Source organism: Rhinolophus hipposideros (genome assembly GCF_964194185.1).
Source record: "Rhinolophus hipposideros genome assembly, chromosome: 6".
NCBI lineage: Eukaryota > Metazoa > Chordata > Mammalia > Chiroptera > Rhinolophidae > Rhinolophus > Rhinolophus hipposideros.
Genome location: NC_138052.1, coordinates 56,393,035 through 56,465,123, shown reverse-complemented (window position 1 = coordinate 56,465,123; position 72,089 = coordinate 56,393,035). Strand labels below are relative to the sequence as shown.

Below are 72,089 nucleotides of genomic sequence, written 5' to 3'. Positions count from 1 at the left end.
TGGTCAGAAAAAAGTCCAAAGTATAAACCTTGCCTGGGAGGGGAGCAGAGTGGGGCATGAGAGGCACAGTTCTCAAGCTGCAAGCAGTAATATCAGCTTTCGATCACAGACTTAGGTCATAGGAAGGAAAGAATGAAGACTCAAAACAGAAACAATTTTGAATAGAAGACAATCTAACTTCATTAATTTTATCTAGGACTATCTCTCAATTGCTTAATGTTTACTAATCCTATGTATAAAGAATGAAATAAATGCGTGTTGTGATTCAGTCAGCCAGAGGGAGTTATAATATTTTTAAGTGGTTAAGAATAGAGAAATTACTAGATGGAACCCAGATGACACCCAGATGGCTTTATGAATTGAGATTTCAAGTGCTTGCTTGATAAGAAAACAGTTATCCACTGGGAAAATACATCAATACTACTTATTCCAAGTCAAACAGCCGATCAAATGTTTTTTGCCCAATATCCATTTTAAGGTTTAACAATATGAACAGCTGGTGGTATGAGCTTTAGAAATGATTACAGAATGAGTCAATAAACATAAAATTATGTAATATTTCAGATAGAAATTTCAAAAATAATGTTTTAAATCTATGCCTCATAACTTCAATTTACTTGTATCTAGAATAATCTTAAATTGGCTTTTGTAAACAGCTTGTTCAAAAAGCAAGGTGTTTCTTTTGCAGCTTGTGCAAGAAGAAATATTACATGATTGACTTAATTGGAGTGAATGGTAAATTACCCAAAGAAACTGTGGCACAAAATGAGATGAATAAAAACATGTATATCATAACATTTTCATAGTGCTTATGTCTGTGTGCTAGGATTGAGGATCATTTTATTTTACTCCTCAGGAAAAGTGTTGTTTATGAAAATGATCCTGTGTAAGATCCTCCAACACTTCAAACTTCCCTCAAATAAAGTATTAGTGGGTGAATGTTACCTGAGCATGGACATATTGTGAACATACAGTACTATAAAGGCTGTGCGATTAGGCAGAGAGATTTACTTTGATCTCTTTGAATTACTATATACGTACTGCCTAGAAAACATTCTCAAATAAGGGAGTGTTGAAGACCAAAACAGAACTGTTATTATTGGCAGTGGCGAGATTAAACAATCAGACATTTTCTTAACATCTATTTATTTGATGGACACATACTGAAAGAGGAGAGACATACATATCTAAATACACCCACATGACCTTTACCTGGTTGGAAAAAAATTATATTTGTGCAGGTCTCCCTTAAGTAATTGCTCAACGACTTCAACCAATTTGAAGGTATGGTAAAGGGGAAAGAAAAATGAAACAAATTTCAGAGAAAATCCACAGCTGATGATAACAGGATTTTTATAAAGGGGAGTTTCAAAACTCAAGTTTCCATCACATTGAAAGGGATTAGCTGTAAGTCTGCCAAACGATTTCTCTCATATTTGGCATTCCCTGTGAGTCACACCTTTCATCCGAGTATCTTAGAATATTTTATAAACAAAAAACCCTCAATAACATCTGTATTATTTTCTTTGTTTTATAAATGGATGAATAAGTCTTCAAAGAGCTTGTAAATTTGACAGAGGTCACCCAGGATGAGATTGATTCCATATCAACACTTCTCCCCATGGCCCTCAATTAAAATTTTGAGAATTCCACAGCTTCCACTCTAGCACATTCTGTATCATGAAGCACATGTCTCTAACTTTTAAAAATAATTTTTAAGATGTCTCTAGGGAAAAAAATCTAAATATGCATGTACAGATAAATATCCTCTATCTATAGGTATATATAGGAAGATATACATAGAAAGGTTTCATAACCAGTAAAGTGGCAGTAAATTGATCACCGGCAAAGAAGTTGGAGCCTGGTTGCTGACCATGGATATCTGCCTTTGTTTACATAGCTGAGAACAGAACGGGGAATTCTGCAAGCAATAAATAGAAAGGTGGAATGTTCTCAATTTTGTTGTTAACTTCTTGTGAATTGTGATCTTTTTGATGTCTCTTAATACTTGTTCAGATGTTCTTAAACTTTCTTGGTTGATGGTTCCCTGAGGTCTCAGTAAATTTTTCACAGTACCCCTAAGCTAAAAAAAAAATAACCTAATAGTTCCTTTTATTAAGTTACTAGGTCCAAACAATGTAATACAGTAATTGGAGTGATTTCTGACAGACGGTGCTGTACTTTCCCTTGACAGTTTTAAACTCTCCCTTGGCACTGCTGCGAGTTTACTCTGAGGGGTGCCTGGGCACGTGGGCTCAGTTTGCAAACCACAGCTCTAGGTCATCTGTAAATAAGGTGATTGAACATCAGGACTGGCCTTGGTAGATGGGATGTGAAAACACGTGAAAGAGACTCCATGGAGTTGTCTTTCTCTCGTTATAGGAACTCTGGAGGGTTATCTGGTTCTAATAAAAATGCCTAATTGCTACCCTTTAAGCCTAATTACTATTGTGCTCACTCCAGTAAAGTGGGGCACGGCTGGTCTCTCCCACATACACAGGAAGCCTATTGCTATAGCGGGTTTAGCTATCTCCTCTCCAGGCAAAAACCTTCAGAATTACAAACCCTCTAAGTTGGTTCGTTTTATTCAACCTTTTATTTTTTTATTGTCTATGCATCATTCTCCAGTCCACATAGCCTTAAAGATGACTATACGAATAAAATCAGTCTCTGTTTGTATCTGAATCACATCAGAAGATATAAATACTAAATTCCTTTGTAAATACTAATTTTTTTTATAAATACTGTTTGGGAAAGATTTAAAACATAAGCATAAATGAAATTTGTTTTCTGGAATCCTGAAGGGACACTCCAAAGAAATCGGCAATCCTGTGACTGCCTCTGACAATGATTTTGGTAGCAAATCTGTGTGCTTGCCAGTTGGATGAGAGGTTCTGGGTGTAGTTAAGATGCCCTGGACAGAGGAAATGGTGGTTTTAAATAAATCTACAGATGAGAAGTTACAAGAGTAGAATGTTTTAAATGGCAGGTGTTGATCAGCTATGGAAGCTTTTCTGATACAGGCAACTCCATGAATCAGAAGAAGGGCAGCAGAAGAAGGGAGAAGGGCAGCAGGCTTTTTTCTTCTTCTTTAACCAGCGCGTAGTGATTCACCTAAGCCACACCAAGAATGCCAGACAGTTTCTAATCAAGCTCTGGTGAGAACAAAATATTCTCTTCTGAGTTAAATACAATTCTTTTATTTTCAAGAACTCTAGATAGAGTGCCTACTAACTGCCAGGCATTGTCTAGGTTCCGTGGGCTATGGAGGACGATGGTAGGGGGTGAGCAGGGAAAGGATGATGCCTGCCCTTACGGAATTGGGATGGGTGGTTAAGAACAACAGGAGATTCCATTTTACAGCTTGGAGGAAACGAAGGAGGTGTCCGGGCATTCACTTTCCTCTCTGACCTCAATGTACTCTTTTCAAATGAGGGGGCTGGACCACACTACCTCTAAGCTCTGATGTTCTGATTCTAGCACCCTATGAAGTTCACTTCAAAGTCAGTGAAAGAGTTGCAGCCACATAAATAGCCTTCGGGATATAAACACTATGTTATCCAAAGGGAAAATAAAGATGACAGACTACATGTTTTAAAATAAACTCACTGTGGTTTTTAATTCTCAATTCCAACCTTGAGTTTTATGAGTATTGATTTCCCAAGAAAGGAAAGTTTACAGCTGCTACCTTTTTAAAGTACCTTTCTATTCATTTAAAACAAGGCCATTAAAAATTTTCAGGCCCAATATATTAATATATAGCTTTCAGTTTAAATGTCCTTCTTACCCTCACCAAAAGGACCTTTCTTATATAACTCAAACAAAGGTTTAATTTTGGACACAAAAAAAGTTAGGCTTAATACTGAACATCTATATGAAAACAATACCTTGCTATGCCCTAAAAAACATCTTGACTGTGATGTACTTCAAATGTTGACATGAAGTGTCATTGACAAAACAATGGGATGGGCAAACTGAGGGACAAGACTTAAAACATCTGTGATTTACTTAATTAAGGTCATATAGTTGTTTTATGTATCTGCCTCATTTTCAGCTTATTTTATTTATCCCTCACAATAGTGCTATGCAGTCATGTCCCTGTTGTACAGAAAAGGAAACAGAGTTTCAGAAATAATATGTTCTTACAGTAGTAATAGCTTTGAAACTAGGTCTCCCTATCTCAAAATCTCTTTCAATTTTCCCCTCTACCTTGTGGAATTCTACCACATAATCCAAATTGTACATTCTCACATAGATCAAGGATATCTTATTTTTCTTCAGAGAATGAGAAGGAGGCAGTTATAGAAGAAGGATGAAAGTTGTGTTAAAGAACTTCCACTTTATTACTCCAAAATGTTTCCAGACTTATCTTACCCTGACCCGGCCCGGATCTTATATTGTACCTAAGTTCCTGGAATATACTCTATCCAGCCTCAGCTTCTTTATTCTTTTCTCTCTTAGAATTCCTTTCTCTCCTTTCTCCCTACTGAAAACCTATTCACCCTTTCAAAGGCCATTTCATGAGTCACACCTCTTCCATGAGGCTCTTTGAGCCTCAGTTTTCTCAATTAGAGTAGAGAAAAGAATTCCTATAAGATAATATCTGCAGAGTCACTAAAATGATGACACCTCAGTCAGTAATACAATGTGAAAAGACAATAAATATATTATTTCTCACTGTTAAAGATACAACTTTAGTAGGTCCATAGCCTTTATACTTACTCTTAGAAAATGTTTTGGCATTAAAAGTTCCAATCTAGTCTAATAATTGAAAAACTGTAGTCTGGCCCAGTAAAGAAGTGAAATAGCTAAACTCTTATTTGGTGTCAAGCTTTCCCCATTACCAGAATGGGGGCCCAAAGAGAAGAGGAGAGAGGGCCATGGTTGGCTTCTTAAGCGACTCCTCCTCTGCCTTCTCTCCTCCTGTGTCAGCCACAGTTCTGGCCTCTGGGAAGTCAGCCTAGGAAGCGAGGGAATAGAGGAAAGGGCCTAGGTTGCCTGGCTGGTATAATGTAATCTGGTTTCAGTGCCCTCTGGACTGAAGCATTGCTAACTCTTCCCCTTGGATGCTGTCATTGATTCTTTGGAGATTCTCACTCAAGATCACCAATGAAGTTCCCCTGCCCTTGGCTGTGCCCTCCTCTGGGGAGCTCTTTTCTGTGCATCCAGCAACTCATCATTTCTTCAGGTATTGTAACCCACTGAGGCTGTCTTTTTAGAAGAGATTTCCTTTTAAGATGACCTAGGTCAACTCATGTCTGGAAGGGGTCTTATTTTGTCCTCACGAGCCAATTTGAGTGGAAGTGCATACCCAGTGGATTCTCTTAACACCTTCTCAGACTGAAGTCAAACACCATTATCTGGGCAGGCCCAGTGGCTCAGGCGGTTAGAGCTCCGTGCTCCTAACTCTGAAGGCTGCCGGTTCGATTCCCACATGGGCCAGTGGGCTCTCAACCACAAGGTTGCCAGTTCAATTTCTCGAGTCCCCGTAAGGGATGGTGGGCAGCGCCCCCTGCAACTAAAATTGAACACGGCACCTTGAGCTGAGCTGCCCCTGAGTCCCCGGATGGCTCAGTTGGTTGGAGTGCGTTCTCTCAAACACAAGGTTACTGGTTCGACACCCGCAAGGGATGGTGGGCTGTGCCCCCTGCAACTAGCAATGGCAACTGGAACTGGAGCTGAGCTGCACCCTCCACAACTAAGACCGAAAGAACAACAACTTGAAGCTGAACAGCACCCTCCACATCTAAGATTGAAAGGAGAACAACTTGACTTGGAGAAAAGTCCTGAAAGTACACACTCTTCCTCAATAAAATGTCCTGTTAAAACAACAACAACAACAACAACAACAACAAAAACACCATTGTCTATTACCTTCAATCTCCAGGACACCAATATCAAAATATGCACACAGTATTCACTCATTAGCTTGAGGTGCAGGTAAAACATCCTTCAATTTCCATGAGGAAGGAGCAGAGAATATCACACAAAACAATCTCTCTACTCCAACTTTGTCCTCTTATACCAGCTGGAGTACATGATCAAGCTGGCAGAAACTTCTATTATCCCTTAGCAAATCATGGACAGGTGGTCCAGCATTTTACTATACTATCTGGGAATTTGGGTGGTAGGAGGGAATTTTCCCTGGAATCTATTATATTGTTCTTTGTCTTTGGTTCCATTTTAACAACCTGTTACACAGATAAGGGACCTACGCAGTCGCTGAACCATGAATGTGAAAGTCATCAGGAATCAAGGAAGATTTTCTCTGTCTTTCCCTCTGTAGGGTGAAACAGCTACCTTAAAGCTGCTTCTCCCTGCTCATAATTTACTTTTTTCTCTTTTCTCTTCCAACATTGGCTTTCTTTGGTTTTCAAGGCATATACAACTATAGCTACTGCGCAGCGTCCAGTGTTAGATGTTTGCTTCCAGAGACCAGAAGAGACTAACTAGTTTGAATCCCACTTTGTGTCTACTATGGATCCAATCACCTTTGTCTAACAAACAGGCTATCAGAGCTCATTCCTGAGGACAGGGAAATTCTCTGAGCAGACACTCCCCAACAGTGCCCGGCACAAGGCCCAGCATAAGTCAATATTTAGTATGATTTTCTTCTCTTCCAAGACATTTACTCTCTTCTGAGTATTTAGGTATACCGGACATTGTGATTGTTCTCCACATTATTCTCATGTTCCTTAGTCCTACTCAAATTGTCTTTCAGATACTTTCATCTTCTCTAAGCATCTCACACTAGCAGTGAGACAAGTGGCTGAAGCCCAAATTAACTAACATAATCCCTCTCCCTGGTCACCGTTATTGGTTCCAGGATGACTGATGTTAGGCTGAGATCAAAGGAGTAGTTTTCTTGTGGTTTCTGGAGAAAAAACGTCCTCCCTCTTCTGAGAACACTCTTGGAAATGATCTTCTCTTCCTCCATAGATGTGCATGAAGAAGCACATTGTCATGGGAGTGGACACAACCATCAACGTAGACCACAAGTAGAACCAGTTTTAAGAAAAAGCTAAACCTGCAAGAGACAGAGAAGAGATAAAAGGACACGATCTTTGAAGACCTGATTGAGCAGCTGACTCAAACCAACCCTGAACCCAACTTGTATGTTAATTTCCAGTTACACGAGCCAATAAATCCTCTTTGCTGTGTTAACTAGCTTGGATTGGATTATGGAAAGACATAATTTGTATATTCACCTAAAATGCTAACAAGTCAGGACAAACTGTTAATAATATGTTTGCAAAAGATTGTGATGTTCCCTGAGGGGAAGTTGTAAATGGAGTCTAGGAAAAAAGAAAATCAAGAATTAGAGCTCTCCAAAACAATTAAGATAAAGGCAACCTTAAAACCTCTCAGGGAATACAGAAGATATGTTAAGAACTCAGGGAAAGGTATAAGGAGATGTTTGAACTGAATCATAGGAATCTGGCTAATTTTGTGCTGAAAGGTGACCCCATGTGATATCATATGGATTGTCCTCTGACTCTGATGGAAAATAGTGTTCTAAATCTCTCTAGAAATTGAAAAGAACGTAAAGAAATGCATAACACCTGGACTACCTGAGAAAATAAAAAAGACTATATAGAAACCACAAAAAATAATAGTGTTGAGGATGGGTATAGGTTTTTTGTTACTTTTAATAAGCCTCTCAAGAGAAGTCCCTGGACCCAGGACCCAGAACTAAGAGGAGATGGGGAGATCTCAGTAAATGCTGCAGTCACACTCCAAGGTAACACATGGAAAATGTCAGAGAAGCAGCAATCCTGAGACAAGTGCAGGGGCCAAGCACGTACTGCCCATAAAGCTTTATACCAGAGATGCTGCCAGAAGAGAAGTTTGTCATCTGAGTTCTAGCAGTACCATGGGATAGAGGGAGGGAAGAGAAGAGCTTAAAACGGAATGCTACTTTTTAAAAAACCATTGTTTGTTGTTACCTAGTTCTCAATTATTTTTTATGCATAGATAATCTTGTATTATATTTGTGCAATGAAATAATATTTTGAAACACTTTATAAATGCTTTTCTTTTCATCACTTCCTTGGTAATGTTTTCTCTTTTCCTTTTTTCTTTTTTTAAAATCTTACTAATTCAACTAGAGTTATTCATCACCCCTGGGAGGATTAAGATTGTTATAATTAATAAAGAAGAATAATCCATAGTCAGAGTTTGGCTTTTGGCTTTCAGAATTAGGTTCTTTAAAACCAGTTTCAGTAAGGACAGTCTTAAATTTAGTTTTCAATTTCAAGAGCCAGGCAAAAGATTGTGGTAGGGGTTTTTTTTCATTTTTAATTTCACAATCTTTCTTTGAAATGTCAAGAAACACATCTTAGGAGGCTCAGAATAGAGATTTTGCTAAAAACCCTATAAATATGAAGAATACAGCAGAGGACAGGAGGGCAGTTTTCTAGCCCAAAGAAAGAAAACAAACAAAAAAAATAACAAAAGCTCCCTTAGGTGCGGTATCTTAGACTGCTGGGGCTGAGATAAAATATTGCAGACTGGGTGGCTAAACAACAGCAATTTGTTTGTCACAGTTCTGAGGCTGGGAATTACAAGGTCAAGATTTCGGGCCAATTGAGTTCCTGGTGAGGACACCCCTCCTGGTTTGCATTGTCACCTTCTCTGTGTCCTCACATGGCATAGAGAGAAAGACAGAGAGCAAGCATACAGGTGTCTCCAAATAAAGACACTAATCCTATTGAGTAGGATCAGGGTTCTACTCTTAAAGCTCCTTAAACCTTAATTACGGGCATACCTTATTTTATTGTGCTTCACAGATGTTGCCTTTTTTACAAACTGAAGGCAAGAACCTCCACCAGCAAAAAGATTATGACTTGCTTTATTGAGATACCCACTTTATTGCTATGGTTTGGAACTGAACTCACAGTATTTCTGAGGTATGCCTGTACTTCCTTACTCCAGATACAGCCACATGGGGAGTTGGGGTTTCAACATATGAATTTAGGGGGGATGCAATTCAGTCCAAAGCATGTGGAAAGTATCCTGAAGGTGAGTGAGAGCAAGTAACTGAGTCACAGATTAGTTTCCAGAGAGGCCCCTGCTCTGCCTTCTTCCCAAGTGTAGAGGAAGGTGGGTTAGACAATAAACTAGATGGCAGAAAACTCCCAAACAGTTCATTCCTATAAGCAGAAGGAACTTTCGCTTGTTTTGAGCCTGGACTTCTAATTGGAAGCAGCCTCAAAGAGTGTTCCAAGCCAAACTGGCATGGGTGCCATAAAGTACAAAACAATAGACCAAGAACACCTATTATGTGCAGCCCCTTTTTCTCTAACTGCAGAAATTTCTTCATGCTCAAATTGGTGTTGCTGCAGCCTTTAGCAGAAGGCTGTAAGGAGGAGTCTCCTAAACAAGACATTGCATGGGAAACACAGAAAATCTCACTGGATCCAAAACACTAGCAAGAGCTAATGTGAGCTCTAGTCAACATGGAAGTTGGTCTAGTCCTCCAGCCATAGTGGCTGCTACACCATTTGTTGACATTCTACTATTCCAATACACCATGCTATATTTAAGTAAGAAAACACAATATTTTTGTTGGCATACTATTGTTGCTCTGGATATTTTTTAATTGGTGCATCCCTCTACAAAAGCACAACTGCTTACAGAATTTACCCTCCTATGGAAAACAATTAGAAAACTCGATGAAATCGATGGAACAACTGTTTTATACATTGAATAACTGCTCTCTGAGAGAAGGGAACTAAACAACATAAACCCTATGATTGTCCCAGCAATTTCTGGACTGCAGCATAGGGAGAACACCCAAACAGACCCTGGCAGTTACAATAAATTGAGAAGACAGAGCTTGGAGATGAGGGAGGCTAAGGCAGCTAGAATTTGCAGGGGAGATTACTAGAGAAGAGAAAGCTTCTCTAGAGTTCATGCATAGGATGAACTCTAGACATCTGCATTGAGCTCTTTGGTGGAATACCAATCTTTGGTGGATAAGGTGAAATTTAAATGGTCAGACAAAAACCAAATGCTGGGAGAAGATAGTTATTAGGGAGCTGTAAAAAACTACCCCTAGAACTCATGTAAAACTGAGAAACATTTGAGTTCATATCAGTCAGAGTGGAGAAATGTTGCTAAATACACATGACATTTCATTAGAGAAACCAGAAGATTTGGGGACAATAGTGGGAGTAAAGGCTGCTATAGATTTATGTGAAAAAATGAAAGGCAAGCCTTAAAAGAATCAAGCTAATATACAAGTAGTTTAACCTGGCAGAAAAACACTCTTTAAAAGAATACCACAAATTTCAGCACTCCATGACATAAAATCACAATAAAAAAGAAAAATCCTAATCATGTGATGAAGTGGGGAAATATGCCCCATAACCAAGAGATAAATCGGTTAATAGAAATACCCCAAAAATGACAGACGTGATGGAATTAGCAGACAAGGACTTTAAAACAGCTATTATGGATAATGCAAATAGGTTCAAAGATTCAAAGAAAAACAGAAACACAATAAAATGAGAAATGGAAGATAGACAAAGAACCAAGTGGAAATTCTAGAGATGAAAATATAATATTGAAATCGAAAATTTTATTGAATGGTATTAACAGCAGATTAGATACTATGGGGAAAAAAATCCGTGAACTTGAAGACATAGAAATAGAACTATCCAAAATGAAGCACAGAGCGGGGGTAGGAGGAAGAAGAGAACCACAGTGATGTGAGGAACAAGATAAAAAATTTAACACACACATGCACACACACACGCGCACACACAGGAGTATCTATGTAGTTGGAGTCGCAGAAGGAAGGGGGAGGTGTAGGAGAACAGAAAAGAAAACTATTTGAAGAAATAATGACTAAATATTTTTCAAATTTGGTGAAAGTATAAACCTACAGGTCCAAGAATCTCAACCAAGAAACTTAAACCACACCAAGGCAAATCATAACCAAATTTCTGAAAACCAGTATGAAGGAGAAAGTCTTAAAAGCAGCCAGTGTTGAGAGGCAAGGAATGAAATTGGTATCATTTATATCTTGAGGTATTTCCAGAGAGTCATTACACTCCTTTAAAATTTTGCATTAAACAATAGTGCCCTCATTTAGGAAGCATCCTTTTATATTGCCAGGCAACCCTCAATTCGGACTTAGTACTTCACATTACACTAATTAAAAGCCAAAAAACAAAAACAAAAACAAAACTCTTTTTCAGTATCTGTACCAATTTTCAGCCTTGCACTTACCTATACCAGTATTCAAGGGCTTTATTTTTAAATTGTAATTAAAATTTAAACATTATTTCTAATGATTAATTAAACTTCCAGCATTTTATGAGTCTGATTTAATATATTTATTCTTCTTACACCTTTTATAGTACATGTTAATTTACATGTTAATTTATAGTAGAGTGACAAAATGTGTGATATTTATATTTTTATAAATTTATGATTTGTAATGTGTTCGTAACTTTTGTTTTTAAACTTATTAAGCATTTAGTTTCATTGCCTATTTTGTTTTGACCTCTGAACACACTTTTAAAATTAAAAATATATAATATCAATAGTGATTTTTAGTTTTAAATAAAATAAATAGCAAAATATTTGTGTCATAATTTCACTCCCTTATTGGAATCACAACTCAGGAGGAATCACTCTATACTTCTCATTTTGATAGAAAATATAATTAATTATATCAGCACAGTAAGAAGAAAAATCTCAAATCGGACATTGGCAAAAGATTGATTCCTTAAGGATATATAGTTTTGTTTTGACTTACTATTTCCATTAATTAAGGTATCTTACAACTGTAAAAAAGTACATGTTAACTTATAGAAAACTGATAGCATTTCAAATTATTTTTGTCCAATAGCATTGCTAATGAGTTTTCTTTTGTAGATGTATAAATGGTTTCTGTATGGTCAAAAACATAAAAACACAAGGTTTTAAAATTCAATTTAACAATCTTATTCTGCTATTTTTTATTTTTCTATTATAATATTTCTGCCTGCCACTACATTTTTCAATTAGCTTTATTATCCTTCTGGTTCCCTCAGTAATTAACTAAATTAATCTTTGACACTTGCTAAATTTATATTTGTAGAAGAATCATATTTTTAATTTTTTGAAAACTATAGGTTGATGAGCACCAAATGCAAATGGAAATGGTGAGTAAGCACAGTTTTAGAGAAATAAAACTAAGCATTTTGTACATTTAATTTATGATGAATGAATTAAAAACTCACCTCATTTGTGTCATAAAATTAGTTAACCTGCACGGGAGTTTCTAGTTTCAAGAGATCGATGTCTTTTCCACACTGTCCCTTAGGTTTATCTCCCAATAATGTCTAAACACTGGACACAGTCTCATTAGCTGACCCCCAGACAAGTACACATTTTTTTCAGTTTATGTACATCACTGACGTTCATTTTAGGAAAACAGATGGACATGAAAAACAAACAAACAAACAAACAAACAAAAATGGGAAAAATACAAACTTAAGAAATCCCCAAATTCTTTTGACCATCATCTTTTTCCTAGAGTCCCCAGCATCCTTCTGACCTCGTGATAGGAAGTTCTATTAGACTGTATACTTTTACAGGAACTTTGAATTTCACAAAATTTCTCTCTAGACAAGGAGTATGTGGTCTTCTTTCTACAGGAAGTCCTTCTATAAAAGCTCACGTTCAATAAAAGCCATCAGAGTTGAACAATGGGGGTCTGTTTTGTGGATACTCAGACTGCATCATACGCAATTCTCCAGGGACCTGACACGGAACAGTTGTAGTTGCTGTCTTGTGGTGGTAGTGGATTTTCTCCCCAAACAGTCAAAAGATGAGGGCCAAAGTAGAGCTCTCTCAAGTGTGGGGTTCAGGACAGCAGTCTCTCCTTTAGTGTTGGAGAATCAGCTTTGCATCACTATCCTGAAGCAAGAAAGTGTAAGTGTTGCCTAGTGTCTTCTAATTGGAGGGAGAAAAATACTAAGAAAATAAGTGTAAATTAATATGAAAAAATTATCCTGCCAGAGTAAATCAGGAATGAAGATCTGTCAGACACTGACTTTCTTAAACTGTACAAAACTGAACTAATCAAATGACAGTCAACTAAGAAGTGAGATTCCATCATCACTCAACATTGAATTAATGATTTGATCAAATCAGGTTTGTTACTTTGTAAGTAAATGACTTTGAATCCAGAAAAAGTGATTAGTTGTTCAAACAATAAAAAGCCATTTGTATAGAACTTGAGAGAATTCCGTATATGTCTCTATGAAGCTTGGGAAACACAAACAAGGGAAGCTCATTCACATATTTAGGTTTCTATAAACAAGATGACAGAGAAAAGGATGAGCAGCTGATGTTTTTCCATTTCATCCTGTTAACATTTTACTCTGGAAATTATCACCAGGGCTAAAGTCTTTGGGCTCCCCATAATTGGATTGTTTTACAAGGAATGAAGCTCAACTGTTGCTTACTTAGTTACTGTCAACACTGCAAATACATGCTGCACAGGGAAAGATATGCTTCACACAGGACCTGCGACAATCCCAAATATGTATCTACTGCGACAACAGCTTCCAGTCCCAAGATGCTAAATCCAAAGACAAGTATTTCAGATATATTGAAACTCCAGTTCACCTCCTTAAACTTAACATAATTGAAGTGAATAAAAGGAAGCACTTGGACTAATCCTATAACTATTTAAACAGGATTCTGTCAGTATTTACTGTTTCTACTGGCCACATTTGATATTTGCTTCCTACTTTATTTTTCATAATCCATGAACTGTTTCTAATAGAGGCAGTTAACACTGTAATCTCCTTGTTCTGGGATTTATGGCTAAAAATATTTAAGTAATTTTTCAGTCACACTAGATTCAGTGAGACAGATAGCATCTCCATGATCGTCAAGAAGAGTTGTGTGTTTACAATGAAATATTAAGAGTATGAAAGGGAATCTGCTACTTTTGGGAAAAATAGGTTAAACAGACAAATAACATTATATCTAGGTCTGGTAATAGAAAGAAAGAAGCCAGCATTAAAAAACTAAAAATCTACCATATAACCTTGGAATATAAACAATGAAAATATTTTGTTGCTATTTGGAAACACACAAAGCTCACAAAATAAAAAATAATTCTCTATGCCCTACTACACAGATAGACACATACATCCAGCTCTCTATTTCTAGAATAAATAACCAGTAATTATAAAAGCCTGACAATCTAGAATACCACGTTTTAAAGTAGATTCAATTTATTTCCAAAATGAGGGGTGGAGTAGAGATGAGATGTTGTGTTCTTTACTCCACAACATTCAAACACTTAATTTTTTAAAATTTCTTTTTACTGAGATATAATTGACATTGTATAGTTTAATATTTATGAACTTTATTTTTTATCAGGAAGTACATTATGAGAGAAAAAACTCTATTTTTTTAATTTGAAAATCAGTTCAGCAGTTTATTTGAAGCCTTTAATTAATTAATTGGGGACATCTTGTTTTTCAAATTCCAGTAGTGTTAGAAATCTGAAAACGCCCTTTCAAGACAGAAATATGAAAATTTAAGACACGTAAAGGAAAATACACCACCCGAGCAAGGCAATAAGTAATCTGATATAGCACAAAGGTAGTTTGAATTAAAAAGCCCTGTCTCATGATTCTAAGAGTTTGGGGATCCAAAACCCTCTTCATTTTTTATTGTCTCTCTTGCTTTCAGTCTAAACTGATATAATTCTTTAAAAACCAATGTGGGTTTCTTATGTATCAATTTACAACCAACACCACTATAGTCAAATCCACAAAGCTCTTCAAGATAAACTCTTGTCTACTTAGACTTCTTTGGAGACTGCTGTGGAAGAACACCCTTTAGAAGCCCTGTTATTTAACTGAAATGATGGGGCCATGTAGGCATTCATATTTTTAAAGAATCTTTTCTCTGTTTGAAATGTATTGTGAACAATGATCTTAAATCCTTCTGAAGTATTCACAAAGATCTTAGAGATTCATTCTGGATTTGATTTTTTCCAGAATTAGTAATTTAGTAATTGTTTTTTGAGAATCTGGGTATGAGAAATGATTTTATTTCAAATCCAGCAAGTTCTGGCTCTTTTATAGTTAATGGTTTATTATGTTGTTATTATTATTATTATTATTATTATTATTATTTTAGCTCATCTGTCTTTCCTCACATTTTATTATGAGCAATGAGAAAAAAATCAGGTGGCATTTTGAGTATTCTACCCGGAAATCTCCTTAGCTAGATCATTGAGTTTATTAGGAACATTTCCTCTTTACCACATCACTGCTTATGACTATGTTGGCAAACTCTCGCCATCACCTAACAAGGATCCCCTTTCCTTCAGATTTCAATAATATTTTCCTCTTTTTCCATAAAGGCTTTGCTGACAGCCTCCTCATGTCCATTTAGGCTTCCACTAACACTCTGCTTGAAACTCTTTTGGCTTTCATGAACAGTCTCCTCAACATCATTCCAACTTCTTCCCACAGTCCATTTCCAAAACCAATGCCACATGTGTAGATTTTTGTTATAGCAGCATCCAATTTCTAAGTACCAAAATCCCCAAAACTTAGTGGCTTAAAGCAACAATTATTTATTTTGTTGATGAATCTGTAATTTGGGCAGGGCTTAGTAAGGACAACTTTTCTCAACTCTACATGGCATCATCTGTGTGGCTTGACTGGGAACTGGAGGATCCACATTTGGAATAACTCACTCACATGGTTGACAATTTGGTGCTGTTCATTGCCTGGGAGTTCAGCCAGGACCAAAGGCTAGAAGCTTCTGTTCTTCTCCACATAGACCTGTTCTTCGTTGGTGTTTTGGGCATCCTGACAGCATGATGGCTGGGTTCCAAGACTAAGCATCATGAAAGAACCAGATTGTAGGGCGTGGCATTTTTATGTCCTAGCTTTTTATGTCCTAGTCACAAGTTATCACTTCTCTTACACTCTATTGTTCAGAACAGTTATGAAGTTTCAATCTGTTGCAAAAGGAAGCGATATAGACTTTAGCTCTTGATGGGGAAGTGGCAAGGTTTTAGAAGAGTATGTAGGACAGGAGACGTTGTTGGACCCATCTTTGGAAAACATAATCTGTTACACTAAGTAAAAAAGGATTGCATAAGGAAATTATATTTGGGGCAATGTTCCTTATTACTGATGCAGATACCCAAGGGGTGTATTTGAACTTTAACTGAAAAAAGAAAAATCAATGGGGAGCCATTAGAAAGCTTTGAACAATGGGGGCAAAGGGGTTACAGAATCATATTTGCAGAATTGATGTATCAAAATGGAGGCGTGAGGTGAGCCTCTGTAAATCACCGCTGGAATTTACAACTAATCTAACAACAATAACTCCACAAAGGACTTCCTGCACAGCAGACAAGCAAGATGAAGAGGCCCACTACTGAATTCACCTAAAGGTGGGTGAATAGCGTGAATGGGGGAGGAGGGAAGGAAGAAGTGTGGAGAAGGAACCACGCGGGTGCAGGACGCAGACCTAGCTCAGTGCTCCTAGCTCACTGCATCCAGGAACTACCGCAGCTGCGGGAGAGGGAAGAACTCGGACTGCTAGGGCTCCATGTACGGCCCACAGGGCTGAGGGGACAGCATATAACACAGCTGAACTCAATGCTCACGGCAGAGACTTCGGAGAAAAGACTGAGGGAAGAAGGCTGAAAACGGTGGTTTAAGCACTCACTGCTGAGAATGGAAGACTTAGGCACTGAGACTAGCTGGCCCCTCCGTACCCTCCCAAAGCTCACCCAGCCTTCACCTGCCCGGTGCTAGAAGCAGAACAGTAGCAGTGTCAGATCAAGAGAACAATATTTCTTGTTCTGAGAACTGTGGTCCACAGACACAGATTCACAGCCCAACTAGATCCAGCAAAGGGGAGGGAACTGTGGAAGTAGGACCGGCTGTGGTGGTGGTCGCCACCATTGCTCTGGGCCACCTCTCACAACTCACCCCACCCCTGGCTCCACCTATCTAGGCGGAACCCTGCAGGAGTAAACAGAACTGCTGAAACATACGGGCTCTGAATCTGGTGCAGGCAGAGCTTTAGAACTTCAAAATCTCTCCACATACCCACACAGACACTGCGCCCTGTGACCCAGGCAAACCATTAACAGAGGAGAAGCCCGTCTCCCAGGGAATCCCCCCCATTGTGTGAGAAGCTGGAATAGTGCAGAGAAAACATACCACTACTATGTAAGAGAGAATAAAAAGGCTGCAGTCAGAGAGAAAATAAAACATTTTAACAACAAGTACTGGAAAACAAAAGAAAGACCACTTCCTATCAACCTGTTGCAGAAGCCACTCCTTTAGATGTCTAGGAAGAGAAATAAAAACTCAGTAATTGCTATGAATAACCAAGGCAACAAGACAGCTTAGAAAGAAAGTGAAAAGTCTCCAGAAAAGGAACTTAAAGATATGGAAATATGTGACTTAAATGACAGAGAATTCAAGATTGCAGTTCTGAAAAAAACTCAACGAGATGCAAGAATACAAGAAAGGCAGTTTAATGAACTCAAAACACAATCAAAGAACAATTTGAGCATTTTACGAAAGAGATTGAAATTTTAAAAAAGAACCAAACAGAATTTCTGGAGGTTAAGAACTCAATAGAAGAAATTAAGAATGAAATAACCAGCTTAGGTAGTAGAGTTGACCAGATGGAGGAAAGAATCAGTGACATCGAAGATAGAAACCTGGCAATTACACAAATGGAAGAAGAAAGAGACTTGAGACTTAAACAGAATGAAAAAACTCTACAACAACTTTCTGACTCCATCAGAAAGAGCAATATAAGAATAATGGGTATACTAGAAGGAGAAGAAAGAGAGAAGGGAACAGAGAATATATTCAAACAAATTGTTGATGAGAACTTCCCAAACGTGTGGACTGAACTGGATCCTTGAATCCAAGAAGCAAACAGAACACCTAATTACCTCAATCCTACAAAGGAAAGCCTCTTACATTATCATCAGATTTTTCAGCAGAAACTCTACAAGCCAGGAGGGAGTGGAACCAAATATTCAAACTATTGAAAGAGAGAAATCATGAGCCAAGAATAATATATCCAGCAAACATATCCTTTAGATATGAAGGAGGCATATGGAAGCTGAGGGAATTTTCTAATACACAGCCTGCACTACAAGAAATACTAAAGGAGGCTATTCGACCACCATCAACAGGGACAATTTGTGGCAACCAAAACATAAAAAGGGAGAGAGAAAAGGCTTGAACTGGAATATGGGAATGGAGAAAGTAAGCGTGCTGAAGAAAATGGAATACTCTAAATATCAAACTTTCTTTTACATAAACTTAAGGGTAACCACTCAAAAAAAATCCAGAACTGAAATATATACTGTAATAAAAGAAGAAACAGAGGAAAACATCATAGATTACCACCACACAGAAATCATAGACAACAACAAAAAGGCAAAGAAACAATGGAAACATAGCCTTACCAGAAAACTAAAGATAAAATGACAGGAAATCCTCACATATCAATAATCACCCTAAATGTAAATGGACTGAACTCACCAATAAAAAGGCACAGAGTAGCAGATTGGATCAAAAAACTAAACCCAACCATATGCTGTCTCCAAGAGACACATCTCAGCTACAAGGACAAGCATAGACTCAAAGTGAAAGGGTGGAAATTGACACTCCAAGCAAATGGTACCCAGAGAAAATCAGGTGTAGCCACAATGACATCAGATGAAAAAGACGTCAGGGTGAAAAAGATAACAAGAGACAAAGATGGACATTTCATAGTGGCAAAGGGGACTATACAACAAGAAGACATAACAGTCATCAATATTTATGCCCCCAATCAGGGAGCACCAATATATACCGAGCAACTACTAACAGAACTAAAGGGAGAAATTGACCAAAACAATTATACTAGGGGACTTAAATACATCATTGACAGTTATGGATAGATGATCCAAACAGAAAATAAATAATAAAATAGCAGCCCTAAATGACACATTAGATGAAATGGACATCATTGACATATAGAGAGCACTTCATCCTAAAACATCAGACTATACATTTTTTTCTAGTGTACATGGAACATTCTCAAGGATAGACCATATATTGGGACATAAAATCAGCCTCAGCAAATTTAAGAAGATTGAAATCATACCAAGCATATTCTCTGATCACAAGGCTTTGAAATTGGATATCAACTGCAAAAAGAAAGCAGGAAAAAACACAAATACATGGAGATTAAACAACATACTTTTAAAGAATGACTGGGTCAAAGAAGAAATTACAGGAGAGATCAAAAGATACATAGAAACAAATAACAATGAAAATACATCCTACCAAAATTTTTGAGATGCAGCGAAAGCAGATTTAAGAGTGAAATTTATATCATTACAGGCCTATCTCAAGAAAAAAGAAACATCTCAAATAAAGAACCTCATGTCACAGCTTAAAGAACTAGAAAAAGAAGAACAAGTGAAACCCAAGGTCAGCAGAAGGAAGGAAATAACAAAAATCAGATCAGAACTAAATGAAATAGAGAACAAAAAGATAATAGAAAAAAATAATGTGACAAAGACCCGGTTCTTTGAAAAGATTAACAAAATTGACAAACCCTTGGCTAGATTCACTAAGACAAAAAGAGAGAAGACACTAATTAACAAAATCAGAAATGAAACAGGTGAAGTTATCACGGACACCACAGAAACACAAAGGATCATCCAAGAATACTATGGAAGACTATATGCCACCAAATTCAATAACCTAGAAAAAATGGACAAGTTCTTAAAAACATATAGCCTTCCAAGGCTGAACCATGAAGAACTGGAAAATCTAAACAAACGGATCCCCAGTAACGAAATTGAATCAGTCATTCAAAACCTTCCCAAAACCAAAAGTCAGAGACCAGATGGCTTCACTAGTGAATTCTACCAAACCTTCAAAGAGGATCTAATACCAATCCTGCACAAACTCTTCCAAAAAACTGAAGAAGAGACAGTACTCCCTAACTCATTTTATGAGGCCAACATTACTCTGATACCAAAACCTGGTAAGGACAACACAAAAAAAGAAAACTACAGACCAATATCTCTGATTAATACAGATACAAAAATCCTAAACAAAATTCTAGCAAATCGAATACAACAATGCATTAAAAAGATTATTCATCACGACCAAGTGGGGTTCATCCCCGGGGCACAAGGATGGTTCAACATACGCAATCCATCAATGTGATACATCACATAAACAAAATAAAGGACAAAAATCACATGATTATATCAATTGATGCAGAAAAAGCATTTGACAAGATACAACATCTATTTATGATTAAAACACTTAATGAAATAGGTATAGAAAAAAAAATACCGTAACATAATAAAGGCCATCTATGACAAGCCCTCAGCTAATCTCATAATTAATGGTGAAAACTTTGCTCTACGTTCAGAAACACGACAGGGCTGTCCCCTATCACCTCTGCTTTTCAACATAGTGTTGGAAGTCCTTGACAGAGCCATCAGGCAAGAGAAAGAAATAAAAGGCATCCAAATTGGGAATGAAGAAGTTAAATTAACTCTTTGCAGATGACAGGATGCTATATATAGAAAACCCTAAAGACTCTAGACCAAAAACCTATTAGAAACAGTCAACAAATACAGTAAAGTTGCTGGCTACAAAATCAACGTACAAAAGTCCATTGCATTCCTATATGCTAACAATGAACTCTCAGAAAAAGAAATACAAAAAAAAATTCCTTTTGCAGTTGCAGCAAAAAGAATAAAATACCTAGGAATAAACTTAACCAAGGATGTGAAGGACCTATATGCTGAAAACTGTAAGACATTTTTGGAAATAATCGAAGATGACACAAAGAAATGGAAAGACATTCCGTGCTCATGGATTGGAAGAATCAACATAGTTAAAATGGTCATATTACCCAAAGCAACATACAGATTTAATGCAATCCCCATCAAAATCCCAATGGCATGTTTTAAAGAAATAGAACAAAAAATCATCAGATTTGTTTGGAACCACAAAAGACCAGGAATAGCCAAAGGAATCTTAAGAAAAGAGAACAATACTGGAGGTATCACACTCCCTGACTTTAGCTTGTACTACAGGGCTACAATAATCAAAACAGCATGGTATTGGTAGAAAAACAGACACATAGACAAATGGAATAGAATTTAGAACCTAGAAATAAAACCACATAAATATGGACAGATAATTTTTGACAAAGAAGCTAAAAACATACAATGGAGGAAAGACAGCCTCTTCAATAAATGGTGCTGGGAGAATTGGAGAGCCACGTGCAAAAGAATGAAACTGGACTGCTATCTGTCACCATGTGCCAAAATTAATTCAAAATGGATCAAAGACTTAAGCATAAGACCTGACACAATAAACAGCATAGAAGAAAACATAGGTACTAAACTTATGGACCTTGGGTTCAAAGAGCAATTCATGAATTTGACTCCAAAGGCAATGGAAGTAAAATAAATGAATGGGACTATATGAAACTTAAAAGCTTCTGCACAGCAAAAGAAACCATAGACAAAATAAAGAGGCAACCAACTGACTGGGAGAAGATTTTTGCAAACATTGCCTCCGGTAAGGAGCTAATATCCAAAATATACAAGGAACTCATGAAACTCAACAACACAAAAAAACAAACAACTCAGTTGAAAAATGGGCAGAGGACCTGAAGAGACATTTCTCCTAAGAGGACATACAAATGGCAAATAGACATATGAAAAAATGCTCAACATCACTAATCATCAGAGAAATGCGAATGAAAACCACAATGAGATATCACCTCACCCCAGTCAGAATGGCTATCATCAACAAGATCAATAGTAACAAGTGTTGGAGAGGCTGTGGAGAAAGGGGAACTCTCATACACTGTTGGTGGGAATGCAGACTGGTGCAGCCGCTATGGAAGGCAGTGTGGAGGTTCCTCAAAAAATTACGAATAGAATTACCATATGACCCAGCATTCTCTCTCCGGGTATCTACCCAAAAAACCTGAAAACATTTATCCATAAAGACACATGTGCTCCAATATTCATTGCAGCTTTGTTTACGGTGGCCAAGACATCAAAATAACCAAAATGTCCTTCGATAGATGAATGGATAAGGAAGTTGTGGTATATATACACAATGGAATACTATTCGGCAGTAAGAAAAGATGATATAGGAACATTTGTGACAACATGGATGGATCTTGAGAGTATAATGCTAAGCAAAATAAGTCAGACAGAAAAAACAGAGAACCCTATGATTTCACTGATATGTGGTATATAAACCCAAAACAACAAAAGTACAAGACAAACAAATGAGAAACAAAAACTCATAGACACAAACAATACTTTAGTGGTTACCAGAGGTTAAGGGGGCTGAGGGGTGGGAGATGAGGGTAAGGAGGATCAAATATATGGTGACGGAAGGAGAACTGACTCTGGGTGGTGACCACACAATGGGTTTTATAGATGATGTAATACAGAATTGTACACCTGGAATCTATGTAATTTTAATAACAATTGTCAGCCCAATAAATTTTAAAAAAAGAATCATATTTGCATTTAGAGCAATCACTTTAACAATATGGGGGAATATGGACTTCAGATGAATTACTGTAGGCAGGAAGGCCTAGATAGAAAATAATGCTATAACTCCGGCAAGAAGTAGAAGGGCCTGAACTAATGTATTAGCAATAGAGATGGTTGGATATGAAGGAATTAGACTATCAGGACTTGGTGGAAAGAAGCAAGGTGCCTGGCATACAAAAGACAAATATTTGCTAAGTGGAACTGGAATTAAGGTAGGACTTTTGCTTAGCTATTTCAATAAGGGAAAATGTAAAAAGTAATCTGAAATGGCTAGCGTTTCAAATGATATAATCTTTGCATAAAATAAAACTTTTGAAGAAAAAGAAATGACATGGCACAATGTATAAACATATTTTTATGTGCTTAGAATCTGTAAGTTTTTAATTAAAGGAAACCTCAAGGATATAAAACTATCCACAAATTTCTTCTCAAGGAGAAGTCAAATATATATTAACTACATAACAACCAAACCAGGAAATTATTATGAATATCATGAAGTTCTTTTCATAGTTATTTTTGTAGATCTACATCATCATTAATTAGAAGTCCCTTAATTTTTTTAAAGAATTAACTATGAAGTTTTGTACCAGCCACCATAAAAATAGGTGTGCTGGCAAGAAGCATCTGTTGCATATGGGATATTTTTCTAGCGGTGCACCAGAATATTTTGGAGATGTCTAAATGTTCCTTGTTTAAAGAAGAAACCAGGAAGTTGGCAGAGGGCATCACTTCTCAAAAGTGCCTCTTCTTCTTCTTTTTTTTTTTGCCTGTAATGAGATGTCAAGGTCATAAAATATTGATGTCCACACTTCCTGATTTTCAATCTGTAAGATACGCAAGTCATGTGGTTAAATAAATGTTACTCCTTTAGCAATCCTCGTGACACAGAGATGTAAATTCTTCCATCTCGAGAGCAGATGTTGACTGTTCCATCCATTGTAGTGCCTTAAAGTACTGTTGTCAAAATTATTTGTAATTTCTACCAGTTGAACATTTATTCAACTTTAAATTATATGTCTTTCAGAATTAACTTTAAAATCACTTGGTTGATACATATCAATTAGAACGCTAATATTCTGAATTAGCAGAACTCCTCAAAAGTAAGTAATTCTAATGCACTCTGGATATAGTACATTTTGGATAATTTGTTAGCCAGTTTTCTCTCAACATTTTTTTTTAAACCAATATCCCACTAGTTCAGATTTTACAAGGCTATATTTTCTGCAGTTTGTGTTTCAAAGGACTATTTCTCCAAATATAAAATTATAAAACTGAGTAAAAACCACATGCACAGGCATTCTGTGCACACACACACACACACACACACAACCACAAAACACATATTCTGATAATTGCACTTGCCTAGCTGAGAATCTCTATGTTTAAGAGGGTTTGTAAAGCTCAACTCAGTCATTCATTAGCTCATTTTAAAAAATGAGAAAAAGAAACAGGAGAATAATGCTAACAGAATGTTACTGTCAAGGGCATTCTTATAAAAAAAAAATAATAAAGGGCTACAAATAGCCCAAACCAAAGATTCTGAAGCCTCAAATCCTTTAAATAAATGATACAAGAGTAATGCATCTCATCATTGGTAATTATCCCGATTAACTTTTTATTGTGGTGTCAATTAAGGGTATTCTTAAAAATAATAGAAAAAATAAACTGACAAATGTATCTAACATTGAACTTTTCCTGAATAAAATAAAGCTTAGACAGGATAAATCACAAAATGTTGATAGTTAGTGGTTTATTTAACATAAAAGTGGAATAACATCAACTGTATTTTCATTCATATTTGATTCAGATCATCAATACAGTATATTATCTTGATATTTTAATACACTGCTATATATTTTTGCTGTCTTCTATTATTATCATTACTACTACCTCTTGCTAATAGCTAATATTCATTGAGCTCTTACTATATACCATGGAGTATGCTTGTGTTATTATACCTTATTAATCTCCCCAATAAACCAGAGATAGGTGGTATTGTTATTTTCAGGACAGTAAAGCTGAAACAAGTAAGAAAATGGCAGAGCTAAGCCTGGAACTGAAGCTTTTCTGCTTCTACTGTGTTTCCCCGAAAATAAGACCTAGCCGAACCATCAGCTCTAATGCATCTTTTGGAGCAAAAATTAATATAAAATCCAGTTTGTATTATATTATATAAGACCCCATATTATATTATATTGTATTGTATTGTGTTGTACTGCATTATATTGTACTATATTGTATTATTGTATATTATATTACTATATTATATTATATTATATTATATTATATTATATTATATTATATTATATTATATTAAGACCCGGTCTTATATTAGAATAAGGCTGGGTCTTCTATTAATTTTAGCTCCAAAAGACACGTGAGAACTGATGGTCTTACTAGGTCTTATTTTTGGGGAAACACAGTAGATTGGGTCTCTTAATGTTTACATTCTTCTACTCCTTTTGTTTTACACACACACACACACACACACACACACAATTTCAGCAATATTTTCTTGTAAAAAGAAGTGAATATAGATATCTTTGGTTTTTAGCAAATTCAGTACAGATGCAAACATATAGGCCAGATAACATGAAGAATTAAGGTGTTTTACACAATCTAAAGCCTCAAATTCAGTGTTCAGACTAGAACGGTGTTGAAAGGAACACTTGTTGGCAAAATGTGATATTTTTATTCATCTCTATCAGATACTATAATACACAGATTTTAGGAAGAAAAAAATGTTCTCAGAGCATAAATGTGGGGGTTCAAGGAATCTCTAAATCACGCAATAATCTCTAGGTCTTAAGGTAAGAAGAAAAAGAAGAAAGGAAATCTGAAATTGAGAACACATTATAAAAGAACTCCATTATTACTCTGAAAGTACCTGTGGCTAGGATTTTTCCATCACAAAAACATTTCCTCATCAAAAGATTTAAATGCAGGCTATTACTGATGACTCCTCATCTTTTCCCTTTATTATTTTTTTATTAATTGGAAAGCATTAAGTACTTTAAAGAAAACTTGCTTTGCTGCCAATAATTCAACTAATCCATCAACCAGGACATATTGTAAATGGATGGTTATCAGTTTTGCTGATGCTCCATATTGAGTTCCAGGTTTTTTTGTTTTGTTTTGTTTTTTGTTTTTTATGAAGCCAAGGATTCTGTCACTTGGATTTCAAACAAACAAACAAAAAAAGTAGTTTACCTAGGTTTACCTAGGGGTGAACACAAATCCAAAATTTTGGGGAGGTTAATCCTATTTTGGAAAAAAATGTCCCCCAAATTGTGAATGATATAACTGTGTTTTATAATCCACATAATTTCTGATCATGAATCAAGTTTCCTTCATTGCTGTTGTGCCTCTTTACAAATAATTTCTGTCAAAATGCGTATCTAGATTTTAAAGAAGTCAAACATCTCAGAGAAGAAGAGCTGTTTCCTTCATTTCCCTTTGCCAATATGGACATTACAGGCAGAATGGACCAAACTAAGACTCTCCTAGGAAATTAATATCTACTCTAAAAAATGATTATACCTGACAGAATTGGGATGTTATTTGTGTCCTGCTTTTGGTTTCTTATGGAGTATTTGAAAGAACAAAAACAACAATAATAAACTTTACCAATATGAAAACTCTCTTTTGTGAATCTTGAATAACTTGGCTCACATGCTAGTAAAATTAACAAGTTATCCAATAGTACAATAAGGTCATGAAAACATTGACTGTCAGTGCCTTCTACTCAACAGTGGTTCATTAAATGCATGTTGAATGAATCTAACTGTGGTGAGATTTCTCAATAGAAAAATAATAAATATGTGTATGCTCAACATTGGTCATTAAAATACTTGTCTGTTCCTAAGAGTAGGAGGGAACCAGCTTGTACCTACAGTGTCGTGCTAAAGATTTAGCCACAATCAGTTTATATTAGTTGATTTGCAAAAGGGTGTTTGGGCAGAGGGCAAGAGAGCTTGCAAGCACCAGAAGAGAAAAGTGGATGGGAAGGACAGCAAGCTATCTGTCTCCAGTGCTTTTCACCCATGGCCAAGCCCCATGGATATGACACTGAAAGTATGAATGACTGAAGATGTGTTCACAGAGGATTCATGGAAAAAGGCTGGGTTATAAGCAAATGCCAATGTACCATGTTTTCCCGAAAATAAAACCTAGCCAGACCATCAGATCTGATGTGTGTTTTGGAGCAAAAATTAATATAAGACCCGGTTTATATTATATTATATAGGACCTGGTATATATTATTATATTATATTATATTATATTATATTATATTATATTATATTATATTATATTATATTATATTATATTATATTATATTATATTTATTATATTATATTATACATTATATTAAAGACCCAGTCTTATAGTAAAATAAGACTGGGTCTTATATTGATTTTTGCTCCAAAAGACATATTACGGGTGATGGTCTGGCTAGGTCTTATTTTCAGGGAAGCACGGTAGTAACTAGATACAGCAAGAGAAGCTCTCTCTCTGCTTCCATACAGCATATTATAATTTAGCCAACTGAGGGCCCGAGTAGAAGAGCAGAGAATCACAGTGGGTCTCAACAGAGAAAGTAAGAGAAGAGGAAATCACTTGGAAATGATAGATGGGAACTGTTGTGAAGATATTTCAATAACTCTTGGGGACACCCCCTACCCCCAGTATAAATGCATGAAATTTGTGAGAGGATATGTGGCAGCAAGTGAGAGAAAAATATTTTTTTTAAATGGCTGTCATCATTACTGAAATCCCATTTGTCCTCACAGGCTGAGGAGGCCTGGGTAAATGCATTCCATTTTTATTCAAATTCTTATATGAGTCAGGTTATTTTACGTATCTTAATAGGTTAACAATGGTATAAGTACTTTTAACCAAACACAAATCAGAACATTCACTACTGAGATTTATCTGATGACCTCTTGTGATTCAGTCAAGAACAATCTCTGCCCAGGTACAAAATGGTGGTAAATGTTTGTGAATCAACTCATCTGATAATATCTTCTTTGCAATACCTCAAGGGATTTTTTTTACCTGGAGAAATAATAAAAGGAAGTATTTGAGACGTACTTAAACAAAACATGAATCATCTGTGAATGGATTTACTAAACAATTAACTCAAGAGTACAAATAACATATTACAATGTGTTCCACACAGGTATAACTTTTTAAATCACTAATCCCTTCCCCAAAGGAATGGTAAGCAACTTCAAATGCCAATGACTGAAACAAATTCCGTACTTTAGAGCTCATCTCCCTTCTTTAGCATCGCCAGCACGAGTTCTTTCCTTTTTGGGTCTTGTTCACATTCTTGACTGGTTAATTCTAGAAGCATTCAATGTCCAGTCCACACAGTCTATGAAGTTATTACCTACCCACCATTAACAAAAGAGGTCTTTACTCATGCTGTTATTGCTGCCACACAGGGCTCTCCTGACCATTGTGTATTTCTATGAGGCCATTTCCATGAGGCCATGAGGTATTTCCATTAAGTGGTTCCCCTCATGTTTTTTTTCCTGTGTGCTGTACTTATATTTGTTCTTTATTTTGAGCTTTGGGCTTTAATGAAGCTTCCTCTAAAATGACATCTCCTTTTTCTGCTTAACAAATTTCTCCCTTCAAAGCATCAGCAGACAGGTAGCAAGACTTAGTACTATTTGAAATCTTTGCTACCAAACATACAGTTCATAGACTAGCCCCATCAATTTCACCTGAGAGCTTCTAGAAGTGCAGAAATTTGGACCCCTGAAATTAGGACCAGATGTACTCAGAATCTTCATTTCTACAAAATCTCAGGTGATTTGATTTCTATGCATATTAAAGTTTTAGAAGCATTGCTCTAAGTGGTATTGCATGAGCCAAATTTTTTTGTTCCAAAAAACAAAATCTCTTTGTTGAAATGGAAAGGCCATAATGTTCACCCTTCATATAATAGGAGAGTCAGGGGTCCTTTGCCAGTCCCTAGTTGTATTGCTTGAACGAACACAATGAAGATGAAAACTTTGGTTCTGGATCTATAAATTCATGTTCTCTCTTCCACATAATGCTTAATTTGCCAAGCCTCCTCTACCTGTTACCCTATTTCACCCATCCCCAGCACCTCCACCATCACCACAAACATGTTGAGCTGTACCAAGCATTAAGTGCATTTACATGCATACTAATAACTCTATGAAGGAGACACTAGTATCACCAAACCAGTTCTACGTAGCAGAGATTTGAACTCAGCTTGAGCCTTAATTACTAAACTATATTATTTCTCATGTATCCTTTGCTATTCTCCATTTTTGGATAGAGAAATGTACCGGTAAACATCCTTGTCAAGTCAGTGATTGCTTGAATCTCATCTGTTATTAGTCCTCTTGTTTAAAACATTTTGTTACCCTTTCTAGTGACCTAGTAACTTGTTATCTGAGAAAGTGCCTGTAGAAATATAGTGATGTTTAACCACATTTATTTAACAAAAACACTCCTTATGACTAGCTACAAGCTCAATTACATGGGAAAAAAATAAGTACCAATTAAGATGTGCATTTATTTCTAAACAGAGTATTTACATTTATGTATTCCATGAAGCTAAATATGACACTTAAATTTATTAAAGGCATAAAATTATAAAAAAGCTTACTTTGACAAAGGCTTGAGAGTATCATACTAAGTGAAGTAAATCAGACAGAAAAGAACAAGAACCATATGATTTAACTTATATGTGGGATATAAAACAGAAAAGAACAAGTGAACAAACAAACACAGGCACAGACAACAGTATGCTGGTTACCAGAGGGGAACAGGGTGGGGGAAGGATGAAGAGGGTAAAGGAGGTTAAATACATGGTGATGGAAGTAGACTGGACTTTGGGTGGTGAGCACACAACACCACCTACAGATGCTTAATTATAGAATTCTACACCCGAAACTTATATGTTAACCAGTATTACCCCAATAAATTTAATTTTTAAAAGTTTACTTTTTAAAGTATGTTACTTTGGCAAATTCCTCTTTTAGGAAAATTAAAGAGATTTGTGCACATTAACTTAAAAACAGACAATAATTTAGCATAAAACATTAATCTCTAACTGCCTTAAAACATTCCTTTTGTTGTTGACGTTATACATGTCGTTTGAATGTCCAAATGGAGTACACTTGTCATTTAATACTACTTTTGTTGATTCCATAAGTGTATTTATGACATCAAGGTTGATTCAACGGACATTTTTGTAAATATAAATCAAACAACAGAATGTAGGTTTTCTAAAACCACCAGAACATACAAATATTTACAAAATGTATGCTTTTGAAATACCGTGTTTCCCCGAAAACAAGACCTAGCCGGACAATCAGCTCTAACATGTCTTTTGGAGCAAAGATTAATATAAGACCCGGTCTTATATTAATCTTTGCTCCAAAAGACACATTACAGCTGATTGTCCGGCTAGGTCTTATTTTGGGGGAAATACGGTAGTTGTGTGGTCCTCACTTAAGCTGCATATTTAAAGTAACTCCTGAGGTTAAATTCTTTTAAAGTTCATTCAATTTTTTTCTCCTTAGCCTACTGATAAATCAGTTACTTTATTTTATCATCACTTCAAATATATTTCTAAAATAAAGCAACATTCTTTTCTGTCACACTTCTAAGTCTTTCCAAAGTCTGCTCTTCAAAATGCATCTCTTCTCATCTTCACTCCAACTCATATTATCTTCAATACATTTAAAATGGTTTCCCTTCCATTAAAGTACACTTTGGGTTGTTGTTTTTCTTTTAAAATAGACAAAGAAGAGACAATCTAATTCCTAAATGTATTGATTCTTTCACTTAAAGTTCTAAACAATGTACTTTATTACCTTTTCTTAGAGTATACTGTTATTCATTCATTCTTTATATATTAATTTTCCTCAGAGCAGAGCCTTATAAAGAGTGGCTAACCAGAAAACTTTTAATGGAGTGAGTGGAATGAGCAAGCAAGCTAGTTAATCATTGTTCACAATAGATTTAGTCTCCTTTGGGGTATCCAAAAAGAATCTCATGAAGAAACGGACCCTGATATTTGTCTGGTATGAATGTTTATCCTTGAGTACATTCTGATGTACTGCTGAGAACACTGACATTCTGTATACAAGCTATTCAATGAGTATTCTGAATGTATACTGACATTCTGTATACAAGCTATTAGTTATTCAATGAGTTATTCAATGAGTTATTCAATGAGAGTGTCAGTTGTGAAAGTGAGAAGAAAACAAGGTAAAGTTAATAGTAATAAATAGAAATTTTAAAACTATAGGAAAGAAGCTATTAGAAATGAACTTAACTTTATACATTTAGAATGCAGCCAGAATAAGTGCTAATTAAATGCTTTCAATATTCATAAATGATTCCAACAATCATACACAACTCACTACAAAACTTACATCCTCAGCTTAATTATGATAGAATGTTTCCTCTTCCCACTTCCTAGATCTGTTACAAATTCATCCTTTCCAGGAGAGGGAAAAGAAGAACCTCTGCTTCTTCAGTTTTGCTTTATTCTTCCACTAGCACTACACTGCCATTTGTTCAAGTGAGGAGCCTGCGTAGTAACCATCCCTTCAGGAACCCCCCCAAGCATACTTTTTCATTACATTATTTTACATGCATTCTTATTTTCCTCTAAAAAAGTTGAAGTATGTCATAAACCTAAAATTGCTCAAAAAATGGTCTTTAAAAAAAAAAAGACGGCCAGCTGAGCAAACACTCTTAACTGATGTAATGCATATTCCAAATATTCCTGAAATTCAAATGAATATTCTGAGAAACAGTATGTACTTCAAGTCTGAGAAGCTGCCCATTACTGCCAACTGTATATCATTCATAGTGACTCCCAACTTCCGAATCACCATTGCAAGGTAATTGTACTTCTATCCCTCCTTCGTTCAGGCTCTTAGCACAATACGCATAAACTATAGACAACGTAGGTTCTTAAAAATAATTCCTTTCGATTTCTAAGTGTTTGGGAAACCTAGCAGCAGCAACAATTAAGGTTTATTACATGAACATTATCTATTCAGCAATATGAAAAATTAATAGATGGATTAAACTGAGATCATTCTTCCTAAAAAAAAAAAAAATATTCCTTTCATCATGCACATAGTAGTTCAGACTCAATTTATGCATTCTGGATAAACTTTGCCAATGTTCTCAACTACTTCAACCCCATCCTTTCCACGTCCTAGTCTTTAAGACTTTACTCAAACATCTCCTTGGTGAAGATTTCTCTGACCACCCCAGGATATTAGTCTCTCAAATGCTCTTTATTCTTCTTCATATTTTTCACTTGGTACTCTTAAACTTATCTATAAATAAAAATGTGCCTTGTTCTTCTATCTAGTTTGTTGACCCTCTCTTATTCTTTTCTACATAGGAGCTATCATGGTGGCTTGAATATAGTAGCTTTCAAATGTTCAAGTATACAAAGGTTTAAAATGGGGAGAGAAAAGTAGAAACTCTAATAGTGTTGAGGTGCATTTTATTTGTATACTAGTAAGTGACCTGCCCATTGGCTCATCCTATTATTGCAACTGTTACACCTCTGATTAGCGAATTCTGAGTATCTTGTATTGTCAGAAATGAAGTAAAAGTGGCTACAAAGCTGAATAGTTAAAATCACTGATGGTTGTATTACTATTAATATGGGGTGTTTGGTTTACACATATCATTACTGTTATTAGAATTAACTATTCAGCAGTTAAATTGCTGAATAAATTGACCAAAGAATAAGATAATACTTTAATGGGCTTTTTTTTGGTAGTTTAACAATACATTTTAAAGAAAAGTTTTACTTGGCCTCATGGCAATCACTAGGACGACAGAACTAGATGGAACCGAAAGGCATCAGTATGTGCTCTTTCTCCAGTGTGGCCTAGTCTAAAGTACATTTTGGCCTCTTCAGGAAAAGAGAATATCAACCTATTAGGTTATATGCTGTAATTCTTTTAGATCTTCTTTGTCACACATCAAATCTAATCCAAATTCTTCATGCTGTAGTTGAAGAAAAGAAAGCGCTAAAAACATGTTACGTAAAATAAATACTTTATTCTTTTAATATTTGTTTTGTTTTTAGAAACCAGCCTTTGTGTGATAATTCAAACATTTATAAACCTTTTAGATTGTCTTTCAAAGAATATTGTTAACATCTCAACCACTTTTGATTAAAATTTCACACAAAGGAATATAATGGGAGTTTAAAATTATAAATGCTAAAGGAACAATTCTAATAACATTTGGTTGTTACTTTACATATTTATTTAACACATATATAACCAAATAGGAAACCACCTTCCTTTTTTCCATAAAAACAAATAGTTCTCAATGGTTAAAACTGAATTAAAACCATCTATTATGAGGAGAACAAATCTAAATTATTTCCATTTTGAAAACACACCACCAGCTTATTTCTATCCATTCAAGTCGAGGGCCCCATTATTTTGGCAATATTCTATTTAGTCTAGAAGACAGAAGAAAAAACATCTCCTTATAATAAAGAAGCCTCAACAATGCAAAAAGTACATAGTGTTTAACATAAGGCACATTTCCAACAGAAAAATACTACATAAGCTATAATAAAATTAAATTTGTCTTGGGAAAAGTAATAATGCTTACAGTGTAAGAACATTTAAGTAGTTGTAGGTAACCTCATATAATTCTATCCTACCGCTATTAGTAACTTCCTCAAGAATTAAGAGCTATTTTTCACAACAGAACAATTTTTCTTCTTGGAAGTGACACTAATCAACAGCAGTGGAGGGAAAATCATTGGTTGCTTCAAGCTCACGACAAATGAATCAGTTATTGCACAGTAAATACCTCATAGAGGTCAGTGTTTAAGGAAGCTAATCTGAAGAAATATGCTATTTATAAGTTGGTTAAATCTGAAAGTTTTCAAGTTTTAAAATTAATTCTACATAGGGAGTCGACTGGAAAATATTGACATACAAATAAATATTAGGCTTTTCAAATGACTATAGTTTCGATAGTTTAGAAAAGAAAGTCAGCAAAGTGCCTATTTCTATGTATGTTTTTAAAAAAGATATGCATAGAAGAAACAAACATTGTACACAGTATACAGTAGCCCAGTTTAGCAGCAAGTATCTTCTGAAGCACAAATAACACCTCCACCAGTGTATATCATTGATAATCCCAACATTACACAGCTAATACGATCCATGCCAACCTTAAAAAAGAAAGAGAAATGAACATTAAATATCTTTGAAATATATTATTAAAAGATTCTTTAAAAAGCTAAATGAGAATATTCTCTAAATATAGATCTATAAACAAGATCCTGCTGTGATCTCTACACATCTGAGTTAATTCTTTTATCCCTGGCTTTAAAAAGAAATCCTTGTTATTTACTTTATGAAATAGTTTTTCTGCCCATTTTTTACAGCTTAAATTATATATTATACTTTTCAAATTATATTTTTGTTTCTCATATTTTATGAAATGGATATTTTTAGTTCTATTAACAATATTATTCTACTGAAGTATATTACTCTCTTTTTCATTCACCAAAAATTACTGTCAAAATACATATTTTGTAAAACGTAACTACAGCTATGAGATAAAATTAAAGTAATTCATTTTAATAAATAAAACAATTCTTTATAAATTGACGTGATTAGATATGGACCTATGGGATACATTTCTTTAAAACACAAAAAATTATAAAATACACTAAGAATTTGTGATTAATTCTCAAAATCTTGGTCCACAAATTTGCATCTGAAATCCATTATAACCAATGCTATCAAAATAAGACTCAGGTTTTAAGGTTCTGATTTCCCCAATTCCAGCATTTATTTACTATAATGAAATTTCAGTAAAATGACATAATAATCCCTTAGAAGTTAGTATTATGAGATTTGACTTGCTTACATTTGAAAAGGGGTTGTATGAGGTTTTCACACCACAGGATAACATGTTACATACATTTTAAAAATTAAAATTTCATTAGACTAAACAGACCAGTATATTGAGAAAACAAAGCATTTGTTTTCATTTATCTAAACTAAGAAATTCAAAAAATTTACCTATTAATTCCATTTAATGACTATCTTGCTTAGAATTAGATGCTTTACTTGAAGATACTGCTGCCAAAAGTCCACTTACAATTTCCCGTCTGATTTCCCCAACAATAGACTCTTTAATCTAGAATGGAAAAAAAGAAAAATAAGAATTTAGCAATATGACTGTCATCCATTTTTGTTTTCAAAAAAAACCATAAATAGCATTTAATTCCTGCAATCACAGAAATTGTAAAGAAAACTACAACCTTCATGTGAATCTTCCTGCAATACAGAATAGTGGGAAATCACATCCATTTATCCTCAAACCCTGATTAATTAGACTTCTAAATCTGATCTACCATCAGACAACCACATTATAAAATATCACATTTCTTAGGTTGAGAACATTAGAAAATGTTATTTTATAGAGCTAAAAAGCTTCTATTAAAGAATTTGCTTCATGACACAAAAATAACCTGGAAGAGTGACTAAATGTTAGTTTCACTTTTGTGTTTATTAATGTCCACCTTTGTATTGTAATTAGCAGGATGCTCACGTGTTCTCATTGTTAAGAAAACCCATTAAGGGCAAAATAATGTACAGGTATATTGCCTGTTTATATTAGGCTGGTGCAAAAGCAATTGCGGTTTAAAAGGTTAAAAATTGACAACACTGCAATTACTTTTGCACCAACTGAATATTAACTGAAAGTAGAGTATCGAAAGAATTTATATATTGTTCTAACATAACACACACATTTTCTAAGCGGAAAGAAGAAATGATCATTTAGCACTAATTATTTTAAAGCATGAAAAACATTCTCTAAACAACCAAAAACTCTAAAGAAATAAAGTTTTCCTTAGTTGTATGGTACGTTTGTCACTATCTGAAACTTTTGCTTCAGATAAAGATATACGCTTTATTTTATTGCTGGAAAAAGCAAAGACCCAGGGGCAATAACAATTCCATCAAAATTTTCTTCTCCAGATGCCCTAACACTGCATATACCTATCCATGCCCTTTTCTCTCTAATAATATAGCATCACCTCCAAATAGCCCTTTGTGAAGACTTTAAATGTGTATTTCCTGAAACAAGCTGATAATGCCTTCCCAAATTAGCACTCAAGACACTTTCAACCAGCTTTTAAAAATTCTACATTTCCACAGTTTCCTGTCAACCTGATCTATTTCCTAAAATGTCTCTAAGTACATCCAGAACACATCTCAATTGACATCTTTCCCAAAATGGCTCTGTATTAATCTGTCATGCAAAATTGGTACACAGTACACAGATTTATACATAAGTATCCAGAGAAACAAATGCTCTTTACCTACCAAAAATCTGTATTGGAGTATATGTAAATAAATATAAACTTGTTTTACCTTTTACCAATATTTCTAATTTTTAAGCATCATCAAAAGTTTTGGAAGTTCATAGCACTTCAGATTCATTTTTTTTAAACAAGTATGTGTAAAGACAAATATTATAAAAACCAGAATCTCTTAGCCACAGGTACAAGCACAACATGTCGAATCAGAACCACTGAAAATCTGTATTTACAAAAGACAATGACTAGCATAGTATTTGCACTTCCGTTGTCCAATGCAATATGGCAAATTTATTAAATATCATCATTCTTCATCAGTCAAAAAACAAAACTTGCCAAAAAGCATTATTTAAAAACTAAAAATGTGTGCCAAGGTATTTGGGGAACACTGAAGTAAAGTCTCCACCATCATGAATGTTATCATCTAGGAGGGCACAAAATGAATATGATTTCATAAAATATTAGGAGAAAAAAATTACTTAACAATTCATTAATAATAACTCTGAAAAATGAGAGACCAGTATGAATTAGAAGAGGAAAAAAATACCAAATTCTCAGAGAATGGCGGACTTTAACGTAGTACAGTGTTTCCCTGAAAATAAGGTCTAGCCGGACCATCAGCTCTAATACGTCTTTTGGAGCAAAAATTAATATAAAACCAGGTCTTATTTTACTATTATATAAGACCAGGTCTTATTTTACTATTATATAAGACTAGATATTTATATTATATATTATATTATATCATATCATATTTTTGCTCTAAAAGATGCATTAGAGCTGATTGTCCAGCTAAGTCTTATTTTCGGGGAAACAGGGTAGGTCTTGAAAAAGGAAGGATGATTCAGACAACATTGAGAATAGGAAATTGCAGCCAGAGCCCCCTGGATGAGAGGGCAGCCAGCAGAAAGGAGCTCACTGACAAGACAGTCCCTGCTAATGAGTGGAAGGAAGTTAGAATAGAAAGGGTGAGGTCAAATGGAAAGTGTTTACTGTGAGCTATTTCAGGGAAAGGATTGGGTCTCATTTATCAATGTATCCTGGCATAAAGTAAGTGCTCAATAAATGTCTGAATGAATGAATCAATGACATAGTAAGAGAGCACAAGAGTGAGAAACCATATCAGACATAACAAGGAACAGAAAGTAGAAAAACAAAGGACTACAGACTAGCACTGAAAATGACAAAATGCCTTTAACAATTTATTGAAGGTATAAATGTATGGACAGATAAATCAGTTCTCAAGTCTCCCATGCTATAGAGATGTTGGAAGGATTAGGAGACAGAAAACTCTACTGGAATGGATGGTAACGTTGCTCACAACTTCCAAAAAGTGACACAGGCTGAAGATGGGCTATTTGAGATTAAGAAAGGAATGCTCATTGGTGATATAAACAGACAATGCAAATCTCAATTGTGAGGCAATACATCCATTTAATACGCATCTGTTGACTTCCTGGCAGCCATTACATCAAGTGATCACTAAAACAAGTTATAATAAGAACAGAGTCAAGCTGTGTATTTATCAAAATGTAGGTTTAAAGCACCTCAGATGAACTGTAATGAGCATATTAAAAGACATGAATCAAGCCTAGGAACTTCAATAACAAAGAACAACTGAACATAAAGCAATGTATGTTTACGCTTTGACTTTTAATTCTGTTGAATGTGCTACTGTGGGCACATATTCATTCATTCTATTAAGTAATCTTTTCAATTACTTTATTTTTTTAATATAATAAGTAAACAGTTTCAGGCCACTGATTATATACACCAATAACCACCTGGGCAAACTGCAGGAGAGTGTATTTTTCCCCCACTACAACATATACAATCTGGGCAGAAAAGAGGTAGCTTTACTCTAACAAAAGCTTAGTGATTGAATGAGTGTATTAAACATTTGTATGAAAGGGCTTTCTTTCAATGCTCTCCTTCAAAAAAAGAATTCTACTGTATTGATATATTACTAATAATGAAAGCATTCTTTCTAAAAACTTCACATATCATGAAATGATGGAAACCAAGCCCCGACAGACATTGTTCTCATGCGCCCATGAACGCAGTAAGAAAACTTCCCTGCAAGTGTCTGCCACACATGCTTAATCCTCACCTGCAAACTTGTTCAATCCAAGCTGAAAGCTTGCCTTCCTGAATAGCGGCTTTGTTAATGGGGTCAAGGGCCCAGAATTTACTGGGAAGACAGAATCAAATTTTCTTGGTAGCTGATACAATAAAACTGGAATGCAGTACCAAGTGTATTTAAGTAAAAAGATTATGGATTTGAAATGAATGGCATCAAGACCAATCTGAATTTTAAATATTTTGTAAACAAAGTTTAACAGAATTCCACTGTAATTAAGATGATATGAACACAATTCATTTTTTAAATTATAAATGGCGTTGGACTAATTTATCAATTAATATATACTTTTAAAATGCTTCAAAATAGTTTACTTTCTTAAGTACATCAATATTCCTCTTTTCTTGTTTGATCTGTACATTTTGGATGGCAAGTCGTTTATTTCTTAGACAGTAAAAGGGTAAATGTTAATAAGCCCAACTTCCTCTAAACTGCCAAATTCTGAATTAGAGAGTTTCTAATTAATGGGTTTAGTAACAAATTCTGAAAAATTCTTGAAACATTTGCCTTGTATGTCAGTTTAAATGTCTTCAAATTATAAAATCTTCTATGCCTAATGGGAGGTTTTTATAATGTTAAATAATTCTCTAGGAGAGAACTGAATTTCCATATGCTATGTTCTATCAGTCAAAAATCAATGCTCTCATCTAGGAATGATTTACTCCTGCGAAATTACGCAGAGTACACATCAGACCATCCATTAAAGACTTTAAAAATGAGGACTCAAGTGTACATTAAGGTAATATTTGTGACCAATGAGTAACATAAAGTCAAGTTCTCAAGGAAAACTTCCAAGCCAAAGCAAGCTAAAGGGAACAAAACTGTCACATTTCTGCAGCTGCTGGAGCGGGTTGTTACTTTCTCAGTTAACAAATATAGCATGAAGAAAAACACTTAATTTCACTCAAAACTGAGCTTTGACATGACACATATCAATGAGAATGAATGATAATCCGTCATACCTAACGAGCAAGGTGGATGTACAGAGCTTGCTAAACATTAGCCAGCTACAACAAACTTACAAAAATAATTACACCTGTAGGACAAATACATTTACAGAATTAAGACCTTTAAAACTTTAAGTTGGTATTTCATGTCATGAAAAGAAATTACATACATTCGGTCTGTTCTGCTATAATGCTTGTGTTGAAAAAGTGAATTTGTCTCAACGTGACTAAAATATTAGGAAACAATTGTCTCCCTTTTTAAATTATATATATACATATATATATATATATATATACACATATATATACATACATATATATGTATGTATATATATAAATTCCTTTTAAGTACCTGATCCTAGTACAAAAACAGCTATTTTACTGTTAATTTTCACAATTAGCTTTTGACCTTTGACTACTAATCTTTTTAATTGTTTGCAATTCTTCTGGTAACCTAGAACTATGGTTAAATGCTTCAGGTTTGCACACTGCTATTCTCCAGGGTAAACCTTTACATTCTGTATTTCTATCTTTGAGCAACTCATATAATTTCCATATTACTCCACAAATAGATCTAATTATTTATACTTGTTAAAGTCACAACACCATTTTCTAATGTCAATTGATATTATAAAATGACATTATAAATTCCTGAAAGGATTTTGTCTGAATTGTAATCCCTCATTTTACAAATGTGGAAACAGATTAAAGAGTTTGTCACCTGTTTATCTACACTGTCTTCAGCAGAGTGAATATACACAATGGCAATTATTTTACACTGAAGTATGAAATTTACCAAAATGCCATTACAAACATTATAAAAATATCTTAGTGGAGACAAGCTGGATCAATGGGGAAGTTCATTTGAAAGCTCTCTAAAAATTACTGAATACTGTGAATCAAAGGAATGTCTTATAAATAATTAATGTTCAAATAAAACCCCCTCCAACACTTATCACCAAATAAATTATTAAGCATGGATTTTGCTCACCTCCCGTATGACTTGCTGCAACTCATCTTGCTCCACATTTTTATGCATTTCCTCAGCAGCTGACATTAATGGGGTTTTTCCATACCTTTCTTCCACTTCAGATTTAGGTCCTATAGCCTCTGAAGCTTCTTCAGCTGCTCCAGCTTCCTCAGAACTTTCCACTTCTGGAGGTGTCTGCACAGAGCCTATTCTAGAAGGAGCAGTTGGCGTTAGGGCCACGGATGCTCGGAATACTTTCTTGCTTGATCTCCGATGGGTCTTGGGTTTGCCTGCAGAGTCACTAGAGGGTACTCCACCTCTACCATTAGCGGGAGAAGGACCAGAACATACAGAAGACGACTCTGACGTTGCTTGGGAGAAAACAGATTCTGAGCTCTCTCCAGGAGGAATATCAAATCCAAGTCCCAGGCCCAATTCAGATTTCAGATATGACTGTTCCCTCATCAGTTCAGTGACCTGTAGATCAGAAAAATTATAATTCTTTTCTCTTGAAATGAAGATTGGTAGTTCAAATAAATTAAAATCCTAGCTCTGATTACTGCCAGAAATCACTTGTAAAGACATGATTCTAATTCATTCATTTAGTAACTACTCAATTTCATTTGCAAAAATGGCAAAGAAAATTTCCATTCATAGTGCGATCAAGCCACAAGATGTGTCAACCAGAATAGTTGGATGAAATTTTACTGGTTTCCACATGGGTGTCCAAATTACTTGTAAGGAATAGTAACTCGTGAAAAAGCAAATAGCTACTTATAATGCTTTTGCCCCCAAATGAACCAATTTGTTTCAAGTATAATAAAAATCAGACTTTTGTTCAAAAAGTAGTTAATCTTACAGATCCAATTACCTAAAGGACCTGGAATCAAACTTTAAAAGAACATTGCCCCTGGCGTATAAATATTTTTTATGAAGCTTTATCTTCTTTAGGCCATAAAGATAAATCACTATTGCAATTAACTGGCTTTGTAGTGGCCTAAGATGACAATGGCCTTTCAGAAGTGTCAAACTCATTTCCAATCAATTTAACTAAATAATTACATTTATAACAGGTAAATTATGTATTTATGAAATTCTATATCATTCCCTTGCCCAGTGATTTAAAAGGAGAGAGGCTTACTGGTTCCATTACATTCAATGGAGAAGGGCATGACAAGTTATCAGCGCTTCTACTGCCACACATTCCCTGAAAAAGAAAGAACAATTTACATAGATGTGTGTGTGTATATTTTTTCAAACTGCAACTTATTTACAATAAAATGAATTAGCTAATTATTTCCCTGAAGTATTCCTTTATGTCATAAAGATCACCCTCTACTATCATAGGACCCTATAAAATGTATTATTGTGATTGAAGGTGATTGGAGATGGTCTGATTCTCTGCTATTACCAACACACAATTCTCAGAATAATGGATAAAAACCTTTATGGAAAAGTATGTTCATCAACGATGTAGGATATTCTTATTCTATGCTATGCATACATATGTGCACACATGCACTCTTATTCTACTGATTCTACTCCGTGTGTGCATATTTATGTGCGTGTGTATTCATCCATTTATTCTTAACAAAAATCAAATATATTGTTCAGGTAACAAAGAGAAGTTCACTATTTCAACATTTCAAAACAATATATTCTACAACTGCAAAGATATCAGCAAAAATTAGAATAACTGCTAAAGTTCAAATTTCATAGAAAGGAACATCATGAGAAATACAAAAATTTCTACAAATAAAGAGCAACAGTGTTTCTTTTTAGTCTCTTGGTTGTATACATGTTTTCTGCCTTTATGAAATTTCATTTGATTCCTTAAAAAACATAAAGAATAGAAAACAAATACAAAATAAAAGTTTAAAGAGAGTTATTTATTCGAAGGTAAGGAAGGGAAAAAAAGTGAAATATATATTTGTGTTCTTTGCAGTCATATAGTGATTAAAATCTAAATTAGTCATATATTAACCCATTATCATTTTTCCTTTAAAACCCTAAACTTTTGTATTGCTTCTTGTTCTCTCTAACTAAAAATTATGATTACAATTTTTCAATGTATTTCTAAATATACTAAATATTTCAGAAAATAATCACATGTATTCACTGATTTGGGGGAAAGGCTCCTTAAAAATATGCATGCCACTAATGCCATTAGAACAAGTGTTTTTAAATTAAGGCATATATAGAACATTATGACTAGATCCTTACTGCAAACTACTGCCAAGCCTCAGGGTGCCTCACATACCACAAGTGCTGAGGAGCGGAAGGGGGAAGGTACATGCGTGGAACGCAGCTGTTCCTCCAGGCCCAGCAGACGCTCCTCCAGCTGTAGCTCCAGGTCTTCAAGTTCCATTCGAACTGAATTTCTCAAACTCTGGAGCTGATCAACTTCATACCTATGGATAAGGGGACAGGCACAAAGTCTGAAGAAAAAAACAGTCTTGGGATTGATATTTACAATTCTCTCACCAGCTATCAGAAGGTATTGAAATTCCAAGTTCTATAAACGGGAAACTGCAATATGTATAACCACCAGAACAAATGGTCTTCCTCTACTCTTTCTAACCAACATCCCAAACACTAAAAAATACATTACGGCTACTACCTTCCTCAATATGTTGAAGGCAGAGAAGTTTACTTAGAAAAACATTATGCCTAATTTTATTTACAGACACACAAAATAAAGACACACAAAAATAAAACCTAGCTTTAAAAAAACAAAACAAAACTTGACAATGCTTTTTAGAATAAAAAATATTTTGAGTTCCAGTAAGACAAAATGAACTTTTACCTCTCTTCCTCAGTCATATGATGATATACCATGGTTTGCTGACGTAGCATTGCCAATTCTAAATCCATCATTTGCGTTCTAAACAAATTCAGGTTCCGCCTCATTACCTGGAGCTCCTGAAAAGTATTCTAAAATACAATACAACAAAATTACACTTCTAAATCATACACATTATTTTGTAACTAACACAAAGACTTAAATAAGAACTTACTTCACAAAGAGGTAGAACAGATGATTTCTGAGTACTATATGGAGCAGCAGCAAGATCAGGTCCTCTCATCATAGGGTACTTCAAAAAAGTAAAAGTACAATTATTAATCAATGTTAAAATGACTTCTACATTAATTAAGGTATTAAAAAGGCGGAATTTGGGGCCTTGTATTTTTCTCTTTGAGGTTCCTCCAAAAAACCAAATAAAAACTTCATATGGTAAGCAGGGACCAAATAAATCAGTCCCTAATGCTACCTGTTATTCCTATGTGTTTCAGGTATGAGTCTACTCGGAATGAGGCTGAGTCAAAGGACTATTTATAATTCATCTATGTCTTACAGGACCTTCCTCTTGTTGAAAAAGTAAAAAAACAAAAAACAAATGGAGAAGCAATCAGCAAATGTCATTCTTAGATAACAGACACTATTGACTTGGATGCAGTGAGTAGCAAGCAATCATCACATTCATTCTTAGACATTTAAGCATCTACCATATGTCACTATTTTATGTAGTAAGGAGAAAAAGACAAAAGGAAAATAAAAGGCATTCCCAGCCTTCAAGTGTTCTCACAGTGTAAGAAAGAAATAAGAGGAATTTTAAAAATTATTATAATACTGGGGTGCAGGGGAGTACTATGATGGAACTAAAATTTCAAATCAGGGGACTAAGTGTTCCCAACAGTGGCGATACCTGAACTAACACCTAACTGTAAACAGGAGTTAGTCAGGAAAACAAAGGCAAAAATGGGGCATTCCATGTAGGGGAAAAAAAAAAAAGTGGCACGTGTGAAAACAGATACCTAGGAACACACAACTATTTAGAGACCTGACGCAGTCCAATATGGCTGCAGCACACACATAAGGAATGAGTCTGGGGAGATAGGCAAAGGCCAGGTCACAAAGAACATGTATCTGTTGAGGTGGGGTGGGGAAATTCATCAGCTGAGTTACTGACAGGACATCTAAGAGCAGAAGACCATACTTAGAGCAGAAGAACAAGCTGGCCTAGACAGAAAGGTGAATTGAACCATGGGGGTGCAGGTAGACAGGGCCCTGGGAATCCCCAGGTTCACATAATTACAGCTGAAAGGTTGAGAGTCTCACTCATAGATAGAACTACATTTTGTAAAGAGGAAGAAGAAACATCTACATTCTGGTTAGACTGAAATTCATTAGGAGATAATTTTAATGAGGATAAAATCTGTATTTAAAAGGAGGTATATTTTATAACTTGGAAAAGTCATAACTTCAATTTTTAGTTTCAAAGTGGCTTCCTGTCTAGTGTGTTATCATGGTAAGAGATCTGTTATATACATTCTAGGCCTTCTGACGCCTAGCGGAATACTCTGATCACTGCATTACACTGTCATTTTCTTCATTTCCTTAATTGTCTGAATGTAAGTAGTTCAGAGAGAGATTTAGAAAGGAAACATGAAATATGAAAGGCAAACCTAGAGACAATTTGCTCATGTTTTTGGAAATTATTTCCAGCCCACTCACAAATCTGAGAGCAATGACTTTAAAAGTGACAAGACACATAGACCATTTTTATTCAAATTCACACTTTACCTGATTTTTTTTTTCTTTTCTGGGGTAGTTCCAGTCTCTGAACCCGGTGGAAGCGGGCTAATTCTGTGCCAGAAGACCAGCATCAGGAATCAGTAGGTGAAGGGGAAAGCTTAGTCAGAGAGCTACGAGCAGAACCAGGAGAACACACGGCGACATAGAAGCCAAGAGGAGAAAACTAAGAAAGGAAGAGGTGGTAAACACTGTCAAATGGCAGAGAAAAGGAGAGAAAGTACTTGAGAGGGAAGATTTTTTAATAATAGGGACAACTTGACAAAGACAATGAAGGAGAGGCTAAAGAAGGGAGGATGCCTGATGGGCAAAACTCTTCTCTAAAAGTGAGGGAGATTATCAGCAGAGAAATTAACCTTGTTCAGAATTAGTTACAGCCTTTCCCCTGAGATAGGAGGAAAGAATACAGAAGGAGGGCATGTATAGGTTAAGTTTAGGCACATAAGAAAATGAAGCTGAGGTGGTTCATGCCTGATGGGTCTTAGCTTCTCAGTGAATCAAGAGGTGCTCAGATCAATTGGAAAAAAAAGTTAAGAATGATACAGTTTTTTCTCATACCTGTGAAAGATTCTGCAGTGAATTTCTAATATCATGCAATACTCTTCGTAACTGCATTTCAATGGCAGAAGGAGGGTTCACAGAGCACGCTCGGTAAGGGTAGGCAGCATGTCTATGTGAGTAAGAACACCCGAAAGGGGAAGTGAAGCCACTACAGGAGGCGCCGGATATGTTGGGAACACTGTGAGTGCTGAGAGTTCTCATGTGCTCACACAGGGGCCTTTCCTGCCACTCAGAGCGAAGAGAGTGGAGGGAGCAGGTGGACCGAGATATAGGTGCTGGAGCATACAGTGAACAGGTAGGAGTCCTTGGATGACGACATTCCTCCAACTGGTTCACCTCTCTTGGAGAGGCTTCTTCTTTCTTCACAGATGATGGAGAGATGAAAATAGTGGATTTCACTAAAGACTGACCATCATGCTCAATCTCCTCTTTTTCTAATTTCTGTTCCTCTTCAGGTGTGTACTTATAGGTAAAGGAAGGTGGACTGCATCTGGTCTCTTTTCCTGGGGACAATCGAACATTGACAGAGGACACAACCCTCACTGGGCTCAGTAAGGTGGTTGGTAAAGACTGAGACCTTCTTAGAGGATATCCAGCTTTTGCAAGCAAGTACCTCTGTTTTAACAGATCTTTTGATTTTATCAAGCTACGCCCTACTCTTTGATTAGACAGACCACATATCTTCATTTGAGCTCTTTGCAAAGCTGTGTTAACTCTGTCCACTGAAGAGGGAGGCCCAGTTATATTTTCAGAGACTTTCTCACTGCATTTAGCTTCAATAGAAGCCAATGACTTGAGAATATGGTGTGTAGTATACTGGACAAATTCGCACTCAGTGCTTTTATCCACATCGCTTTCAGCACTTGCTTCCCTTGGAAGTTCCACTGGCTGTGCTGGGGACGAATCCTTTTTCATTTCAGTAATTTCAGTAGCATGACCCCCTGTACTATAAGTTGATTGTTTATTTCCTGTATTCTGAACAGTCTCGCAATGGGGGAAATCCTGGCTATCTGACCCCCTTTTGTCAGCAACTGTCATTGCCTTCTCTTCTCTTCCCTTTTTAAGAGGAACGAGAGACTCCTCCTCAGATTCATTAAAATAAGGCTGGTCTTGTGCTGTTGGTGTGATAAGCTCTTCACCAAATGTGACTGTCGTCTCACTGTCACAACTATCAGCACTACTCCCCATGGCCTGCAAGGGTTCTTGAACCTGAGAAATGAAAACAGGTGGAAGGATAGATTCAAATAAGTATCATTAACAAACTACCAAACTGATACAATGCTTCTACACTTTGAGGGTCTCCCACCTCGGTTGTGGCCCTAGCACTGTTCAAAATTGCTTTTACTCCCCGATCAGCAACTCCTCCACTTCCTCACCAAGATTATTCTAGACCTTTATTATTTTCCTTGAATCCCCTTTTCAACACCCATCTCCTTTTCTTCCAACACATGACACTGACTCAGAGAAAGTAGACAGAAAGTTCTTAACTTTCTTCTCCAACACCTACAAAGTTCTCCATACCTCTCCCCATCATTCCCTCCTCTCCGTTCTGAAAGGAAACTGTGTCTCCTTTTTCAAAGCTAATGTCTCCAACCTATACTTCTGATCACATCCTCTCCAGGACTAGGGTATTTCCCCAAAGTTTTATCCCAGATTTTTGTGCACTCAACTCTCTTCTCTTAGAGCCCTTTCCATAACAAGTTCCCTAAGTCTCTGTCCTGTGAGAAAGACAAAGACCTATCGCCCTTAAGTTATCATCCTTATTTGAAAAGCCAGTCAGCATTCACATCTTCTCTTTCTTATTATCCATTTACTCTTCAGTCATGCTGTTGCCTCATATACTCTATCAGAACTATTTATTCAACTACTGAATTTCCAAATAACCACACTGTCATCTTTGTACTCCGATGGCCACAGCCTTCCTTTGAGAGGTATCTCCTCCATCTTCTAATTTTTCTTCCCACCAGATTATTCTTTCTGTTCTCTTCAGATATTTCTCTTACATGTCTACTCCTTAAATGCTATGTTTATAGATTCTGTTTTTCTCTTTAAAATTTGCATATAAATGTATTAAACACTTTTCATGTACATTCTGTATACTGCACACATAGACTATAAACTCCTTGAGAATAAGGATGTGCCCTCTTCTGGGTTACCTAATACACTCTAGCATAAAAGTCATATAACATTAAGCAAGCTATGGATCCACACTTAATATTAATTATTAAATAAATTATTTAAAATACTAAAATACAATGATGATAAAAAATAAAACAGACAGAATACGCTTATGATTAAAATAACCTGTTTACTGGTGGTCCCAAAATAAAGAAGATTTTTCTGTTTTTAAATATTCAGTCAGAGACAGATGAAGAATTAGTGAAACAAAATTTACAGTCAAATGCTTAGATTACATCTGCATCCCAGAAAAAGTTTTATTCTTACTGTTATTTGAAAAATAAAGATAACACCGACTTGGTCTTGAAATATATCACTACTGAAAAAAAAATCAGCTAAATATGAAGAAGTTAATCATAGTGCCTACTACAATAGAAAATGTTACCTGAAGATGATTAAGGGAGATGCAGTCTGTTGAATCTTCAGCAAAACCACTGCTGTCAGAATGCTGACTGGCAGTTCTTAACAGATGATCTACCGAAAGAAATATAGTTACACAAAACTGTTAAATATGACTTCAATAAGAACAATATTATTACAGATCCATGGCTCCCTACAGATATATGATACACAGCACTGATTCTTTCTTAGAAAAATATGCAGCACTTAGGCAAAATTGTGGCTTCAAACCACAGGAGACAACTCAAATTCAAACAAAAACTGAATCAGATCTATCAGAAATTCTCTCTCTCATGTACACACAAAACCATTTTACTGTTAAGTTATAAAAATGTGATTCATAAAAATATTAACATTTTCACTCATGCCACCCGAAATAAGAGACCCTATGTCGATAAGAGGAAGAAACCTAGATGTAAATACAAACCACATTCCATCTTTCCTACCACAGGAAGCTTACTCTTGAAAGATCTTAAAGTAATTATAGTGTTTTTATTTAAATACATAACGTTTACCCACATCCTAATAATGTGGGCAAACTAGCCATATGGGATTTCAACCTTGAACAAATCAGAGAGCAAATAGCAAACAGATTTTAGGAAGACCCTGGAAGTTTTGAGCTATGAATCCATTCAAGAATAAGAAATATTCCATAGGAATAAGAGTGGAACAACCCATACACAAAAAAGCTCAAAGCTTAAAGAAACTATTACCACTTTTGGCACAGGGCAAGCTGCTGTTTTCAATATACCCCTTGTCTATTTATCTAAAGCAAAGATTCCTTGATAGCTGTGAACCCTCCCTTACAGCTTAGAAACACATGCATGCATCTATGGACTTACAAGGGTATGAAAATCAAATAGTAAACTTTGTTTTGTGTTTGAGCAACACTAGTAAGTGGAGCTCTTGTTTCTAAGTACCATATTGCAATAAAAGAAAAATTACATGCAAATTGTCTCTTATGAAGTCATTTCAGAGATCAGAAAACAAACATATAATTTCCTATTCTAGGAACATACATATGAATCTTTGCTTAAAAAAAAAGGGTGGTTCAGCATGTGTAAAGTTTTAAAAATACACAGTCCTACCTTCAGTGGTCATTTTAACTTCTTCCTCTCTACTTTTCTCTAAAACTCAAAACCTTTGTGACTTTAAAGATCAGACATGCTCTTCTTGTTGGAAGTTAAATGTGAAAAAAAATGGATGCAAGGGTTCTTTGGTCAATAATAATCATTCAAGAGAAGAATGATCTACAGCCATTCACCTTTGATCCATACTTTGAATTTAACTGGTTTTAATTATTGCTAAGATGTTGGTGTGTTTTGTTTTTGTTTTTTTTTGCCACAGGCATATTCATGTGTCATACCTAGGAGCCATATTTAAACAATGAAAACCCAGAGGTAGAAAACACAGTGTCTATTTCAATCATAATCAAGTAAAAAAGTAGGCCTAAATGTGTTGCTCTTTCTATCATTTCCCATCTAGCCCTTATGCAGAACTGAAAAACATTTAAAGGACACAGAATTATATAATGAGGTCATTACAGAATAAGCAAACTGAAAGTACTTTATGAGCATAAAAGTCTTCAAGAAGATACAAAAAATTCAATAACCAAACCATAATGAAACATGCATATCTGTATTCTTATTCATCTTTTTACACTTATATGTAGTACAAACACTGATAGGTAAAACCCTTTTTTCAGGTCAACTAATGACATTTTGGTAATGTACTTGAGATCTAGTGGATGTTGGTCTACCTACCTCTTTTTGACTTAGTAAGACCTAGCTGGTAAGTAGCTGGAACATGAGGAGCTTCTCCTTCTGTACTTTGAACCTAAAGAAGAATTTAAAGTAATTAAAACTTAAAGAACCTATGGCAAAGAAGAATATCTTGATACTCATTTACTAAACAAATCAACATAACTAAAAGGATACCAGAGCTTTATATATTTAAAATAAGCAAGACATCTTATCTCGAAATTGTTAGAATGTCTCAAATCTCAATTTTATAATCTATTTTACAGTAAACAAGAGTGCAAGTTTGTAGCTAGCTAAGAAAAAGTACCACCTGAATAAACTATCTCATTAAAAAAAGTTGCTTTTTTATGAAAAATAGATCCATAATAAAAAGTTCTTCTTTAAATATTAAACTTCCAAGTCTAAGGTCAATCCCAGCAGAAATGCTGATTGACTCACTGCAGCAGACCAGTGAGTGATACACAGCTGACACAAGTATAATTCCTGTATTTTTCAAAAATGGCACATCATACTCCCATTGCAAAATTCTATAAAATCCCACAAATTTTCTGGTATCAAAATCCTTCATGTGTGGGCTTCCACTCAAGGGGGCACAGTAGGTAAATACTGTGCACACCTCCACCCATGACCACATCAAAATTACAACTAGACTACAGAACAAATATCATTGAGAAGTGCTTGAAATCTAGCTGAACAGAAGTCCTATAATTAAGGATATACAGAAGCCACCTCGAGACTGGTAGGAAGGGTGGAGATGCAGAATGGGATGGGGTAGCACCCATGTATAGCAGTTAAATATCAGGAGAGGTATCATGGCTGCAAAGGTCTTCCCTGAGGAGTGAGGGATCCCAGACTCACACCAGACTGCCCAGCCCAGGGTTCCAGTGCCAGAAGTTCCCAAAACTTCTGGCTGTGAAAACCAGTGGAGATTGTGGCTAAGTAAGACAAAGGGTGGCTGCAGGCCCAGGCGTTCCTTTTAAAGGGCCTCTGCATAGACTTACCTGCTGATGGACTGACTCTCTCTGAGCCCCAGCAATGGTCAGCAGCTCAAGAGCACCAGAGACATATAGGGAGGAACTGAATTGCCTGGCTTCAGGGTTGGGCTGAAAGGGCAGCTTTCTCCCAGACAGAAGTGCTGGCAGAAGCTACTGTGCCTTTGTCAAGCCCTCGCCCCACCCACTCTGCACTCACAGGTGGGTGCCAGATATAAGTCTCCTCAACCTGGCTAACACTCTTTGCCTAGCCCTGGTGATTCCCTGATACCCTGACCCATCTAAATTGTGGACCCACCCAAGCCACTTCCAGTGGCTTTTCCATACAAACGGTCTGTCTTAGCTCATGTTACCGACTTTCCTAAAATCTCTCAAAGGTGTACAAACTCCAAACAAGCAGCATCTGGCATCAGCATGCCCTGTACCTCTCGCTAAGCAGCCCCAAGCTCGGCACAAGCGGCAACTGGACTCATTTCACAGCTTAGCCTCTCCTAGTCACCTCCAAGCCTAGTATAAGTGGCAACCATCTGCAGATCCTTTGTGGCTCATACTAAGTGGCCCCGGGCAGAACACAGGCAGTCGCTAAACTTGTTCTGCACCAGAGGCCCTCCTAAGAGATCCCAAAACCAACACACCCGGTGGCCAGCTTCAGACTGCACCAAAGCACCACCAGCCACCTCCTCAAACGACATACACCAAGGACTGACTCTGCAGGCACCAGAGCCCTGCTAAAGTGAATCCAAGGACTGACTCTGCAGGCACCAGAGCCCTGCTAAAGTGAATCCTGATCTGAGTAAGAATCCTGATCTGTAGGGACAGCCGCTGCACAACAGCTCCCCCACTGTAGTCATGGCCAGTCCTCATGACCAATCAGCCTGAGGGTCAATCCATCCTACTGATGTGCAGACAGGAATCAAGGGTCAACTACAACAGGAGGGCACACAAAACCCACACAAGGGACACACCTGAAGTACCTGGCTCAGGTGACAAGGGAGACTGAGCCACTGGGCCCACAGGACACCTATTACATGTGGCCACTCTACCAAGAGCAGAAGATGTGGCAGCTCTACCTAATGCATAGAAACCAACATAAGCAGGCAGTCAAAATGAGGAGACAAAGAAACATGTCCCAAATGAAAGAACAGGACAAACCTCCAAAATGTAGACAAGAAATCTACCAGAAGCAGAATTCAAAACACTGGTTATAAGTATGCTAAATGACCTCAGGCAGAAATTCAACAAAAAAATAGAAAACACAAAAATGGAGAGAGAAAACATAAAATAGAACCAATCAGAAATGAAGACTACAATAAATGAAATGAAGAATACATTGGAGGGAACCAACAGTAGATTAAATGAAGCGGAGGACTGAATCAGGGATTTGGAAGATAAGGTAACAGAAAACACTCAATCAGAATAGGGAAAAGAAAAACAAGACTCCAAAAAACTGAGGACAGTTTAAGGGGCCTCTGGGACAACATCAAGGGTATGAACATTTGCATCATTGGGGTACCAGAAAGAGAAGAGACAGCAAGGAATTGAGAAAAACCTATTTGAAGAAATAATGATGGAAAACTTCCCTAACCCGGTGAAGGAAATAGACATATAAGCCCAGGAAGTGCAGAGAATCCCAAACTAGATAAATCCAAAGAGGCCCATACCAAGACACAACATAACTAAAATGCTAGAGGTCGAAGACAAAGCATCTTAAAAGCAGCAAGAGAAAAGTAGTCAGTTACCTGTAAGGGAGCTCCCATAAGACTGTCTGTTGATTTCTCAACAGAAACTTTGCAGCCCAGAAGGGAATGGCATGAAATATTCAAAGTGGAAACATCAATGACCTACAACCATGATTACCCAGCAAAGCTATCATTTAGAATTGAAAGACAGATAAAGAGCTTCTCAGGCCAAAGGAAAACAAACAAACAAAAAAAAAAGAATTAAGGAATTCATCACCACCAAATGAGTATTACAATAAATGTTAAAGAGACTTCTGTAAGAAAAAGATCAAAAATATGAATAAAACGGCAATAACTTCATGTCTACCAACAGTTACTTTAAATGTAAATATATTGAAAACTCCAATCAAAAGGCATAGGGTGGCTGAATGGATAAAAAAACAAGGCCCCTACATATGCTGCCGACAAGAGACTCACCTCTTATCAAAAGTCACACACAGACTGAAAGGGATGGAAAAAGATATTTCATAAAAATGGAAACAAAACAACAACAAAAAAAGAGCTGGGGTAGCAATATTTATACCAGGCAAAGTAAACTTTAAGACAAAGGCTCTAACAAAAGACAAAGAAGGACCCAGCAATTCCACTTCTGGGTGTTTATCTGAAGAAACCCAAGACACTGATTCACAAAGACATATGCATCCATATGTTCACTGCAGCATTATTTGCAATAGTCAAGATATGGAAACAACCTAAGTGTCTATCAATAGGTGAATGGCTAAAGAAGTGGTACATATATACAATGGAATATTACTCAGCCATAAAAAAGAATGAAATCTTGCCATCTGCAACAACATGGATGGACCTAGAGAGTATTATGCTAAGAGAAATAAGCAGAGAAATACAAATACCATATGATTTCACTTATATGTGGAATCTAAAAAACAGAATAAATGAACCAACAAAACAGAAACAGACTCATAAAAAAATTTTTTTGATGGTTGACAGCTGGGAAGAGGATGGGGGGAATGGATGAAAAAGGGGGACGGATTAAGAAATACAAATTGGTAGTTGCAAAATAGTCATGGAGATGTAGGGTATAGCATAAGGAATATAATTGATACTATGGCAATAACTATGTATGGTGTCAGATGGGTAACAGATTTATTGAGGTGATCACTTCGTAAGTTTTATAAATGTCTAATCAATATGTTCTACACCTAAAACTAATATAATATTGCATGTCAACTGTAACTGAAAAAAAGTAATTTTTTTTAAAGTGTCAGTAATATAGCTCTAATAAATGTAACCTTGCTTTTCCCAAAACAGGAATTATGTTCTCTGCCTTCACCCCCAAATCACTCATGTGTAAGATTTCTTTGTCCTGACATAATGTTCTTTCAAGACATAACTTAGGAATTATGTAAGTGAAAAAGGTTTCATTACAGAACTAAAATGTAAGTTCTTAACCATAAATCCTCCCTGAAAACTCTGTTCAAAGAAGGTATCAAAGGTATCAAACCCACAAAAGCTGTCTCTTTACTCTTTTGCCTCCCACCTGCACAACTACATAATTTAGGAATTTTCAGATTCTTTATTCACCATGCCCACTCCCAAAATACTCTATTATAACATAATTAACTCTATATTAGATTAAACATTTGGCCAGTGTGTGGGGGGGGGTATTAATTCCCAACACTTTACCCTATAATGATTAGTACTTAAAAGAATAAGTAACATCCTAGTAAATGTAGGCAAACTAGCCAAACATATGAGATTTCAACTTTGAACAAATCAGAGAACAAATAGCAAATAGGTTTTAGGTAGAACCCTGGTAGTTTTCAACTATGAATCCATTCAAGAATAGGAAATATTCCATAGGAATCAGAGTAGAATGACCAATATGAAAAAAATAAAAAGCTCAAAGATTAAAGATATTATTACTCATTTTAAAAATTTATCTGATTTGTGGTATCTTTGTTCTACAGTTCCATGAATCCAAGTTTATAAATCTTTTGAAAACTAAAAGCACACTGGCCATTTAAAACCATACCCTAAAAATCACATATAAAATAGTTTCTACTCTTCCTTGTTATTATTAAAACATTGTAATATAGTCTTCAAAGCAGCAGACATGAGTTAAACAGGAAAACCATTGTTTTGTGTGCAAGGAAACAAAATGCATTTTCTTTTTATATTCAACAAAGGATCTATTATTAGTCTCTATTCAGGCCTAGCCTACTTCAAAGTTTTCTATAAAGTAAATATCAAACAGACCAGCAAAGTATAAAAGAAATAGTCTAGGAATCTCAATTTAGGCACAGCATTATAATACAACAAATTATAATCTCTCATTTTTAACTGTAGAATTACCACAATTCTTTTCCTTAGATTTATAAAGTATGTCACAAAATAACATGGCTTAAATGGATATGTATCCTCAATATTCTATTTTTTAAGACACTTCTCTATGACAATCAGTCAGTCTACTCCCTCTCTCCATTCACTACAAACCCAATAACTGACTGAAAGGGTTTCTTAAAGATAAAAAGCTGTGAGGGTGATACTTTACTAAACAATTACTAAAGTCAGGATCCTTTTGTCTACTTAAACTTAGCAATATCGGTACTATCAAATGTTACTGAGGGAAACATGCTTCCTCATCTATAACGGAAGAAATCTGGAAAATGGATTCTAAGATCTCTTACTGAGCTAGGTTATGAGTTTGTGATTAGTTATAAGTTTTTATCTTTAAAAAAGATCTTTAAAAAAGATCTTTAAAAAAGATCTTCCGGGGCGGCAGATTGGCTGAATGGTTAGAACGCAGTGCTCATAACACCAGGGTCGCCAATTTGATTCCCACATGGGCCAGTGAGCTGCCCCTTCACAACTAGATTGAAAACAACGGCTTGAGCTTAGAGCTGAGCCACCGCTGGTGGCCGGCCGGTTGGTCAGTAGTTAGAGCGCAATGCTCGTAACACCAAGGTCACCGGTTCGATTCCCATGTGGTCCAGTGAGCTTAACTAGATTGAAAACGATGACTTGACCTGGAGCTGAGCTGCACCCTCCACAACTAGACTGAAAACAATGGAGCTGTTTGACATGGAGCTGACGGGTCCTGGAAAAACATACTGTTCCTCAATATTCCCCAATTAAAAAAAAAAAAATCTTCCAAGTTTTAAACACATACATACATATACATGGTTTACTTATACTGTCAGGTAAATTAAAAACAAAAACTAACTTACTTCTCTTTTAGATAAATATTAAACGACAAGACTTAGTGGTTAATTGGACTTTGAATTAACAGACATTGGTGCATATGTCACGTGTTAGAGTTCATATTCTATTGCAGACAGAATATTTGCCTTCAAAACACATACAGTTAAATTTGAAAGGTCAAAGGGTTAACTGTCAAGTGTCTGTCAAGTTCTGCTTCCTCTAACATTTGGGAATATTTTAACTCAGGCCAATAAATATAATAAAAGGAATCCTTAAACTTAATGGCTAAAATAAGTACAGTAAGTCCTCATTTAACATTGTTGATAGGTTCCAAGGCTAAAGGAAACGATGTATAATGACACCAAGTTTACCGCAGGCTAGTCGATGTAAACAAGAGTCAAGTTCCTACAGCATTTCATCAACTTTATAACAAAATGATGTAAAATGAAATGATGGTAAGGAAGGACCCATTGTAATGAAGTACGTTAAACCATCAGTGTGGAGACGGTTAGAAACACTTAGTAAAACTTCTAGAAAATTATATATACTTCCAATAATATCTATATTTGAAAACGATTTTAGACTGAAGAGACACAGAACAACTTATTTACAGAAATATACCTATAAAAGTTCTCCTTCCTCCAACTTTTAAGTATGAGAAATTTTTCCTTTATACCTAAAAGATGAACAATTGCTTACTGAGTAGGATCATTTGGGTTTAACTATGATTCATTCATACTACTAATCTATGGCTCTAGAGAGTTACCATGATGTATTTATTCAAAATAAATCATTTCAAAAAGCACATAAAAATTATCCAGGGAGTCATTAAGAATTAGAGAACTCAAGAGTAGGATTTTACGATTTTAGACATACTGAAATATTTTACATAGTCTACAAGACATTTTTATAAGGCAAAGTGACTTTTAATTGAAAATAGTATCTGTTTTTTTTCCCCCTAAACATAAGAAATAGTCACTTTCATTTTCCAAGGCCCGGATCATTCTTGTCATCTTAACTCTCTTTACAATTACATATTTCCTCTCTTTGCTCCTGGTGACTGTCAGATCTTACCTTCTGCCTCAAAGGGATTAGGCAGCTTCTTGTAACAGGGTCATGTCTGCAACATTTTCTCCTACCGAGCTACCCTAAGCAGCTGGCAGTCAGTTAACCTGTTTGAGAACTGGCTTACTGAGAGAGAAAGCATGCGCTCTAACATATTTATTCGTTGTTTTTTTACAGGAATAAAGTTCCCAACAGGAATCAAACCTCAAGGGAAAGGAGTCCAATAGAAAAATAGTAACACATTGAATGGGATCTAAAGGTTGCTTCAATAAGATTGTTCTCTTCATTTGTCAGTATGATTCAAATCATGCTTGGGAGGAGAGGAAATTAGAGGAACACACTATTTCCCTTCTTTATCCATTGTTCTACAAGCTCTCTTTAAAGTTCCCAAAAAAAAACAATTCTAGGAGGTTTTTAATCCATTTATTTCAAATATATCTGAAAAATAAGGACTCGTTATCCTTAAAATTCCCCATATTTACAATGTAGCTATGGTTGACCACATATTCTTTTTTCAAAACAAAATATTCCATTATTCTTCAACCAATGCCTGTAATCTTGTACTTAAAAAAAATGTTCACTTCAATGTCACATTACTTTCTTTTCATTAACTGCTTTTACCAGCAGAGGGCACAAAAAACCCACAGTCTATCATTAAATGTTAAGTTGCCTCCAAAGTGAATCTATCTGGCACTTTATAAATGTTTTAAAGAACTTTTTTGTGCATGGAATCAATAATGTTTTAAGAACTACAGCTTAGAATTCAGGAATTCTAGAAATTAAAAAGCAAGATTTGAGTGTCTTCTCATCTGAGTCACCGATACCGGATTTGCAAGTGTTTAACATAATTTGTTTAAATTTGTATACTCTATTGTATTAAAACAAGGAAACTGTCATATCTGATTGTCATAGAAGAGGGACTCTAATGGAAAGCAAAAGTTACACTTTAATTATGAGTACTAGGATAAGTTTATATCAAAACAAAGTCAAAACAGAAATTGAACAAGGAAATGAAAACAAGGGTTTTAGTCATTTTCTGAACTCATTATAATAAGAAATAAATCGTATTAGAAATTAAACAGTATAAATATAAAAATAAAGTTTATCAAAAAATGTGAAATATTTCAAAGGGCTGCTTCTGTCCTTTTATTTCATTTTTAATTGGAATTAACATATTCAAAGACCATAAAAAAAGGTAGCTATATCAGCAACTGAAATTTTGTAATAAATGAAAAATCTTCACTAATGAGAGATACATACTCACATCAGAGGAAGGATATTTATAAGCAGATCAATTGTCCCATTTTCTAACTCCCTAAAATAATGACAGGTGATTCTAAAACTACTGTGAGGTATAACTAAAACTATTCTGCAATAAATTTTAAAAAGAAAAATTGCGTATTATGTAATTCGCAGGCAAAACTCTTGAGTAGTACAATATATGCCTCAGTTTTCTCATGTAAAATAAGACCACCATGGCCTGTCTCACAGACTAAGAAAGAAAAGTACTTCAAGGGCATAGTACAATGCCCTTGTGCTGGATAGGTGCTGGATAAACTTATTTCCCACCTCAAGCTATACAGCTCCAACTCATAAACCACAGCTTCCACTATTCAAAAGTAGTTTTAGGTGAACCTCATCAAAATTATTTTTATCCTGTCCAATTCAAAATTTGTGTAAACTAGCCGAAATATCACTAGATTTAAAAAAAAAAATTAAAGTAACCAAACATTGCTCTTCTGGGCTTGCAAAAATCCTATCCAGTGGCGTTTCAAACCTCCTGCCCAAGGTTCCCTAGCCTCCCCCCTTCAGGTACCTATCTGTTCCTTCCAGTCCCTTACCCAAACCTATCCTGGTCTTCTTCACACTTACCCTTTCCACTGAGGTACATGAATAAAACCTTGCCCAAAGGCACACAGCAACTGGTGGCAGAGACAGAACGCAAACCCTTTTGATTTCACAGCCCGTGTTTTTAACTATTATGCAATATTGATATAAATTTGAATATTCTCAGAGCACCAAAATCTTAAACTGAGAGAGAAAGGGAGTTAAAGTTCAAGGAATATACGAGGCAGTGGAGGACAAAGCACCTAGAGGAGCTGATGACCTGTACCATTACCTTGACTTCACATAGTCTGTTACCACTTCTTCGTTTGTGAAACACAAAACAAAAAAGACTGGAAAGTCAAAGTTAGGATGAATTCTTTTAGTATAAATTAGCCATCTTTCATTTGAGAAACACTTTTTGGCACTTTTTTTCCCCTCTAAACTACTATTTGAAACAGATCTCAGTAACTTTTTACCTACCTCTTCCATTTCAAAGGAGTCCTTCTGTGGTACCATTATATTTCTTATGGACGGGATTGTCAGTGGTGCACAGGGTTCTTTCTCAGCTGTGGACACATGGACATTTTTCACCTCACTGCCATTTTCCAGTTTACTGTGGCTGGATATGTTGAAACTGCTACCTAAATCAGATTCTCTAATACCAGATTCCTCACCAAGTTTATCATGACTTTGGGTTTCTTTAGTTTGTTCATTTTCAGTTTCTTGGTTAAAATTATTGTCTGCTTCCTCAGAAAGTCTATCAAGGTCAACACTCTCCATAATACTTGCTGAACTACCTGATACTTCTTCTTTGACTGTAGCCAACATAGAAGATGAGTCTTTCTTCTTTACAATTTTTTGAGACTTTTGATCATTTTTATTGCCAATTTCTTCGCTCACTGAAACATTGAGAATCTTTCCTTTTTCAGTTGCTGGGTAAGGAGTACCACCTTCTCCTTTCTCTGTTTTATCAACACATAAATTTAATTTTGATAGTGTTTTCATTAAGCGATTTGCAGTGTTACTTCGGGTTAGAGGTGGAGGTGAGTCTGTCTCCTTAGTAGAGGTCACTGAGGTCATACTTCCAATTCTCTGCAAGGGAGTCCCAGAGACTTGTGAATATAAAGAAGAAAACGCGTTGGCCACAGTAGTAAGCACTTCAATTTGACGAAAACGGCCTACAAAGAGAAAAAAAATAGCATTAATTATATATACATCTATGAATATATATGTAAATATTACTATTATTCAAAACTCCAATAACTGAACTTAGATCACAAAGTCTATGAATTTTCCCCCCTTATCTAACACATAAAATGTATCTACATTTACTGTGGAGAGGAAGAAATATTTTTCACTTCAAGCATTGGAATTTGTTTTTAAAAATCAGAAGGAAGCACAAGGTGTGATAGTAACACTGAATAAAACAGAAAGGACTAGGTATTGATCTACAGCTGTGATTCTGATTTTAGGTCTCGGACTCCATTATCTTCCAAATGTTCTCCTTAAAAAGTATACATAATTATATATTTTATACTTAATTGGGGAGGAGAGATTTACAGATCTCATAAAACTAATACAAGGACCACATAAACATCCCTTTTTGGGAACTTCTGGTCAACACAGAAAAATAAGCAAAGATATAATATGAATAAAACTTACTGGCTTAGCCATTCTACTTTAGATTTACCAAAAAAAAAGCATCTGAAATTGACTTCAGTTAATGGTAATAAGACCCCTCCCCTACTTCTTTCTTGAACAAACGCAATCTGGAGATAAGTAAAAGCCTAAGGTTCTACCAGTAAGTTATGCTCTATAAGGTAACAACCACGTTTCCTTGAAAATAAGAGCTAACTGGAAAATAAGCCCTTGCATGATTTTTCAGGATGATATCCCCTGAACATAAGCCCTAATGTGTCTTTTGGAGCAAAAACTAATATAAGACCTGGTCTTATTTTCGGGGAAAGACGGAAGTATCACTCTGTAAGGTAACAGTAAGTCAAGAATTGGGGAAGAGGAGAAGAAATAGGTTAATTAACTTTTATAAGTTGAATAATAAAAATTCATAATAAGTAAAATAGCTATTGTGTTATCCTCAATAATTAAAGTTCCAGTGCTATTCCTAGAAATTAGTAAGGTTTTAAAAATAAGACCATCTTGCTGTGGATACCATAATTTGAAAAACAACATGCTAACATTTAAAAACCTTACTTGTTAAAGCGTAATTTGGGTTTTCTACTTCCATCCGTTGCATTTGAGCACTCAGAAATACTTTAATATCGATCCCCCTGGCAAATGATGACGAACTAAAAAATCTGGGAGGAATTTTAGAAGCAATATCTGGTTCATCTCTTCCAAATCCAAGATTATAAAGAATTTCTTCAGGATCTTCCTCATAAAGTTCCAACAATTCTGAAACACTAAAAAAAAAAAAAAAGAGAGAGAGAGAGAGAGAGAGAAAGAAAAAAAGAGAAACATCAAGACATAAAATAAGTTTATAGTCCACATCCCATGATAAATGAATTCATATTCCTGCTTTCCTCTGATAAAATCTTTTTCTATAGCTTTAAACCATTATTTATTTCAGCATCTTTCTACACTGTACTAAATGTGATAAATAAACCTGTAAGTACACACTCAGTAAGAGATTCTCTAAGTGATTCCTCACCTTATTTTTTTCGTCATTTTAAGATTCCCAGTAAAGCAGCTAAAACACTTAGAGGAAAGATGAAGAAGAATAAGGAACAAAAAAATAAAAGAAGAAATGAAAAGGGAAAACACAGTAGGAAGTTGGTAGAGCTTTGGTAGCAGGGGACATTCGGCAGAATTTGAGCTTCTCTGCTATCTTTGGCTGTCCTACCAGAGGCAATACAGGTAACAACCTGATCTCAGGATAGTGAGGGAGGAGCTTACTTTGAAGTGGTTACTTTTCTCTAACCACTTCTACTTAGGAAGTAGGAGAAGTAAGGTAGGTATGGGTTACACAAAGGTAACTTATTCTAATTCTATCAGGAAATGAACATTTATTATCCCTTCTCTCTCACACCACCTATAATCCAAGCTGAGATTCACTGAGGAAAATAGGACTGTTAGAAATAGAATTTGAACAGGGGGAAATTTCGATTTGTTTCAGAGAAAATGCTCAAGATTACAATATAATAATTTGGTAACAGTCAGAGGCCCAGGTATTTGCTTATTTTAATATGTATTTTAAAGATCTTTGGTTCAGTATAAAGATAAATCTATGCTTAAACATCAAGCATAAATTGGAAAGGTTTAATTCTTATTTTTATATCATAGTAACTCAAGACTAACAGAATGAAGAATTTTGGAAGTAGAAGTTACTCCATTATGGAGTTCCTCTTTCAAGTTGCTGATAGGGCTCAAAACACTCAGGAATGAATTCCAGCAGCACTATAAACATATTTGTTGCTTTTTATTCAATCTTAATTTTAAAAAAAGCAGCAGCAGCTCCTGTCAGTTATGCTGAACCATGAAACACTTTGCATTCCTTTTGATTTCATACCAGAAAGCCAAACTTAAGTTTGAAAAGTGGTCAGAGTAGTTCACCTACAACACAATGTAACTGTAGCATAATTTCGTAAGTTACCTGGAAACTGTCCCACTACTTTTCCCAGATCCAGTGGAATTCATACTTCTCCCTTTCTGATGAAACTGTAGTCTTCTCTCTTTGGCCAAGATGTTATTGCTATAAACAAAATTAAGATTATATAAAACTTTATTTTCATAAATGTTCTTCATTTTTAAAAAGAAAACAAACACAGTTACATACCTGCTTTCAATTTCAGCATCAGTTTCATGAAGGTGATTGGCTATAAGTAAAAAGAATAAATGTGGAGTACAATTGTTAGGAGGACAGTAAATACTATGATACAATTATCAAGAAAGTGAATTAACCACAATATTACTGCTAAATGCCTAATATGCCAAACTTTTGTCTTGACTCATTAAATCTTCATCATTAAAACTAATATATCAATTGATAAGAACAGAACCAGTAGCTTTTGCAGGGTGCTTTCATTTCTGTTCGTTAGCCAGTAAAATTACTTCTACTGAATGCTTAAGTTAAAAAGACATATAAGTAACCAATTAAACTTCTTTAACAGTTTAGAAATAAGTAGTTAGAAGATGTACAGCATATGCGGTATATGTGGTTCTAATTATTAAATTTAAAAGCTGTTAATAAAGAATACTTTAAAAGCAAAAACATGATTTAGCATTATTTAAGTGTGGCAATAGTATTTATCAATTTCTAATGTGATTTTTTTTTTTAAGGCTGAAAATTCACTCCAGTTGCAACCATTTTTTAATGCACGTACTGGGAAAATGTCTACTCATTTTAACGTAAGTTTATTTGTAAGTTTATTTGTAAAAATTGCCTTTCAAGTTTATCCCAGACTTACAAGTTCTAAACAAATAAATGTCATTAATGTATGCTATATGATACACTAATGATGGATATATATAATTATACATTTGTCCAAATCCATGTACAAGATCAAGAATAAATCCTAATGTAAAGTATGGACTTTGCATAATATGATGCTTCACTGTAGGTTCATCAATTGTAACAAATGTACCACTGTAGTGGGGGATGGAATGGGGAAGGCTAGACATAATGCGGGCAGGAAGTACATGGGAAATCTCTGTACCTTCCCCTCAATTTTTTTGTGAACCTAAAATTCCTCTAAAAAAATAAAGTCTTAAAAATCAATTCCATATTGTAAAACTACTCAGATATCAAAGTTATTCACAGTAATACTGAAATGCATTTAAAAAGGGTTTGACAATATGTTCAACTGTACTGAGTAGAGAGCAGTACGTTTAAGCTCCTAACAGAGTTTATTCCTTGAGAGCAAACTAATAGTAATAATAAAAACTAATATAGTTAGATTTTTCAATGTTTACTGAAGTTCTAAACTATACAGATTGATTTAAAACAACAAAAGATCTAGGATATTAAATTCAGTGGATAAATTCACTGCTCATCAAATTACAATATAAAAAGATTTAATAAAATCCTTAATTCTTTTTTATAAAAAGCATACTGTATTAATAACCCAGCTATACAGCTACCAATAATCTTAAAATACCAGTAAAATAATAAAATAGTAACAAATTCTTAATTTTACATTGTGGAAAGCATTATTATGAAGCCACAGGAAAAGATTACGTAATCTGTGAAAACTTAAACACAGCACAGTACACTTTTAAAATGCTAATGCAGTCTGACAGACTTCAGTATAATTATTTCTAATGAAATTCTAGTAACTCTATTTTGTCTTTGTCCTTTCATAGTCTAAAAATCTGGTAAAAGAGGAAGGGGAAAAAAGACAGGAGACACTTGGATGCAAAGAGAAAGAAAAGCTGCAGCTGTAAATCTGACAAGGCTACCTCATCCTAAAAATAAGCTTCAATTTAGTCTTCTCATGTATAAATATTTAAGTTTCCTTCCTTCTGCGGGACAATTCTTCCCTCAGTTATATCACCATTGTTTGCCCCCAAACAATTCCTTTAAGCATTTAAGTCCAAGGAAGACATATGGACATTTTTACAACGGTGTTTCAGAGCCATTCCTATATGTATCCTATATGCTCTGACTGGACTTAACATATAAAAGGTCCTGTAAAATGTGTCCGAGCCATTTTCAAGACCTTTAAAGTTAGCCCTGAGGATCTTAAACCTGAAAATGCTCAATTTTATCTTTTCCTAAATTTCAAAACTATATGAAAACACAGTTCTTCCAAACAAACATACCTTCAGCTCCCAGTGACAAATCATCTTCAAAACTTCCTCCATTTTTCACCAGCACACCTGAAAGAAACATTGAAAGATTTATCCTGGTGTTCTGTTCTTTCTGACCCCCCATGTAAAAATCACTGCCTTAGGAAAACAAATTGACCAAGCAAAACATAAGATACAGTAAAGTGTTTCAGACCTGAATGCCCTCAGAAATTATTCTGATTATATAATTTCAAGGAGCAAGTATAAACTTTTACTTTATCATCAAGGAGCCATGATTTGCAGCCAGGCAAAGTTCTTAGAAGCCGATCTACAGGCTACTTAATACTTACGCCTTTGAAGATGTTCAATTAGATAACATATCTTACCCAAGAGTTTCATGGAAAACCAGATCCTGGAGCAATCATTCTTTTTACGCCCCTTATATTAAGTCAGGAGCTCGAGCTAGATTTTCCTGATACTGTAAATGTTTTTTATATGCCTTGTCACTACCTGCACATTCTTGTTGTACTTTGAACTTTAGAGTTCTGTCTTGCGCAGGTTGTAAAATTTCAGGCGTGGCAATTTCAGTTAATGTAAGCAAAGAAATGCTGCACTAAAGCTAGTTCACTTAATATATGTTTTCCTTATGTTTACATGTATTTCCATATTTAATTAGTCTTTAAGATATCCTTATCTGGACAATAGAAATACGAGTTTCACATTGTGGAAAGGTTTGGTCATTTGCTTAAACTCACCACTGTTTTAAAGTTTATTGACAAGGTTTCTCCCTTTTGGCTTCTACCTTAGAATACATTTTAAACATGAGTATCTCTTTTATAATTCATATATGTACACTTTCTCTCAGAGGACAAATGAAGCAGGACCCTCATAAAGAACAGATTTAGAAAAGCAACTTTATCTTACCCTTGAGTGTACTACTGCTTTGCTCATCCAGTGAGGCTCCCAAAGGGGTACTGAAACCACATAAACATATAAACCTTAGTCTTGAAAAGCTGTCTGGAGAGCTGTCATTGCACAGCCTTACACTTAAAGGGTTATAGCTAAGCAAGCTTCTAATGACAGTTTAACTCGCCTCTAGAACACACAAGGAATGCAAGTGGATTACATAAGTAATATGCTACTAAGCAAATACTTATGTCAAGTCAGTTTACCAGGAATGATTTAATCATATCTCTCTCTGATCTGCCAGCAATTAAGAGCAAGAATGGCAATTACAAATGATATGAACTAGCATTTTCTTTACAAAAACAGAAAGGAAAAAAAAAAGAGAATGACAATAGAAATTAAGAAAATGTCTGCTTCCCTCAAACCCTTCCCTAGAAACAGGAAACAATCAAAAGACAGCAAATTTTTACCTCAATAATATTAAATAGTCAGAGTTTAGTTAGAAATAAAGCTCAACCGTTTACTTAAATCTTATCTGTTAAATCTATTACTAGCATTTTAGAGCACCACTCAGCAACTCGGTTAGACCAACTACTATCTTTTTTGATACAAATGCAGAAGCTGGAGACTTTTCTGCTTTTAAGACAAAAAATACATATATTCTTCATTAAACTCTGAAAATTACCAAAAAGCCAGCTTGAAAATCAACCAAGAACCAGTCATTACTAAAATTCTTTCACATTCTTGTAGTACAAACACAGATAACTTGGAAATCTCTTTTTTTAAATGCAAAAATGTTTCATTTCTTTTTCGAAACTACATTAAAGAAACATTGTTTTATTTTGAAAGTTCTATTTCATAACACAAAATTTTAATAATTTATACCTGTTAAAAATTCACATCAGACACAGAGTCAACATAAAAATATGTTTCAAATAAATATTACTGAAATGCCAATTAAATGTTGGCATTTAACTGGCATTTCAATAACTGAAACATACAAGCAAACAAATATACATGCAATGGACATTCTTTGAAAATTAGTGATTTTGATATGTAAAAGAATCGCAAGCAACTACCATAAAGATATTAATAAAACTTTGAGCTAAGTTTTTGCATATATTTTAATAAAATTCTAATTTATGTCTTCAAAAAAGTCATTCTTCCCAATGGCTACTTTCTTAGGACAAAACTGTATTACTTTTTGTGCAGATGTCTCCACTTTTCTGTGCACTAACAGAAAGCAGCAAATAAGCAAGAATATAACTGGCATTCTCCTTCAAACACAAGTCTCTCATTCTTAAAATTGCTCTCTTTCAAATTCTATCAAAAACTTGTTCCTTCTTAGATGCTAACTCAAGTAATTTGTTTCTACGTAGCCAAAAAAAAAAAGTGATTATCAAAATAAAGATTCCTTTAAGCAAAGACAACATAGTATCTTTACTCAGGATATGGACAGCAATAAGAAAACAAAGACTATTTGAGAAATTATCAGGGAGAAAAATGCTGTCTTCGGATCATGTGTACTTAATGTACAAAGAGAACAGATGCCCAACTCTGGGAAGGATCCTGAATTGTTATTGGAAAAAAATACAGTTGCATATATCCTGGCAGTCAAATCTGTGATAATAAAGCCAACATTAAAAGATTATGTGTTCTAGTTTTCCCAGGTACATGAATGCCACTTTTGTACAGAACAGGTGCAACTGTAGGGAACTGGAAGGAAACCTACGAGGGAAGGGACGGCAGATTATAGAACCTGCCTATGGAAGTCGAGATCAGCAACAAAAATGGAATTTTCAGAGATGATATGTCCCGGTGAATGCTAGCATTTGTTACTGTATTTATCTTAAAAGATGCACTTATTTATTATTTACTTGACAGGATCAAGTAGATCTGATACTTGATATGATCTCTTATACAATCTTAATTCCAATACATCATAAAAATAAACATAATGTGCTCCTTCTCTTGCTCTTAAACATTATTTCTGTACATCTTACAGAGAAGGTCCATATATTCACCCTATCTCAAAAAGGTCTTTGACACTCACAAAAGTTAAGGAATCCAGTAATAAAGAGTGCTCAGGAAGGCTCCAGGCAATTAATCAAAACAGGACATCAACAGAGTAGTGGCCAATATTTTATCTATCTTTAGGGAAGAAAAATAAACTAGCATATATGAGAATCACTTCTCCATTCCCCCACCCAAAAGACTTCGAAAACTCTGGTACTTGAACAAAAGATTAAGAAAAGCCCAAATGGCGTGGCAAAAAAACAAAACAAAACAAAACAAAAAAAACCTGTGGGACACAAACACCTTAACCAATGTTAAAAAGCAATATTTTTCATATGAGATTTTACAGGTAGCAAATAAATCGGAAAAAAATAATTAAAATGTGAAACCAGCACATTTCCCCATAGTAAGGTTACTTGCAATATGATTCACTCCTCTGTATTTTATCAAACACTTTGTACCAGTTGCCAAAGCTTATCATTAAACAGATTTATGCAGTTTGAATGACTTAAAAGCTCTGTTTCCCTTCCACGAATCCCAGTGCCATCTCACAAATGCATTTCCAAAAAGTAAACCACTGCAAGAACAAAGTTAGCTAGTTTCTAACAGCTTCCCAAGTAGAATTAAGTCGCACACAAAAAAATTAAAGCCCAGTGAGTGTACTGTAGTTAAGTGAATTAAGCTCATCTAAAACACATTTGAAAGGGAAATGATGCCAGCTACACAGATGCCAAAACAAAAGCAAAATAAAAAGTTGTGCGAAATATGAAAATCCTTTCTAATAAAAACAAGGCAAGCATAGCGACATGGTATGTACGGTTATATGTTTTAGGTGTTTGATCTCTGATGCTAACTCCCATCATCACCGGAGTTGAAGTCCTAACACCAAACTGTAAAAGCAACACGGTCACCAAAGAATCAGCGGGCACAGCATAGTACTTCCATTTCTAATCGCTTAAAGGAAGAAGCTATCCGCAGGCTGACTTTCCGGTCTCTCGCCTCCGACGGCCTTGGGACCCACAGGGACGGCGGCCCGAGTCCCTCTGCTCGGGCGTCCCCTCTGCGTGGATCCGTCTCCGGGACGCGAGCGGCGCCAGCGAGGACTCACCGGCAGTCCTTGAGCCATATCGCGATCTTCTCGTTGGGCACGTTTCCTGCGGGGCAGAGCGAGAGGACAGCTCGTTACCGACCCCAGCGCTCGGAAGGAAGGCCGGGCAAACCTGGGGACTCGCCTGTAAGAACATCTACGGGGGGGTGGGGGACAAAAAGCAGCCCAGGCGACATGTCTCAGGGTCCATCTGACGAGCAATGACACGGCACCGGAGTGTCTCTGCGGACAGTGAAGACGCTCTGCCCAGCGCGCGTGTTTAAAGGTCGGAAGTGTCTCCTCTCCCCTCGGCCTGCGAAGCCCGGGAGGACCTTCCACAACGCACCGGAGTCGCCCGGGGCGCACGAGACGTCCCCGCCCGCCCGCCAGCCCGCACTCCCCGTCCCCCACCCGCCGCAGCCCGGCCGCGCACCGACCTCTCCCCGCGGCCGCCGGCAGCTTCGCGCCCGGGAGGTCCTCCTCGTCGTCCTCGTCCTCGTCCTGCGTCGTCGCTTCTGTGGACAGGTCCTCCGTCTCCGACGCCTGCCAGGACCCGCGGCACTTGGCCCAGGCCTTCCTTCTGCTACTCGCCACTTGCCACTCCAGTTCTTCCTCCGCCTCCGCCGACGCCACCAGGGGCCGGTCCATGGCCGCACCGGGGGCTCCGCTGCCCCAGCCCGAGCCTGCGCGAGACGAGGCGGCGGCGGAGACCCCCGCCCCTGCTGTCAGCGCCGGGTCGGGCTGGGGGCCCCGGGCGCTGGAGGAGAAGGAGGAGGAGAAGGAGGAGGAGGAGGAGGAGGGGACGGGAGGGAGGGAGGGAAGGAAGGGGAGGGAGGGGGCGGAGGGCCAGCGCTTCACATGAAGCCGGCCGCGCGCAGGAGCGCGAGTGGCCCTAAGAAGCGCCGCCGGGAGCCGAGCGCCGGCCGGCCCCAGCTCCCCGCGCCCCGCCCCCGGCCCCCGCGCCCCGCCCCCGGCCTCCGCGCCCCGCCCCCGGCCCCCGCGCCCCGCCCCCGGCCCCCGCGCCCCGCCCCCGGCCCCCGGCCCCCGCCCCCCGCCTCCTCCCGCCTCCGCCTCCCGCCTGACGCGCCCCTGACCGGGCGGGCCTCCGCGTCTGCGCGCCCCTCCCTCCGCGGCGTCCCACGCCCCCTTCCGGCCGGGGGCGCGCAGGGCGGGGCGCGGCGGGCGCGGTGGGGAGCGACCCGCAGCCCCTCGCGGCCCACGGGGTGGGAGAGATGTGTTTACTTGCTTGTTACGAATCTTTTCTTCCTCGCAACTTCTCCTGCGTCCCGGAGGAGAAAAATGTGGAAACGCCAAGTCTCACTACACGTCCCTCTTCACCGCGTCAAAACAAGTGTCTGTGTGGACTCGCTGGAAGTTGTTCTTCGAGGAGGCCAAAGAATGGGGTCCAAGGACTTGGGGACAAAGCTGAAAGAAAGAAGCGCCTAATTGATACTGCTTGTCAAAATCTCATAACTGGAAGGGACGAAGCTTCGTGGAGTGCTACATTCATGCTTAAAGTTATTTATGGTGATTGTGTTAGCTATGGAATTAAGAATACTTAATCTGGGAATTCCACGTTGAAGTTGGACGTGTAGGATCAAAAAAAGAGCATGGTATAGCTAGGAAAATGTAGGAACACGTGCTTGGATTTTGGAGCAACAAGATGCTACGAGAAACGTGATGTCAAGGTTCAGAATGATCTTTTAAAATAAGTTTCAGAATTCCCTTTTGTTATTTTTAAAATCTCAGCAGAAAGATTATAAAATACTATTCAAAAATCAAACAAACTTCTAATGGTTTATCAGTATAAGATCCTACCCAAAATCCAGATTAACTTTCCAGAAGCATCTTAATATCATTCTGGGCCTATGTATTCCGCGACGTATAAAGGGAGCTAGAACAGTGATACTAGTATCTCATTGGTTTGAAATTTCACTATTAGTCTTTTCTTTGGATATTAAAGACTTTTCAAGAGTCCTACAGCGACGTGTGGCTAACAGTTGAATAGCTCCCCAAAATAAGCCCTGTAGGAAAGGGTAGAGAGTGAGGGAAAAGGCACTGAAAGGGCTGGTCAAAAGCCACAGAGAGCAAAGCATATGCACCGTCTTCCCAGTTTCCTTCAGGGCCCTGCTGGAGCCCACCCTACCCATCTGCTGCTCCCAGCTTCAATCCCCTTGTCGCCACATGATATTGCTGACTCTATTCTCACTTCTTAAGTTCATTCCTATTCTTTGTCAAATACCTTCATGACCTTCAGAATCCAGCTGCACCAGAGGTTTTCTTCCACTCCATCTTTCCCCCCGTCTCAGTCACATCTCTCCCACAATGCCCTGATATACAACTGAATGTCTGTATCATTTATTCAGGGACTGAGTTGTGCAGTAAACAATATGACTGGCCTCTGAGGGTATGTTTGACTTCCCAGACAGATTGTAAACTGTGAGAATAAAGAACATTTCTCAGTATTCTTCCTCCACCTTTTACACTTTTAGTGCAGTGCTGATCCCACAAGGAACAACGAGTTTCTTGAAGTAAATTTTCTATTCTTTATGTTCTTCAGAACGGACAGTTGAATGGATAAAATATTTGCTGCGTGTGGTTTCTCAGGCCTATTCCCTTTTACTTAGTTTTGTTGATGTTTAAACAATACACTTTTAGACAACAACAAAGAATTCTTGCTAAAAGCAGTAAGGAACCATATTTTGTATTTCAAAACCAAACCACCAGAGTCAAACAATAAAGAAACGGAAAAAGTGCCAGCGGGTAACTTTAGAATATAGCAGTTATTGAATCTTCAATAGCACAATCGTATGTTTTTGACTACATAATTTTTTAGTGTACAGGATTGAGAACATGGAAATAATAGAGAAGGAAATCCTTGAAACAGCTACTTTGAAAAGTAAGGGGTTTTAACTGTGTTCTCAACTTTGATATTTTTTTAAAAACGCCCAAGGTGTTACATTTATTCAATAACAAATGTCATACCATACATAAGGAGAGTCTAGATGTTTGCTTCTTCAAGGAATTTTTTTTCCAAACAAGTACTGTATTGTAGACCGACTGCAAATGCACATTGTGGGAGCTCTACAGAAAGAATAATATGTGAGTCACTGATGCTTACAAGGTGGAGGAAGAAACAAATGTACATTAGATATGGATATCTCCATCCAGCATAATGTAGTATGAAATAGTAGGGTTGTTGATGTCAGGCTGGAGTTCCAAATATGTTTCTGTCACTTTCTAGTTGTATGGTCTAGGGCAGGACAGCTAATATCTATGGTCATCACGTTACTCATCTGTGAAATAGCAAAGGAGATGACTACCTTCCCAAGGGGATGTGAGGATCACATGGAATAAAGTAGGTGCCCAGTATAGCTATTGAAATTATTATACTACAGAAGGCAAAAATAAATTTCATACGGGGACATCATTCTTAAACTAGTAAGTGGCATCTATCTTCATGCTTATGCAGCTGAATTTTTTAAAAATGGCATAAATTCAGGCTAGAGCAGAAAACATACGCTGGTTAAATTAGGCAATTTTAAATGGAAAATCTTATATCAAAAGTGAAACATTATGCTCAGTGTAATTTAGTTATTTTTTGTTTTTCCAGATTTTAACACATACCTCAAAATTACAAAATAAGATTTACTGTTAGGTAAGCTAAAGCATTTTGGTTCTAGTTATGGTATTGCTTCTTCAATAATATTTATGTAATCAAAATTTTAATTCTGTGCATTGAAATCTTAATAATTCAGAATCTGATCTGAAAATGGTAGCATTGCACTTTACCAAATTTTTACCCTTTATTAGACAAAAGGGAGCTGGGAGGTATAAGGTAAGAATTACAGATTAAACACATAGAGCAGCATTTTATATTTCAATAGCATTACCTGGAGGAAGAGAATTCTATATGAAATAAGTTTGGAAACTACTGCATATTAAATCCTTGTCTCCCCTCACCCCAACCCAGTTGCAATGAATGTTAAAAACTTGAGAAGT

General features: G+C 36.2%; 1 protein-coding gene across 3 annotated transcripts; it reads right to left on the bottom strand.

Moving 5' to 3' along the window:
* Positions 1-32,678: 32,678 nt before the first annotated feature.
* Positions 32,679-69,022, bottom strand: ITPRID2 (ITPR interacting domain containing 2). Of its 3 annotated transcripts, none has more exons than XM_081052673.1 (18): positions 68,525-69,022; positions 68,109-68,154; positions 65,003-65,052; positions 64,112-64,168; positions 62,127-62,166; positions 61,944-62,042; positions 60,545-60,753; positions 58,814-59,511; positions 49,552-49,624; positions 47,775-47,863; positions 45,209-46,420; positions 43,074-43,151; positions 42,863-42,990; positions 42,317-42,467; positions 41,198-41,263; positions 40,078-40,533; positions 34,696-34,813; positions 32,679-33,836 (listed from the first exon to the last, which is right to left on the bottom strand). In XM_081052673.1, exons 1-17 carry the CDS (start codon positions 68,733-68,735, stop codon positions 34,709-34,711), a joined length of 3,768 nt encoding a protein of 1,255 aa, XP_080908799.1. In that variant the 5' UTR covers positions 68,736-69,022; the 3' UTR covers positions 32,679-33,836; positions 34,696-34,708. The 3 variants fall into 3 exon arrangements, with proteins under 3 accessions (XP_080908799.1, XP_080908800.1, XP_080908801.1); XM_081052674.1 differs by having other exon boundaries at positions 67,912-68,154; positions 68,525-68,682; XM_081052675.1 differs by lacking the exon at positions 34,696-34,813 and having other exon boundaries at positions 32,687-33,836.
* Between the last annotated feature and the right edge of the window lie 3,067 nt (positions 69,023-72,089).

What these genes read in the sequence shown, in the direction of transcription:
- ITPRID2 (XM_081052673.1), bottom strand. Translation starts at nt 68,735, where the DNA reads ATGGACCGGCCCCTGGTGGCGTCGGCGGAGGCGGAGGAAGAACTGGAG. An exon ending in GATGCTGAAATTGAAAGCAG is followed by an intron (nt 62,043 to 62,126) that starts GTATGTAACTGT and finishes TTTTGTTTATAG; the next exon opens with CAATAACATCTTGGCCAAAG. An exon ending in TGCAGCAAGTCATACGGGAG is followed by an intron (nt 34,814 to 40,077) that starts GTGAGCAAAATC and finishes TTTCCATTCTAG; the next exon opens with ATTAAAGAGTCTATTGTTGG.